Source organism: Mesoplodon densirostris, chromosome 6 (assembly GCF_025265405.1).
Source record: "Mesoplodon densirostris isolate mMesDen1 chromosome 6, mMesDen1 primary haplotype, whole genome shotgun sequence".
NCBI lineage: Eukaryota > Metazoa > Chordata > Mammalia > Artiodactyla > Ziphiidae > Mesoplodon > Mesoplodon densirostris.
This window is the reverse complement of record NC_082666.1, coordinates 12,433,330-12,505,418: the sequence shown is the minus strand read 5'-3', so window position 1 is coordinate 12,505,418 and position 72,089 is coordinate 12,433,330. Positions and strand designations below refer to the sequence as shown.

Genomic DNA, 72,089 nt, shown 5'->3' with positions numbered 1-72,089 from the left:
GTTGTGGCCTCTCCCGCTGCGGAGCACAGGCTCCGGATGCGCAGGCCCAGCGGCCATGGCTCACGGGCCCAGCCGCTCCGTGGCATATGGGATCCTCCCAGACCGGGGCACGAACCCGTATCCCCTGCATCGGCAGGCGGACTCTCAACCACTGCGCCACCAGGGAGGCCCGATGTATTTACTTTTGACAAATAAAAATGGTATATATTTAAGGTGTAAAGCATGCTAGAATTTTGATTGAGATTGCATTGAGCCAATAGATCAGAAATTGGCAAACTATGACTCATGTCCTAAATCTGGCCCATTTTAATTTTTGTACAGTATTCCAGCTAAGAATGGTTTTTGCATTTTTAAAAGGTTGAAAAAAATCAAAAGATTAATATTTTGTAATACATGAAAATTATATGAGTGCCTCCCTGGTGGCGCAGTGGTTGAGAGTCTGCCTGCCGATGCAGGGGATACGGGTTCGTGCCCCGGTCTGGGAGGATCCCATATGCCGCGGAGCGGCTGGGCCCGTGAGCCATGGCCGCTGAGCCTGCGCGTCCAGAGCCTGTGCTCCGCAACGGGAGAGGCCACAACAGTGAGAGGCCTGCGTACAGCAAAAAAAAAAAAAAAAAAAAAAAAGAAAATTATATGAAATTCAAATTTCAGTGTCTATAAAATTTTATTGGGACACCGTCATGCTCATGTGCAAAATGACTGTAGAGAATAAATACGTAATATTTCTGTCCCAAAAAAGACAACCTGTTTTTTGTGGGAAATGGAGTTAATCTAATCTACAGTTGAACAGGGTCTGGACTTTTTTGTGGCTTTAGTTTACTATTTAGTTTACTATTGTAAATAGTTTGTAATAGTTTTTTTTTTTTTTTTTTGCGGTATGCGGGCCTCTCACTGTTGTGGCCTCCCCCGTTGCGGAGCACCGGCTCCGGACGCGCAGGCCCAGCGGCCATGGCTCACGGGCCCAGCCGCTCCGCGGCATATGGGATCCTCCCAGACCGGGGCACGAACCCGTATCCCCTGCATCGGCAGGCGGACTCTCAACCACTTGCGCCACCAGGGAGGCCCTGTAATAGTTTTTTATTACTATTTACTATTGTAATAGTTTACTATTTAGTTTATTTACTATTTAGTTTACTATTGGCTTAAAATGATATGAAGGCATGACTACTACTCCCTCAAGAATGGCTTGGGATATGACTAAATGTGGGGTTTATTTTAGCTCTTTTGCTCTTTCCTAAGCCTTCAAGCAGACCCAGCGCACCTATGCCTGTTGAAGTGGGCAGTGTGTGGTGGGTTCTTCCTTAGCTTTTCAGTCTCTTTTCATCCTAGACAGAAACAAGGATATGGACAGATTCTAGAGATACTTATGTTTCTTAGTCTATTTGGGTTGCTATAGCAAAAATACCATAGACTGGATTGCTTAAACAACAAATATTTATTTCTCATAGTTCTGGAGGCTGGAAAGTCCAAGATGAAAGTGCTGGCAGGATTGATGTCTGGTGAAGGCTGTCTTCCTGGTTCATAGGTGGTTGTCTTCTTGTTGTGTTCTCATATGGTAAAAGGAGGAAGGAAGATCTCTGGGCTCTCTCTTTTTTTTTTTTTTTTTTTTTTTTTGCGGTACGCGGGCCTCTCACCACTGTGGCCTCTCCCATTGCAGAGCACAGGCTCTGGACATGCAGGCTCAATGGCCATGGCTCACGGGCCCAGCCGCTCCGCGGCATGTGGGATCTTCCCGGACCAGGGCACGAACCCATGTCCCCTGAATTGGCAGGCGGACTCTCAACCACTGCGTCACCAGGGAAGCCCTAGGCTCTCTTTTATAAGGGCACTAATCTCATTTATGAGGGCTTCACTCTCATAACCTAATTATCTCCCAAAGGTCTCACCTCCAAATACCATCACATTGGGGGTTAGGATTCCAACATATGAATTTGGGGGGAACATAAGCATTCAGTCCATTGCATTATTTGAGGCATGAACTTGGTACATGAATTTATAGAGGCCCAGATCTCAAATAATATCTTGATGGCTCACTTCTAGCTCTATAAAGCAAAGCCATCTTGGTTTCTATATAATTCAAGATACTTGCTATAAGGACTTGAATGGTGCTTCACATTGTACAGTGGGTGTGGATTTAAAGAAATGATCCCATTCACAATCACAATAAGGTGAGATCCTGGATATTTCATATAAATGGCTATACTACAATTTTTTGTCCATCTGCCTGCTATGGACAGTTAGGCTGTTTCCAGTTTTTTACTATTAAAAACCAAATGTTCTTACACATGAATGTTTACAGCATCTTTATTCATAATATTGCCCCAAACTGGAAACAACCAATAGGTGAATGGATAATCAAACTGTGGTACATCTATACAATGAAATATTATTGAGCAATAAAAAGAAATGAGCTATCAAGTCACAAAAAGAGATAGAAGAACATTAAGTGCATATTGCTAGGTAAAAGAAGTCAGTCTTAAAAGGCTACATATTCTATGATTACAACTATATGACATTCTGGAAAAGGTAAAACTTGTAGAGACAGTTTAAAATATCAGTGGTTGCCAGAGGGGTTTTGTTTTCATTTTTTGGCTTTTTTTTTTTTTTTTTTTTTTTGGTGGGAGGAGATGAATAGGTGAAATACAGGGCATTTTTAGAGCAGTGAAACTACCTTGTTATACCTACAGCTCAAACTGTCATCTCACTAGGAATGTACATATTAAATTTTAGTATGAAAAATAAGGGCAATCGCTCTCCAAAGTGACTAAATCAAGTTATACTCCTTTGTATACTCCTTTGTGCACTGTCAAGAGTCTTTCATTGTTCCCTACACTCACCCTCAGAATTGCCAGAAATATTGTTTTTCTTGTCCATCGGTTGTGTGTGAAATAATATCTCACCATGGTTCTGAGTTGTATTTTCCTAATTACTCCTGAGGATAAACATAAACCATCTTTTTGTAAACAATCTTTCTAAATGAATTATAAGCTTTTCTTCCTTCTGAAAGAGTATATATTGCATGTAAGTTGACTTTTATGATGAGTCATGTTTTTATAAATGCTCACCTTTCTTCAGGGCGTAATAGAGTGTGTGGTCTTTGGGCAGTTTGCACTTAAAACGAGTGGCCCAGTAGAGGTTGGGCAGAGAAGTAAAAAGTGGTTAAAGGCTTCCCTGGTGGCACAGTGGTTGAGAGTCTGCCTGCCGATGCAGGGGACATGGGTTCGTGCCCCAGTCTGGGAAGATCCCACATGCCGTGGAGCGGCTGGGCCCGTGGGCCGTGGCCGCTGGGCCTGCGCATCCGGAGCCTGTGCTCCGCGGCGGGAGAGGCCACAGCACTGAGAGGTCCGCGTACCGCAAAAAAAAAAAAAAAAAAAAAGAGCTGACCCTTGTAGTTTTGCTGCTAGGCTCTGATGTGGCCAGAAGCTTTTGCAGACCTCCCAGTCTGGCCAGAAGGAAGGAAACACTGCTGCACCCTATTCCATTTTGTGTCAGACATGGGCACAGAATCTTCCCCAGGTGGTCAGAGTACAGTAAAGAAAAGGCTCTGTTAATAATATCTTATTGAAGAACTATACCATAGAAACTAACCTCCAAGTATAGCACAGGCCCTAACTTTTCCTACCCATCAGGCCAGCTGCTAGCTTGTCTCCACGTGGACCAAGACATTTCATGTTCTTAGATATGGAGGCCTTTTCGTGCCTATGGTCAGAGCCCAGTTGCCTCTCAAGAGCTCTGGAAGGATAAAGTTTTCCCCTTACCTCTCTCTAGGTTTCATAAATCCCCATGTAATCTGCCATCTGTGCCCATGATTGATTGAACAAGGAGATACCTGGTCAAGAGAAATTAAAGAAAAACATTAGTTTTCAGCTGATTGGTGGGTATCTATATAAGATATATATTAATATATATCATATACTTATATATTTATACTATAAATAAATAAGACTGGGTGTAATATTCTAGTCTTGCCATTTACACCATTTCTTATGGACTCTTGGCTTAGGTATGCTAACCTCCAGTAGCTTGATGTACACACCAGGAATCATCAGAAATGAGGTCCCTCAGGGGTGCCCTGAGCATGCCCATGGGGGTGCCACCTAGGACATCCTCCTGCTCATCAGCTTCCTCAGGCCCCTCTTCATGTCTTTGTTCTTCAGGCTGTAGAAAAAAGGGTTCAGCATGGAGAACAGTACTGTGTAGATGACTATTGCCACTTGGCCCTTGCTGGTGTAGGAAGACAGGGGTCAGAAATAAACATAAATAATGCTTCCATAAAAGAGAGTCACCATGGCGAGGTGGGGGCCACAGGTAGAGACATCTTTATGTTTCCCAGCAGCTGAGGGGATCTTAAGAACAGCAATGAAGATTCATAGGTAAGAGATGATAACACATATAAAGGGGGTCACCAAGGTTATCAGTCCTTCTGTGTTCATTACAATTTCATTGACAAATGTAGAGGACCTGGACAATTTCAGCAGAGGGTTGATGTCGCAGAGGATGTGGTGGATAATACTGGAGTCACAAAAGAGAAGACGATTTATCAGGACAACCACTAAGAGGAATGGAGGTGAGAGATGGATCAGGAGAAGGCCACCAGTAGGACACAAGGGCGGTAGCTCATGGTAGTGACCTAGTGGAAGAGGTCACAGATGGCCACACAGAGGTCAATGCCCATGGCTGCCAAGAGGTAACTTTCTGTGTTGGCCAAAGCCAAGAAGAAATACATCTGGGTCATACACTTAGCATAGGATATGGACTTCTTCTTTGACAGAAAGTTCACCAGCATCTTGGGAATGATGGTTGTTGTGTAGCAAACACCAATAAAGGATAAAATGTTAAGGAAACAATACATGGGTGTCTGGAGCTGAGTGTCAGAGTGGATGGCCAGGATGATAAGAAAATTTCCCACCATGGTGACCATGTACATGATGAAGAACAGGGCAAAGAGTGGCTTCTGGCTCTCGGGCCGGGGGGAGAGTCTCAGGAGGATGAACTCAGAGGTACTGCTGGCTTGGTTAGCTCTCTCCATGGTCCTGCATGTACAAATGAATATAGAAATATCCTAGATTTTTCAATTCAACAAGTTTCAATGTATTCCTAGCTCTCCTAGGATTCCTATAAAGGGTCCATGGTTTTGTCTTCCTTTCCACAGTCCACAAAAATAACTTGAACAATAAAGTTTAACCTGTGTTAAATGCAAGGGCATTAGAGAGTGGATTTCTTTTCAGAAAGAATCCCAGGTGTACTTCAGCGATGCATATTTCTCTAGTTCCCCACAAATACTTATTAGATATGTCAGGTTGAAGCTCATCTCTCTACCATCCTTGCAAACAAAACAAAACAAATAAATAAAAAACCAAACAACTCAGTGAATCATAAATAAGATGAATGCTGACATAGGCACACTGTTTAGGGTCACCCTTTCAGAGCCAATATTTTAATTCAAACCTGGTCCAAAAGCTATATTATATATGAACCTATGTATTAAAACGTTCTTAGATGTTGAGGATTTAATGCTCTCACAATTATTCAGCATCATTGTATTAAACACTCACTGGGAACCCAACACTGAGATCATAAAGATGAGAAATTCTCAGTTCTTATTCTTAAGGTGGTTAGAGTCTGGTAGGAAAGACAAACTTTTAAACAAATAAGTGTAATAAAATGCTACAGGTGTAGTGACAGAGGCACTGGAAAGCCACAAGCATCATGTGGTGTCTTTGCTAAGAGCAGCATTTTGAAATCAGCTCCTTCACTTTCTGGCTGTGTGGTCTTGGGCTGATTACCTAACATCTCTGATTCTTGGTGTCCTTGTCTGTAATCTGGGATAGTAAATACCTCCCTTCTCCGCCTCCCCTTCTCCTGCTCCACCACCCGCTTCACTTCTTCCTTTACTTCCTGCTCAAATCCCCTCCTCTGTCAGGTGTGCTTGGATGCTCTTGAAAACAATTATTCTGTATTTCTTTGCAAAAATCTCATAGCCTTCATATTTTTTCATTGTTTGACCACCCTTCACCTGAGTTTATGAGATTTTGTAGGAGAAATATTTATTTGTGCTTGGTATGATTTGAAAATGAGTATGCAATTAAGAGAAATAATAGTTATGCCTAAGACCTATTAAGCCTTACTATGTATTAGGCAGTGAGCTAAATACTTTATGTATGTTACACAAAAAAACTCTCTGATCTGGTTCTCAACAACATTCTCTTTTAACAGATAAGAAAATTGAGGTTAATTATGGAATTTCACTTTCTTAATCATGCAACTTCCATAACAGGATCTCTGTTGATAGTTCATGGCTGTTGTATCTTATTTTTAGATTGTTCCTTTTACCTTTTTGTGAAATTATTCTTTACTCCTAGTATGTTGCCATATATAATATCTTGAGTGAAATGACTATTGCAACATTAGCTTTCTTTTGTTTATAATTTGATTAAATGCTGTTATTGGATAGGCCTTCACTAACTAACTTAATAAAACAGTATTCCCAGTTAAAAAAAAAAAAAAGGAAATTGAAGTTAGATGTGTTAAGTGCTTTCCTCAAGATCACGCAGCCCAGAAGGGCCAGAGCCTGGATCCCAATCAGGATGGTTTGAAACACAAAATGCTTTCATAAAGCTTCAAAAGTTTATGCCAGAAAGAAATGTGCAGGGGTGTTGTTTTTCACTGTGGAATTTTCCACCATAACATCTTTATTCCAGTAATGACAGGCTTGCAAAATCAGTGTTACATGTAGTCTCTTACCATAATTGCTAGACATAGGACCTCTCTCAAGCCTTGTGTGGACTGTAAGATGTGTATCTGTGGAGCTGTGTATCTGTGTCAGGGCAGAGGGAAATATTCAGGATATAGAGACAGAAGATGTGGGTTCAAATCTTGGCTCCACTATCTATTCACAAAGTGTCTTTGGCAAAATCCCTTCACAGCTCTGAGTTTCACTTTCCACATCCATAAGACAAAATACAACCTGCTCTCAAGAGAAAAGCAAGGAACATGGGTGTGAAAGCAGTTTGTAAACCACAAACACGATATGTAACAAAGTACCACAAACCGGTGGCTTAAAACAATAAAAATGCATTTTCTCACAGTTCTGGAGGTTAGAAATTCAAAATCGAGTTGTTGGCAGGGTTGGTTCCTTCTGGAGAGTCTGAGGGAGATTTTGCTCCAGGTCTCTTGCCTAGCTTCTGGTGGTTGCGGGCAATCCTTGGTGCTCCTTGGCTTGAAGATGCATCATGTCAATCTCTGCCTCTGTCTTCATATGGCCATCTTTCCTCCGTGACTTCACACAGCCTTCTCCTCTCTGTGTCTGTGTCCAGATTTCTCTCTTTTTAGAAAGGTACCAGCCTTTGGGTGCCTGACTCCAGTATAACCTCATCTTAACTTGATTACCTCTACAAAGTCCCTACTGTCAAATTAGGTCATATTCTGAAGTTTTGGGTGAATATAAATTTTGGGTAGAGGCTACTCAATCCAGCACAAAGCCTCCCTTCATTTAGTATGTATTGAGTCCCTATTCCCCTCCAGTCTCATCTCATGCCTCTTTTCCCCAAGGGCTTCATCCTATTCCTCAAATGTGTTAAGATCCTTCCTACATTGGCCTTTTATGGTCCTTGCCCAGCACGCTTTTCCTCTCTATCTTCCTTTCGATATCAGCCCAGCCAATAATTTTTCTGGGTCAAATCACCCTGTTTTATGCTCCCATGGCATTCCTTTCCCTTCCTTTATGGCACTTATCACAGTCTGTAATTATTCATTTATTAATGTGATTGATGTATGTCTTCTTCTTGACCTAATACACAGGAAGCTGTTTCCTTTCTCTCACCATTCTATCCCCAGAGCTTAGTGCAGTGTCTGGCACATCGTGAGTGGTCAAGAAATGTTTGTGGGGGCTTCCCTGGTGGCGCAGTGGTTAAGAATCCACCTGCCAATGCAGGGAACATGGGTTCGAGCCCTGGTCCGGGAAGATCCCACATGCCGCGGAGCAGCTAAGCCCATGCGCCACAACTACTGAGCCTGAGCTCTAGAGCCCTCGGGCCACAACTACTGTGTCCGTGTGCCACACCTACTGAGGCCCGCCCGCCTAGAGCCCATGCTCCGCAACAAGAGAAACCACCGTAATGAGAAGCCCGCGCACCACAACAAAGAGTAGCCCTCACTCTCCGCAGCTAGAGAAACCCCGGGTGCAGCAACGAAGACCCAACGCAGCCAAAAAAAAAAAAAAAAAAGAAATGTTTGTGGAGGAAATGAAGTCATTCCTGGCATTGATGAGCCTGGGGGTACCTCAAGATAAAAGTCAGAATTGGGTGTTAAGGTGATGGAGGTGAAAATGACATGTATCCCCAAGTTGCCTGTCTGTGTAGAACTTGTGCCTGTCATTCTTGATGGGGTGGTTGACTAGACTTGGCTCTGGCCACGTGTTTACCTGAGCTACTAACCTGGACCAGACACTGCCCTTGATTCCTCATTTCCTCTCGTTTCCCACACCCAACCTGTGATCACATCCGGGGGATGTTGCCTGTCAGCGTCTCTGGGTCTGTTGCCATCACTGCCCAGACGGAGACGTTTATCATCTCCTGCCTCCAAAAGAGCCTCCTTGCAGCCATTCTTGTCCCCTTTCAATTTCTTCTCAACACTGTAAGCAGATCAATTATTCTAAAATGCAAATCTGGATAAGACGCTATATTAGTTTGCTGGGGCTACTGTAACAAAGAACCACGCCTTGAGTGGCATAAACAATGGAAATTAATTTTCTCACAGCTCTGGAGGCTAGAAGTCAGCAATCAAAGTGTCAGCAGGGTTAGTTCATTCTGAGGGCTGTGAGGGAAGGGTCTGCTCCATGCCTCTCTACTTGGCTTGTAGATGGTGGTCTTCTCCCTGTGTCCCTTCCCATCCTCTTCCATTTTGCACGTGTGTTTCTGTGTCCAAATTTCCCCTTTTAATGAGGATGCCAGTCATGTTGGATTAGGACCCACCCTGACGACCTCATTTTAACTTGATTACCTCTGTAAAGACCCTATCTCTGAATAAGGTCACATTCTGAGGCCTGGGGACTAGGGCTCCAATATATCTTTCTTTGGGGGGGACACAATTCAACCCATAACAGTCACTTCCTGCTGCATAAGCCTCCCCATTACCCACAAACTAAAGGGCAATTCCTTCCTAAGCTTACTGAGCATCCTATGGCTTGGCTCATGCTGGGCTGTGCATCTCATCTCTTGCCCTCCTCCCTGTTCTTTTTCCTGCCAGCATTTTTTCCTTCTTCTTGCCTTGGGGACTTACTGTTCCATCTGTTTGAAATGCTCATTCCCCCTGTTTGTTAGCTCTGATGGTTGGCGGTCACTCAGAATAGACATGTCATCCTTTCAGAAGCCTGGCCTGTCCTTTCTCCACCAGTTCTGGATCAGGCACCCCTATGGCACACATAACACAGAACTGAATCTCAGTACTTGCAAGGCTGTCTTCCCCACTTGAGCTGTGCAAGGATGTGGACTGCGTCTGGATCTTTGCTACACCACCCAACCTGGCGTGGTGCCTGGAACAGAAAAGTCCCCTGATAAATATTTGAAAAAGGGAAGAATGCCTGGATGGTCATTTAGGATTTTGAACAGATGTAAGGAAGAATTGCAGTGGACATCAAGTCACTGTCTTAAGAGGAGCATTCCATTTCATTCACCACGTGTGGGTGGGGCAGAGTCCATGCAGGAATAGCACGAGCCTTCACTCCTGGAAGGTGCTTTTTGATTTCTCGTTACTTCAACTTTAAAACAGACACAGAGGGGCTCTGAGCTGAAGAAACTCTTAGAGATCGTGTAGTCGAATTCCCTCATCTTAAAGAAAGGGGAAATTGAGGCCTGGTTGGGTGGAAGGACCTTATTATCATGACATTTTTATTGTTAGATCCACGACTGGAACCCAGGCATCTTGGCTTCTCCCTGAAGCGAGGTTATGCCTTGACTGTTGCGGAGGCTGAGAACATGGTCTCTGGCCCACTTTCTAGGTACGGGTTCCTGTCCTCACCAGGGAAGTAAGTGGTCAAGGCCAAGTTACTTAACCTCTCTGGGGACACAGTTTCTCCACCCATAAAGTGGGCTAACAAGCCAAAGTGTTGATAGTGATAAAGGACCACTCTACATTATGTAGAGGTGAGATTGCTTCATGCAGGGAGTGTTTCCTCTTTATCTAGTTTCTCTCCAAAATGAGAATGAGGATATTCAGTGGAGGGTCCCTTTGCTGATCTGACCTCCTTTATATCACCTCTTTCTTATCATGACATGATATTATTGCTGTTTAAACAAAACTCAGTGATGGTGAGTTTTGATGAACACCAGAGCAATAGATTTTATTACACTTTTCTTAGTGATTAGTGTTTTAATAATACAAAAATGTATGTCCCCTTTTTAAAAATTCAGATATTACAAATATGCACAAAATGAAAAGCATACATTATTTCCTTATTCTCCAGTCCATTGTTCTCTCCTAGAATTAACTATTTTAAATGGGAGGTTTTCTTTCTGGGTACGTAATCTCACCAGATTCACAAACATATATACTTGTATATATACACATTCATATATATATATATATATATGTTTACCTTAATAGGCTTACTCTTAAACATTTGCCCTTTATTCATAATGGCTTTTCAGGTCAGTGATAGAGATATACCTCATTATTTGTAATTATTACATGTTATTTCTTTCTATGGAAAAATTGCACCATTATTTATCTAATTCCCTATTGATGGACATTTAGATTGTTTCTAATTTTTTACTATTACAAACAATGCTGCTATCAGTGAGTGTCTGTATACAGGTAGCTTTATACAGCTCATATAGTATTACTATAGGCATGAATCCAAGAAGTACAAACAATGGGACATAAGGAGTGATCAGAAATTTTCAATCATGCAGCTTCTCACATAAAGTCCAGGTTGGTTTTCTCTAGGGGGTGCTTATTAAAATGCAGATTTGCAGGCCTCACATAAGACCTACTGAATAATACCTCCAGAAATAATGTAGGAGAATAGTAAATGATAAAATATTAATACATAAAATAAAGTCTAAAATCACGGAGTGAATAATAGAGAATAAAGGATGAAACAAAAGTAACAGAATAAAGTCCTTGCCTGGAGCACAGGATGACTCTTTACTTCCCAGAACAGCCCAATATGTCTCTGTCTGGTTCTGGAAGCTCCTAGTTATATCTACCTTCAATATTCACATATGAGTTTTAATTCTCTCCTCAAAATCTACTGAGAATAATTCTAAGTACATACAAAAATCTTTCCCTGGGAAGCAGACAGATCTGAATGGTAGTGATGGTGACAACTGGGGAATCCCTAAGGGGAATTGAAGCTAAGAGAGGGGACAAGAGGAGCCATTGCCTGTGAGGCGCACATACCAGATGACCAGGGTAGAGACCCAGAGGCAACTCAGCCCCGTGCACACTGGCCTGATCATCGGGGCAGTTGTGTGTTGAGCTACTAGGTTACTTGGCTAAGCAGGGCTAAGCCTTGGGCTTTTATTCACTACAGAGCCCGGAACATTCTGCTGTCAAAGATGTGGAAGAAGGAAGAGGCATGATCCTTGCATAACTGTTGGACCAGACAAATTCCTTGCTTGGTGGAAGTTTCAGTTTTGTTTTTGTTTTTTTTTTTACATAAAGGTGTCACATTTTATTTATTTATTTATTATCTTTGGTTGTGTTGGGTCTTCGTTTCTGTGCGAGGGCTTTCTCTAGTTGCGGCGAGTGGGGTCCACTCTTCATCGCGGTGTGCGGGCCTCTCACTGTTGTGGCCTCTCTTGTTGCGGAGCACAGGCTCCAGACGCGCAGGCTCAGTAGTTGTGGCTCACGGGTCCAGTCGCTCCGTGGCACGTGGGATCCTCCCAGACCAGGGCTCGAACCCGTGTCCCCTGCATTGGCAGGCAGATTCTCAACCACTGCGCCACCAGGGAAGCCCTGAAGTTTCAGTTTTATAGGAGTCTCATCTTGTCACTGTCTCTGTCTCTCTGCTTCTCTCTTTTTCTAAATCATTGCAGTGACTTTCAAAAAGCCAGTTCATCACAAAAATTTCATTGAAATCAGAAGGATATTAAGGGAATCAAAAGTTACCAGTCAAATATAAATTAGTTCCAGAAAATGCTGTGGGAAAACAAAGGTTTCAATAGCACTTAGAATAAAAACGATGTGGTTTCCTGGAGAAGAGGAAGATGGGAAGAGAGAGGCAGATATATGAAAACTGGAAGTCATGATTTTGGTAGATCTTGAGCCAATTACTGAATCATAATAAACTCTTCTTTAAAAATAAATTTATTTATTTTTATTTATTTTTGGCTGCGTTGGGTCTTCGTTGCTGTGTGTGGGCTTTTTCTGGTTGTGGCAAGCTGGGGTTACTCTTCATTGCGGCACGTGGGCTTTTCATTGCGGTGGCTTCTCTTATTGCAGAGCACAGGCTCCAGGTGCGCGGGCTTCAGTAGTTGTGGCTTGCGGGCTCTAGAGCGCAGGCTCAGTAGTTGTGGTGGACGGGCTTAGTTGCTCCGTGGCACATGGGATCTTCCCAGACCAGGGCTCAAACCCATGTCCCCTGCATTGGCAGGTGGATTCTTAACCACTGCGCCACCAGGGAAGTCCTCATTTACTTCTTCCGATGTTAGTATAGATATATCAGCTTAGTTTTGGTTAGTGTTTACACGTTACTTTTTTTCCATCACTTAAAATTTTTTATATCCTTATATCTGTAAAGTATTAGTTGTTAACAGTGTAAAGTTGGGTTTTGCTCTTTTTATGTAGATTGACAATCATTATATTTCTGGAGAATTTATCTCTTTACATCTAACATAATCAGAATGTATTTGAATTTATATTTTCCATATTTCTATATGTTTTCTAATTGAGACATCTGATTTCATATTTATCGTCTCTACTCTTTCTCCCTTTTGATTAATTAAATATATATTTTGTTATTCCATTTCCCCCTCTATTAACCTATTAATCATATATTATTATTATTTTATAATTCTTTTTCTGTGCTTTATGTAGAGATTGTCTTGCTTTTTCTTTAAAAAAAATTTATTGAAGTATAATGTATACAACATGACATTTACCATTTTAACCATTTGAGATATACAGTTAGATGGCATTTGGTACATTCATCACTGCTATCTTATTCTAGGACTTTACAAGGAAGCTCTATGGAGCATCAGTGCAACTGAGTACTTCACAGCTATGAAAAAATAATGACAAAGATATCTATGAATCAATGTGGAGAGATTTCCAAGCTATATTATTAAATGGAAAAAAGAAATGTGTAAAAGAACATCTATAGCATGCTACTTCTTGTGTAAAAATGAATGGAAAATAGTATATATATGTAACTTCCCACTGAGCAAGAAGAAGCACACAAAGAATAAATCAGAAACAAATGAGACTTTACCTGCAGGAGGTGGGTGGGAATGGGATAGAAAAGATAGGGAGATGAGTATATTTATTTGTATAGTTTTGACTATGTTATCTTTTACCTACTAAAAAAAAACCAAAGATTTAGGAAATAATAAACTTATTCTGGAAAAGGGAATGACTCCTCACTTGGGGAAAGGTGGCATGTACATGGAAAAGGAGAGGCTGGAAAGAACTCTATGGTGTCAAACCAGAATTGGATATATATCAACTTGAACTCATGGGTTTTAATATGTATAAACAGATTGAAATTTATGTATTATATATCAATATTTGTTCCCATCCCATATTCTTTCTGTCCCACTCCTGACCCATCTCCTATGGGTAACCATTCCTAGTTTCTATGTCCTGTGTTTCTTTTATATATACTTCCTAGCTGCATCCTCTAAGATCACTTAGATGCCTTGTAAGCAACAAACTCACCTAACGCCAAATTTGTTCTTTGAATATCAGTCTCCTCTAAAAAGAGCCAAAGTTACTTAGAAAAATGGCTGATTCTAGGGCTGGGGCTATGAATCAAGGCCAGACCAGAGAAATTTTGACAAGACGAGAGAAATTTTGCTGAGCCAGAAAGTAAAACGTGCTCGGTGAATCACAGGAACACAGGAGCCAGCTTGAAGGGGCTCCCATTGGCCAAATCTGGAATAATTTGAGCTTCAAAATGAATAACATTGGTAATGGATTAGAACTCAGAGAATAAGTAAGAATTCATGAGTCCATAATGAAATCAATGAAAAAACAAATTAATGGGGAACAAGGGGAAGTTCCTTCTTGTAGGAGAATACAACTAACACAGGAGGAAACGATAGAATTATAAAATCACCATTTGGCCACCACATTTGCAATAGTTTTCTTGTATAAGAGTCACCAATGGATTTTAAATATAGTAAGTGAAATTGTAATAAGAGAAATATTGTGATTACATAATCTCAAAATATCTACCCAAATGATACTTATTTAACTACAAAGGCTAAAATAGTAGCTTACTGTAGAGAAGCTGGCAGACACACCTTAACAAATTGATCAAGGTTAAAATCACTAGTAATTGGAAAAATTGATATCATGAGTCTTCTGATGACATGTACTGCGGCATACCAGCTGAAAATCTTAGCCTGAAATATACATACATGTATATATACATACATAAAATAAACATAGTAAAATATTAACCATTGGGCAATCTGGATGAAGTGGATACAGGAATTCCTTGTATCATTCTTACAACTTTTCTGTATGTCTGAAATCATTTCAAAATAGAAAGTTAACAAATTCTTTGTCTCAGCTGTAACAATGTCCCAGAGGAGGGGAGTCTAGGGCACCCCTGGTGTCTGGGATACCATCCTCTGGGACTCCAGTCCCTCTGGCTCCTCAAAGGACAGCAAGAAATTGGCCAGAGGGGCTTCCCTGGTGGCGCAGTGGTTGAGAGTCCGCCTGCCGATGCAGGGGACACGGGTTCGTGCCCCGATCCCGGAAGATCCCACATGCCGCGGAGCGGCTGGGCCCGCGAGCCATGGCCGCGGAGCCTGTGTGTCCGGAGCCTGTGCTCCGCAACGGGAGAGGCCACAGCAGTGAGAGGCCCGCGTACAGCAAAAAAAAAAAAAAAAAAAAAAAAAAAAAAAGAAATTGGCCAGAAACTTGAGGACTTTGTTTCAGCTCTCTCGTTGGTAATTAAAACGCTATCTTTTGATTCATTTATCTGGAGCTGGTTAAGGAACATGAAAGTCTGTAGAAGCCCTGAGGCCACAGATATTTCTTCCATTTGTCTGGATACCAAGTCTCCTGCGGAGAAACTGAGGATTTCGGCAACAGTCTCAAAGAAGTGTCTCAGGTCCCCAATGCTGAGCAGAGGTCAGAGTTGGAATCTGCACTTGGCAGTGGATCTGCCTGTGTGCTTGTGGGTTTGTGTATGAGTATCTCTGTTCATAAGTGTGTGTGTCTGTGTGTATGCTTGTGTACGTGTTGTTTGGTAGTTGTGTGTGTGTGTAAGTGTGTGTGTACTATGTACCTGACTCAGAACCTGATTCTTTTCCTGAGTTAGACCCAGCCCAGGCCCTGTTTTAGCACATGTAGATCAAGTTATCAGCTTCCTAACATGTGATTAGGGACTCCTGAGTCATGCCCGTGATCTTAATATTTGCCTCCTGTTGTTATGACAGGAGGATGTTCCCCACCAGCTGGGCATCACAGCTGAGAGGATGAACGGTCAACATCGGGGCTGCTGGAGCAGATGCCCAACCTCACCAAGGAACCGAGGTCAGAGAGGGCTCAACCGCTGCTCAGCAGTAAGTGCTAGTATGTGTGTGAGCTGTGTTTGTGGGTGACACAGTTGTGTGTGAGAGCAGGAACCTGTGTTGTTTGCTTTTGTCTGTTACCATGTGCATGGGTGGTTGTTGTTGGTTTAATGTCTGTGCCATTGACTGAATAGACTTAACTGCCCCACGGTGACTGCCTTCACCCCAGAAGGTTTTGGGTCAGGAGGGGTTGAAGCATGCCTCCCAGTAATGGGAGTGTGTGTGCTGCTTGTAGTGAGTGTGTGGCTAGGTGTGCATGTGCGTTTGTGGGCATCTGATTAACATTCATGACCTCAAATATTTCCTTAAGTGATCTTCTGGAGCACCATTGGCTAAAATAACCAAGCTCCAAGCGAGTCCCTGTTTCCTAAAAAGGATCTGCTATCACTTTCATATACCTGAGTGTAACTGAGTCACTCAGATTTTGTAACCCTTTACTTTTTTCAAGAAACAGACCACACAGAGAAACTCTAGGCATCATGCTGTGTGAAGTTACAGTGCAGAATCACCATCAATCAAATAGTGGGGAGATCTTGGGAAAATTATTTAACTCCTTGGCCTTAGTTTCCACATCTATAAAATGGAAAGAATTGGACTTCTTGTGAAACTTACAGGCCTTCAGTAAATATTTATTGTTTAAATAGAAGTTAATGTATGTGAGAACTTTGGGCAGTTGTGAAGTATATGAATATGAATGAATGAAATTACTTAGGCAGGGAACTAAGAAAATTTTGGACAACTGTGGCTTCCCTGCATCTCTAAAATATTATAGAGTGCTTGGCTCCCCTAACAGATAAAAGGGGAAGTTTTCATGTGTAATGATTGAGAGTATGGGCTCTGAGGACACAGTCATATTAGATTGAATCACATTAAGTAGCTACTACTTGATAAATTTTAAATTACAGAAAATTGTGATACATATATATAAAGTAATATATATTATATATTATGTATATTATAGATCATGTATATTATAGATACATATATACACACATACGTGTGTGTGCCATCTCTGTCCTCTACTGTACAGTTTTGTACCTATGGAATTTGTATCTCTATGTTTCTATTTTTTAAAAGCTAAAATGGGTGAAAGAACACAAATTCTTGATGAAGCTGTGTAATTTTTTAAAAATCTGGGAATGTAAGTTTGATGTGTGGTATTAATTAGGAAACATGGGTAAAGCGCTTAGCCTAGTACCCAAATATTCACCAAAATGTTCACCCTTATTATGAACAATAGTTTGTGGACTGTTCTGGTTTGGGAGCTATTCTGGCATCAAGCAGCTTTATTTTTTCACTGAAATATAGTTCACATACAATATTATGTTCGTTTCAGGTGTATTACATGGTGATTTGACATTTGCATATATTACAAAATGATCACCGCAAATGAGTCTAGTAACTGTCTGTCCCCAAAGTTATTATAATTTCATTGACCATATTCCTATGCTGTACATTGCATCCTCATGGTTTGTTTATTTGATAACTGGAGATTTATACCTCTTCATCCACTTCACCTATTTCAGCCCCCCTCCCCCCAATGCCCTCCCCTCTGTCAACCACTGATTTCTTCTCTGTATCTGTGAGTCTGTTTTCGTTTTATTTTGTTTGTTTGTTTTGTTTTTTAGACTCCACATATGAGTGAGATAATATGGTATTTATTGTTTTCTGTCTGACTTATTTCACATAGCATAGTGCCCTCTAGATCCATCAATGTCCTTGGAACTCGGCTGTGAACTGCTTCGAGATGCACTTAACAGCTCCTGGATGGCCACACTGTTGCCAATGAAGGTGGAAAACATGTTTAGCCCCCAGGGTGGGATGTTACAGATAATGTTCACTATCGGGGGTCCACTTTCATTCTTTTGCATGTGGATATCCAGTTTGCCAACACTGTTTATTGAAGAGACTGTCCTCACCCTGCCTAAATAATCTATTTATTTATTTATCTTTTTGGTCACTCTCCTTTTGACTGCTTCTTTTCAGTCAATGCTTTATTAACCCTTGTGACATATTTTCTAAATTAACAATTTTTTATTGTGCTAAAGTACGTATAAGATAAAATTTACCATTTCAGTGATTTTTAAGTGTACAGTTCTGTGGCATTAAGTACATTCACGTTGTTGTACAAACAGCACCACCATCCACCTCCAGAAATTTTTTATCTTCCCAGAGGGAAACTCTGTACCCAGTGAACAATAACACCTCATTTTTCTCCCCCACCCAAAGCCCCTGGCAACCACCATTCTATTTCTTTGTCTCTATGAATTTGACTATTCTAAGAATCTCATATAAGTGGAATTATACAGTATTTACACTTTTGTGGCTGGCTGACTTTACTTAGCGTAATGTCTTCAAGGTTCATCCATGTTGTATCATGTGTCAGGATTTCTTTCCTCTTTAAGGCTGAATAATATTCCATTGTAAGTATAGACCACATTTTGTTTATCCATTCATTTGTCAGTGGACACAGATTGTTTCCATCATTCAGCTATTGTGAATAATGTTGCTTTAAACATGGGTGTACAAATATCTCTTTGGCTCCTGCTTTCAGTTCTTCTGGATATATTATCAGAAGTGAAATTTCTGGATCATATGGTAATTCTATGTTTAAGTTCTTGAGGAACTGCCGTATGTTCCCTTTTTTCCTTCCTTCCTTCTTTCTTGTCATTCTAAGTTTATGTGTTCAGCACTTATTCTGTACATGGTACATTACTTTCCCAATAAGGCTTTAAGTGGGGTATGTGTGTGTGTGTGTGTGTGTGTGTGCAAGACAGACACATGCACATAAGCTGTCTGGCTATAAAGCCATGGAAGGGACTGTATCTTATTTATTACTCTCCCCCTAATGTCTATCGTAGTGTCTTCATTATGTTAAGAAAAGAATGAGCTCTTCCTGATTTCAGCTGAAGAGTTTGATTGATGTTTGTTTCATTGATGTTTGAATGATGACTCCAAGTGACTCTGTCAGTGTTCAGACAAATCACATTTCACTGTTCTCACCAGACTGGATGAGGCACCAACGTGCGAGTGCAATGCAGTGAGATTTGTCTGTACAGTGACAGCCACGTGGAGGAACGTATGTGACCATATGGTAGTTGCTATGCTCAGCGTGTCTAAGTTCCTGACGTTCCCCGTTTCTATTTATTCCCAGCAGAGATAAGAACAGCATGAGGCCTGAGAACCAGAGCAGCGCATCCGAGTTCCTCCTCCTGGGGCTCCCCATCCGGCCAGAGCAGCAGGGCGTGTTCTTTGCCCTGTTCCTGGGCATGTACCTGATCATGGTGCTGGGGAACACGCTCATCCTCCTGCTCATCAGGCTGGACTCTCGCCTCCACACCCCCATGTACTTCTTCCTCAGCCACTTGGCCCTCACTGACGTCTCCTTTTCATCTGTCACTGTCCCAAAGATGCTGATGAACATGCAGACTCAATGCCAATCTATCACATATGCAGGGTGCATTTCACAGGTGTATTTTTACATACTTTTCGGTTGTGTTGATAACCTCCTCCTCGCGGTGATGTCATATGACAGGTATGTGGCCATCTGTCACCCTCTCCACTACACCACCATCATGATGGAGAGGCTGTGTGTGCTCCTGGTGGCTGGCTCCTGGACTCTCTCCTGTGGCAGTGCCCTTCTGCACACCCTCCTGCTGGCCCAGGTGCCCTTCTGTGCTGACAACAGGATTCCCCACTTTTTCTGTAGCCTCCCCATCCTACTCAAGCTGTCCTGCTCAGACACCTCTCTTAATGAGTTGGTCATATTCACTGCAGGGGCTGCGGTTGTCGTTCTTCCATTGACTGGCATCCTGGTCTCTTATGGCCGCACTGGGGTCTCCATCCTGAGGGTCCCTTCTACCAAAGGGATCTGCAAGGCCCTGTCCACCTGTGGCTCCCATCTCTCTGTGGTGTCTCTGTTCTATGGAACCATTATGGCACTGTACTTTTCCTCCTCATCGGGCAACTCCAACGACAAAGACATGATTGTCTCACTGATGTACATGGTGGTGACTCCCATGCTGAATGAACCCCTTCATCTATAGCCTAAGGAACAGAGACATTAAATCAGCTCTGGGGATTCTTTTCAGAAACAATCAACTTTTCACCAAGTGAGGATCAGCTAGCCATGTTCTTATTTCACCCACTGACCTTGTCAGAAATGTCCTCTTAACAAGTTGCGTGCAAGTCCAAAATCTGCAGGGTAGGCTGGCAGGCTGGAAACTCAGGGAAACGTTGCAGTTTGAGTGTGAGGCAGCCTGCTGACAGAATTGTCTCTTCTTCTTTTTGTTTTTCAAAAATTTTTTGGAGTATAGTTGATTTACAATGTTGTGTTGGTTTCAGGTGTACAGCAAAGTGATTCAGTTATACATATAAATAAATCCACTCTTTGTTTTTTTTAAGAGTCCCTTCCCATATAGGCCATTACAGAGTATTGAGTAGAGTTCCCTGTGCTAGACAACAGGTTCTTATTATCTATTTTGTTTGTTTTTTGTTTGTTTGTTTGTTTGTTTGTTCTTTTGCGGTATGCAGGCCTCTCACTGTTGTGGCCTCTCCCGTTGCGGAGCACAGGCTCCGGACGCGCAGGCTCAGCGGCCATGGCTCATGGGCCCAGCCACTCCACGGCATGTGGGATCCTCCCGGACCAGGGCACGAACCCGTGTCCCCTGCATCAGCAGGCGGACTCTCAACCACTGCGCCCCCAGGGAAGCCCTAATTATCTATTTTATATATAGTAGTGTGCATATGTCAGTCCCAATCTCCCAATTTATCCCTCCCTCCCTTATCCCTTGGTAAGCATAAGCTTGTTTTCTACATCCATGACTTTACTTCTGTTTTGTAAATAAGTTCATTTGTACTCTTTTTTTTTTAGATTCCATATATAAGTGATATCATATGATATTTGTCTTTCTGTGTGTGACTTACTTCACTCAGTATGACAATCTCTAGGTCCATCCATTTTGTTGCAAATGGCATTATTTTGTTCTATTTTATGGCTGAGTAATATTTCATTGTATATATTTACCACATCTTCTTTCTCCATTCCTCTGTTGATGGACATTTAGGTTGCTTCCATGTCCTAGCATTTCCATTTCCATGTAAATAGTGCTGCAATGAACACTGGGGTGCATGTATCTTTTTGAATGATCAGAATTGCCTCTTCTTTGGGGGAGGTCAGTCTTTCTCTTAAGGCCCTCAACTGATTGGATGAGACCCATCTACATTATGGAGGACAATCTGCTTTATTCAGCGTTGATTGCAATGTTAATCTCATCCAAAAAAATACCTTCGTGGAAACATCTAGAATTGTGTTTGACCAACTATCTGGGTCCTGCAGCCTAGCCAAATTGACACATAAAATTAACCATTATAGTAGAATTTTTGGTTTTCAGTCTGAGTGATTTGGGAACCTATTGGAAGAGATCCAATAGAGGAATAAAATGACCATACTTGATTTTTTTATTGTTTCTTTAAAAACACCCAGATTTTTTGAGGTGTAATTGACATACAATAAACTTTGTATATCTAAAGTACACAATTTGACTAGTTTTGATATTTGTATACACCCATGAAACTATCACCACTAGCCATCAAGATCATGAATTTTCCTGATGCCTACCCTACTGCTCTCTTTTTACTCCTCCCATCTGGCCTCAGGGGAACCACTAATCTCTTTCTGTCACATGGATTAGTTTGCATCTTCTAGAAGTTTAAGTGGAATCATACTGTGTGTATTCTTTTCTTGCTGCCTTCTTTTATTCAGTGTAAACATTTTGAGATTCATTCATGTTGTGCTGTTTATCAATTCATTTTTTTAAATTGGTGAGTAGATATATCACAGCTTTTTGATGGATATGTGGGCTGTTTCCAGTTTCTGTCTATTAAATAAAGCTGTTATGAACATTCTTGTATAAGTCAATGTATACATATATACATTCTTTTTATCTAGTCACATGCTAGGTATATATTTAACTTTTTTTCCCATTTCACTAATTTTATTTTTTAAAATTTTTATTGGAGTATAGTTGATTTACGATGTTGTGTTAGTTTCTGCTGTACAGCAAAGTGAATCAGTTATATATATACATATATCCACTCTTTTTTAAGATTCTTTTCCTATATAGGTCATTACAGAGTATTAAGTAGAGTTCCATGTGCTATACAGTAGTTTCCTATTAGTTATCTATTTTGGTATATGTTTAACTTTTAAAGATATTTTCAAACTGTTTTATATTACCACTAGCAGCGTATGAGAGTTCCAGTTCCGTCATAGCTTCAACAACACTCAATACCAGTGGTCCTTTCAATTTTAGCCATTCTAATAGGAGTGCAGTGGTGTAAACCAGTTTACAGACCTGGAGCCACTTGACTGGAGGGGAGTCTGGGTTTCTGTGAAAAAGAATCCTGTAACACTGGGTATCTTTTGAACTTGCTGATTCTCCCTAGCTCCAGTGCCTGGTTTTTATAATACCCCAGCACTTTTCACGATTTACCTGCCATTTGTTTTGCATTAACAATTTTTTTGGCCCTCCCTCCCCCAACTTGCGTGTGTGTTCCACAAGACGGATTTCTGTTTATATTATTCCCTGTTATGTCTCCAGAGTACATATCAGTGTTTACCTTTATGAGAGCCTTAATAATTATTTAAGTGAATGAGTGAATGAATGAACAGATGAATTCATTCAACAATTACCAATCACAATTGTCTGTTGTAAGCCATAGCTGATCCCTAGTGATACAAAGACATTGACAATAAACCTTAACGTTTATTAAGCTTTCATTATGTGCTCACTTACCATCCTTCAAACTCACACGAAGAGTATTATTATTACTTCCACTATGAGGAAACTGAATCTCAGAGATCTTTGATAAATTGCTCAGGTATGCTCTCTTAGTAGGGGGAGAGCCCAGAGTCTTTTTTCCAGAGTGATAGAGTCAATCCCCCTATTCCTGAACAAAGCACAGACCGTACCTCACAGAGGAGTGGGGAGACATGTACATTTTTTTTAACATCTTTATTGGAGTATAATTTTTTACAATGTTGTGTTAGTTTCTGCTGTATAACAAACTGAATCAGCTATACATATACATACATCCCCATATACCCTCCCCCTTGCATCTCCCCCCCACCCTCCCTATCCCACCCCTCTAGGTGGTCACAGAGCACTGAGCTGATCTTCCTGTGTTGTGTGGCTGCTTCCCACTAGCTATCTATTTTACATTTGGTAGTGTGTATATATGTCAGTGCTAGGGGGAAGGGTAAGCTGGGACGAAGTGAGAGAGACCTGTACATTTTAAGGGGCTTTGTGCTTTAATGGAAGCCTGTGTAGGTGTTGGGGAGCTTGCAGAAGCTTGCTGAGGCCCTTACACTGCCTGTACCATACATTGCTGTACAGAGAAGCTGAACCCATGATGTACAGGTCACGGGAAATAGGGTAACTTCTACTTCCCATCTGGAGACTTAACCAGAGCCCAAGCTACCACTGACATTAGGGTCACTTTCTCCTGTGACTCCAGCTACAACTCAGTCCCTTTGGACCCTAAACATACTCCTTTCCGAGGGACTGGGAGGAAGTTGGGCACTTAGCCCCAGTCGACTGCTCCTCTAGTCAGGGACTTGGGGCTCTTTCCCTCTGGGGTCTCTTTCTTTTTTCTTTTTTTTTTTTTTTTTTTTTGCGGTACGCGGGCCTCTCACTGTTGTGGCCTCTCCCGTTGCAGAGCACAGGCTCCGGACGCACAGGCTCAGCAGCCATGGCTCACGGGCCCAGCCGCTCCGCGGCATGTGGGATCTTCCCAGACTGGGGCACGAACCCGTGTCCCCTGCATCGGCAGGCGGACTCTCAACCACTGCACCACCAGGGAAGCCCTGGGGTCTCTTTCTGATGAGCAAAAGGAGATCTTCTTGCCCGCTGTTTTGAAGCTGGTGAACAGACATGAGAGTTTGTAAAGGTCCTCAGGCCACTGAGGTGTGCTCTTTTTCTTTGGATCCTGGGTCTTCTGGATAGAAAGTGAGGATTCAGGTAACAGAACGAAGCAGAAGGTATCAGAACTCATAGCACTGGTATAACTCGGAAGGAGCCCAGACATCTCCATAGTCGTGCATGTATGTCTGTGTGTAAATGTGTGTATGTGTGACCATCAGAGATGTTATGTGTATTTTTGCAGGTGTATTGTGTTGTATGGCTTTATGCGTGTATGTGTAACTGACAAACACACTGAATGACAAACATACTAATATCTATATCGGTCAGAGAAGCTGGAAATTTCCTCTCAGTGTGTGCTTATTTTACTTGCATTTGTTGCTTGTGTACTGTATGTAAGACCTTGTGCGTTGCTTGTGATTGGAATATGTATGATTTCTTGTCATTACAATGCCTGTGGCAGAGGATGCTTGAGAGTTCTGTGTGTGTAGCTGTGTTGTACACGTGTATTTTGTTTGTGAGTTTTGCATAGATTTGTGTGAAACTGACTCACACCCTGACTGTATTCACCTACTTTGAGTATAAGCTAGAGAAATCTATAAGTCCCCATTTGGCAAGTGTGTGTCTGGGATAGTGTGTGAGTGCTTTTGTAAAACAAATCCACACTTTGACTTCCTTCACACAGAAGATACAAATATTTGTGTGTGTGTGTGTAACATTATCACATTTTGACTCTCTTGCCTGAGACCAGAACCCACACAGGCCGTTCCAAAGGAAGCCCACTTTGAAGCACTACTGGCATCCATTTTTCATTGATTTGAATACTCCAGCAGGACCCCTGGAAGCTCAATATTTTTGACATGCTTCTTCAATTTTGGTAATATAGTTCAGAAATGAAATGCTCACTTCTGGTGTCACATACATCGACACTCATATCTTTGTCTTTTTCCCACTTAATAGCTTTGTGGCCTTGGGTTTGGCCTTGGTGATGCTCAGCATCCTCTACTGTTAATGGGATCATGATCATTGCTGAAGATCTTGTCTGTTAGGTGTTTCACAAGTACTAGGCACATCCTGAGCACTTAGTAAATTGTAGCCTCATGGAGGCCAAGACACCTGACTCGCCATTTCCCAACTGCTCAGGAGACAAAATTTGGTATGAAGACAGGAAAATTAGGCCCATCCATAGGCTCTCTAGAAACCCCTCCTCTCCCACCCCCCAGGTCACAACTTCTTTTCTTCATTACTGAGCAATTTCACCACCTCTTTCATACATGGTGCTGATGGAATCAAAGTGCCATTTCTATATTGTTCCCTTCCCTTCGAATTGCAGCTCCTTGGTGTCATTACGTACTCTGGTTCTCCTGTAGGAGATCTTTGAGACCCTAGGTTAAGTCTGACCTAGCAACTTTCAGGGAGAAGCCAGTCCTGGCAGAAGAGACAAGTACCTGGTCCCTCCTTGTGTCCCATGAGCTGAGTCAATTAATGACCCTGAGCAACGCTCTGGTCTGGAACAAGCATCTACTGAGAGGGTCTTACACAATGTTAATGTCAAGTTCCCCTCCCAAGCATATTTTAACTTTAACTTTTCACATTTCATATTTAACTTTAGCCTCTCTACCCCCCATAAAAAGAAATGGGTGGATTCTCTTTCTAGCGAAAAGATTATCAGAAAATCAACCTTTGAGACCAGGTTCCACTATACAGTATCTGTGTGGGATTGTTTAAGTGATTTCACTACTCCTGTTAGTAAAATGAAGGGAAAAAAATTACTGTCATCTCTACTTCTCACACACAAACACTGATGGATTGAATGAAATTGAAGTCATATGAAAACCATTTGCAAACTAAAGGGTTGCAGGAATAAGAAGGTCGACAGTTATCTGAGCAGGAAGACTCCTTCAAATCCTGAAATAATATTTCTTAATGTCCTGCCTATTTTATCTAGTTAAAGAGAGGGAGAAACAGTGGAGTCACAGGAGCAGAGATTCCAATACATTTTTTAAAAAACACGGGAAAGAATTGTGACTATAGAAGTTACTAACTGTATGATCATGCTAGTTTCCTACTCCTTCTGAGCATGTTGACAATGAAGTTTTAATAACACCTACCTCCTAGGACTGTTGAAAAATGTAATGAGGCTATAATCCAAAAATATATTAGTCTGACATAGTGTTCATTAAATGTCAGTTATTATCAGTGTGAAGATCAATATTGGGATAGTGATGGTCAATCAGGTAACTGAATTCAAATAGACACCTCCAATCCTTCAGTATCTCCCAGCTCTCAGACCCCCATATCTCAGATCTCAGGTGTCTTTGTACCTGTGAATATCCAGATCTGAGGCATGAAACACCAGATAAGGATGGAGATAGATGGAGATCATGCACAGAATTAAGGTTTATTTCTTGGCAAGAAGATAAACATGCATTAAGACAAGTTCCACCAGGGAATTTACCCCAGTGATAGGATCTGAGCTCAGAAACTCACCTTAAGAATGTGAGAGCTCAGATAGACACAAATTTTAGATCAGTCTCTTGGTCCTTTGTGCTGAGCAACTCATAATACTGTTTTATTAAATTCCTGAATTTGATACTGGTTTTTTTTGGATACTTATCCTATCATAAAAATAACTGATAAAATTTTGTGTGTATTTTATGCAGGACACTGTTCTTAGATATTAATGTGCATCGAATTAGAATCCTCTTATTAACTCTATGAATGTGTGGTATTGGTCTCTTCACATTACAGAGGCACAACACGAGGCCAAGAGAGATTTAGCATCCCAAGTCATACAGCTAGAAAGCTGTGGGGCCTGAATTGTAACATGAGGAATCTGGCTTCAGGTCCACACCTTTAGTTGGTCCCTTGTCCAGTGTTCCCTAGAGGGTCAGTATCCAGAGGGAAGAGGTCCTGTATGTCCTATTTACTCTTTATTTTTAATATTAATTAATTAATTAATTAATTTATTTATTTATTTATTTTTTGGCTGTGTTGGGTCTTCCTTGCAGTGCACGGGCTTCTCATTGCGGTGGTTTCTCTTGTTGCAGAGCACAGGCTCTAGGCGCGTGGGCTTCAGTAGTTGTGGCTCACGGGCTTAGTACTTGCGGCACACAGGCTCAGTTGCTCCACAGCATGTGGGATCTTCCTGGACCAGGGCTCGAACCCATGTCCCCTGCATTGGCAGGTGGATTCTTAATCACTGCGCTACCAGGGAAGTCCCTGTCCTATTTATTCTTGTGTCTCCAATCAGTAGCTTAGTGCCAGAAACATGGCTAATTAAAAAGAAAACAGGAGAATGAATTTGCTCTAGTTCCCATTGAAAGGAATCATGTTGAACATTGAGGGTGTCACTTGCTTTGGCAGCTCTAGGTGATGACGGAAATTGGGCAGTTATTCTTTTTCTCCACGAGATATTAAGAGACCCTAGTGTGGTGGCCATAATCACAGTTTCAAAGCCTCTGACATTTCCCCCTCCCCTTCATCCTCAGCAGACAAGAGAGGAGCATGAAGCCTGAGAACCAGAGCTGCGTGTCTGAGTTCCTCCTCCCGGGGCTCCCCATCCGGCCAGAGCAGCAGGGCGTGTTCTTTGCCCTGTTCCTGGGCATGTACCTAACCACGGTGCTGGGGAATATGCTCATCCTCTGCTCATCAGGCTGGACTCTCGCCTCCACACCCCCATGTACTTCTTCCTCAGGTACTTGGCTCTCACTGACATCTCTTTTTCATCTATCACTGTCCCTAAGATGCTAATGAGCATGCAAAGCCAGGATCAATCCATCCTGTATGCAAGGTGCATAGCACAGATGTATTATTTTTACTGATCTGGATGATTTCCTACTCACCTCAATGGCCTATGATCAGTACATGGCCATCTGTCACCCTCTCCACTACATCACCATCATGAGACAGGGACTGTGTACCTTACTGGTAACTGTATCTTGGATTCTCTCCTGTTCCAATGACCTGTGTCACACCCTTCTCCTGTCCCAGCTGTCCTTTTGTGCTGACAACACCATTCCCCATTTTTTCTGTGACCTTGCTGTCCTGCTCAAGCTCTCCTGATCAGACACATCCCTCTATGAGCTAGCCGTTTTCATGGCAGGAGTGGCTGTCATTATCCTCCCACTAATAGGCATCTTGATCTCTTATGGCTGCATCGAGGCCACCATCCTGAAGGTTCCACCCACCAAGGGGATTTGCAAAGCCTTGTCCACATGTGGCTCCCATCTCTCTGTGGTATCTCTGTATTATGGAACAATTATTGCGCTATATTTTTTCCCCTCATCCAGCACCTCCAGTGACAAGAACATAAATGCCTCTGCAATGTACACAGTGGTCACACCATTGATGAACCTTTCATTTAAGCCTAAGAAACAGGGAGATGAAGGGGGCCCTGGAGAAATTCTTCCACGGGGCAAAATCTTCTCTCAATGAAGCTTGCTCATCGTTATAACAGACACATGTATTCACATAACCCCAGATCCTACACCCCAATCTTGAATCCAGCATGGAATAAGTGCCCATTAGATATTTGATAACCTGAATTGCATTCTGTTACAGCTATTTTCTCATTTCCTTCCATTTCATTAGTAGAAATTGTGAACTCTGAGTTCATATTATTGATTATTGCTCTTGTCTATTAAATTGAGAAATTACATCATTAGTAGAACTTATGTCTCCTGTCTTATTTCTTGGGAATCTATTAGTTCTTTTTAAAATAGCTTTATGGAGGTATAGTTGACATATAAACATTGCATATATTTAAAGTGTACAGTTTGATATTTTGATACGTATACATTGTGAAATGATCAGCACAATCAAGTTAATGAATGTATTCATCACCTCCACATAGCTACCACTTTACTTTTGCGTGTTTGGTGAGAAGACTTAATTCAAGATCCACCTTTGTAGCAAATACCAAATACACAATACAGTACGGTTAACTATAGCCATCTTGCTGTACATTAGATCTCAAAACTCATTCATCTTGCATAACTGAAACTTTGTACATTACGCTAGGTGAAATGTCAGACTCAGAAAGACAAATACTGCATGATCCCACTTACATGTGGAATCTAAAATGGTCAAATCACAGAAGCAGAGGATAGGATGGTGGTTGCCAGGGGCTGGTGGGAGGGGGAAATGGGGTGATGTTGGGAATTTATTTGTTCTTATGAATCATTGGAAGATCTTGGCTAACAAGGCTCCCTTGGCATAGAAAGTTTGCAGAATGGGAATGTGTAAAGTATCTCCTTTCCGTTCCCCACTTCCCATTCAGCTCTCTTCTCCTATTTTTTTGTTGTCATTAGTAACAAAGGTAGGTCCAGAGAATAAACTGTATGGTAGCCCTTATAGCTCCAGGAAACTCTGCACTGTTACTGAGTTCAGCTGCCTCACTTAACAGAGAGGACTCGAGGCTTCTTCTTGATTTTAGGAAAGCTGATCCCTCTTATAGACAACAATGCCCTTCACTCAGATGTTCACTCTCAGACCAGTTGTCTATGAAGTTTTCTGAATGAATATGTGAAGACATATGTGAAGAAGACACCTGCTCAGTCCAGATTCGGAGTGAGAAAAACAAAGAAAGCAACCATGGTCTGGAGTCTTCTGTTTCCCCCACTGAATTTGGCACCTGTCTCTTTCAATCTCTTCATTATTTGTCTCCCCCAAATTATTTCTACTCAGCTTAGTGACCACAGGTTTGTGTTATGAGCCTAAGTAATTTATCTTCTTTGGCATCAGTGAAGGACCATATAGTTCTCTTTCTTCTGGCTGCACTTAGTTAAGGATAAACAGGATCAAAACTGCCTGTGAGGACCTCCCTGGTAGTGCAGTGGTTAAGAATCTGCCTGCCAATGCAGGGGACATGGGTTCAAGTCCTGGTCCGGGAAGATCTCACATGCCACGGAGCAACTAAGCCCGAGTACCACAACTACTGAGCCTGTGTTCTAGAGCCTGCGAGCCACAACTACTGAAGACCGCAAGCCACAACTACTGAAGCCTGTGTGCCTAGAGCCCATGCTCGCAACAAGAGAAGCCACTACAATGAGAAGCCTGCACCACCGCAACAAAGAACAGCCCCCGCTCGCTGCAACTAGAGAAAGCCCGCGTTCAGCAGTGAAGACCCAACGCAGCCAAAAACAAAACAAAACAAACAAACAAACAAAAAACTGCCTGTGAGACTCAGAACCATGTAGGTGTAAGAGAAGAGTATTTGGGAAAGACAGATCTCAGTTGCAAGCTCTATCTGCTGTGGTGGGTGGCCTCAGGCAATTTACTTAATCTCCTCTGAACCTCAAGTTCCTCTTCCGTGTACAAAGAAAAATTATAAAATATCTAATGTATTTTTTTAAAATAAATTTATTTATTTATTGCTGTGTTGGGTTTTCGTTTCTGTGTGAGGGCTCTCTCTAGTTGTGGCAAGCGGGGGCCACTCTTCATCGCGGCACGCGGGCCTCTCACTGTCACGGCCTCTCTTGTTGCGGAGCACAGGCTCCAGATGCGCAGGCTCAGTAGTTGTGGCTCACGGGCCCAGTTGCTCCGCGGCATGTGGGATCTTCCCAGACCAGGGCTCGAACCCGTGTCCCCTGCATTGGCAGGCAGATTCTCAACCACTGCGCCACCGGGAAGCCCCTAATGTATTTTTATTGAAAAAAAATGTGCCTGCACATTTCATGTTCCCACTGGCGATGTAGGTTTCAATTTCTCCACATTCTCACCAACCACTGTTATTGTCTGTCCTTTTTATCTTAGCCATCTTAGTGGATGTGGAGTTGTATCTCATTGTGGATTTGATTTGCATTTCCCTAATGACTAACAGATGTTGAGCATCTTTTCATGTACTTATTATCAGCTGACTCAGAGCATGGCTATTATCTTTGCCATTGGAAACTTTACCCTCTTTCTGGTAACTTCTTTTCCATATATTTTCCTTGAGTGCTCTTGGCACTTTATGATCTTTAGCATCAAAACATATGTCCTGAAAAATCCAGACTGTACTAAATATCTTAGCACCGCTGTTCCTCTACCTTGACCATACCAAAAATTACAGTAGATCAAGTCATCAAAACAGTACGGTACTGGCACAAAAACAAATATAGATCAATGAAACAAGACAGAAAGCCCAGAAATAAACCCACACACCTGTGGTCATTTAATCTACAACAAAAGAAGCAAGACTATAAAATGGAGAAAAGACAGTCTCTTCAATAAATGGTGCTGGGAAAACTGGACAGCTACATGTAAAAGAATGAAACTAGAACATTCTTTAATACCATACACAAAGATAAACTCAAGAGGGATTAAAGACCTAAATGTAAGACCTGATACTATAAAACTCTGAGAGGAAAACATAGGAAGAACACTCTTTGACATAACTCGCAGCAATATCTTTTTTGATCTGTCTCCTAAGGTAATGGAAATTAAAACAAAAATTAAAAAATAGGACCTAATTACACTCAAAAGCTTTTGCACAGCAAAGGAAACCATAAACAAAATGAAAAGACAATCCACAGAATGGGAGAAAATATTTGCAGACGATGTGACCGACAAGGGATTAATCTCCAAAATCTACAAACAGCCCATGCAGCTCAATATTAAAAAAACAAACAACCCAATCAAAAAATGGGCCGAAGATCTAAATAGACATTTCTCCAAAGAAGACATACTGATGGCCAAGAGGCAAGATGGCAGATATGTTAGTGAGCCCACCCAAAACTACTAAAAGAATTACCCTGCTGAGTGAGTCTAAACTGCTAACAGCAGAAATGTAAACTAAATAAATGGTTGCTGTTGTTTTCTAAACACTAAGTTTGAGGATGGCTTGTTACGCAGTATTTGATAACTGATACAGAGCTCCTCTGAGGTGGGTGAAATGACTCACAGGATGATGTTTGCCTTCAAAATGCCTGCCTCCTTCATTTTCCATAGACTAATAACTTGGAACAGATTTCAGCATAGCCCCAGCTATGTGGATATTTACCTAATTCATCGAAATGGGAGCAGGAGTTGGCTAATACATACCACTAGTAACTGGAGGAATACAAATGGAAGTGGATCCTCAGGGTGCTGGACAAGGAAGTTATGGAACATAAGGGTGGGTTAGGAGACAAGAGCGCTTAAAATGAATTCTCATTTACTGATGGGACCATTGATAGGCTTGGAAATGATGGTCACCTACAGTAAATGGAATGCACATGCCAGAACACCTTGGCAAAGTATTGAGAAAGAGGTCAGAATCTCAGGGATCTGACCATGTTAGAATGGATTTATTATATGAGACCAGAGAACTCACCAGCTAACTACATTCCCCAAGAAAGGTCAGAAGACACTCCCTTCATTAAAAGAACAAAGGATATACTGGTGAGAAAGACAACAGAATCACCCAAAATTTGCCTGGGTGATCTCCTCCCTAGGACAGAACTGATAGGAAATGCTAACAGGGAGTTTGGTCCCTGGGGTAAACAGAAATAAAGTTATTCTGGGGTATCAGAGGCCAGGGACGAAAACACTTGGACCTGGTTCATGGATACCGTCATGATGCTTTGTGATGAGCTACAGATGGATGTATATATACTGCCAAGATGTATATTGCCATATACAACTCCACTCAGGAAGGACTCTAAAGAACCATAGAAAGAAGCAATCCTCCAATGGGCGGAGCGTTAAGAAGTCCTCTTGCTTATCTTTTTTGAATGGGAATAGAATCACAAAGATAAGGATATAAATAGACTCTTTGGAAGTGAGGAATGCCTCACTCTGATAATATTGTCAGTATAATTTTAAAACTACATAAAAGTGAAATAAACGTTATTCATAGATAGAACCGTACATGGTGTATAGCAGGTCCCAAGGGAACTTTTTGGAGAGGCAGAGAATTACAGCAGACAAAGAATTAAAAATTGAATTAGGGATAAATGGATTGAACAAGGATTAAGTATTCAGGAACTTCTGGGTGCTGTTAACCCCTTCTACACCCACCAACTTTTACCTTAATAGGGTAAAGAATGAACTAGATATTTTTCATACCTTATTTCTTCTGTCCTTTTGCTGCCGGGCAGGAAATCCCACAATGGTATTCATGAACCTGGCTGCGCTAGAATTACCTGTTTTTTTTTTTTTTTTTTTTTTTTTTCTCCTTTTTGCGGTATGTGGGCCTCTCACTGTTGTGGCCTCTCCCGTTGCGGAGCACAGGCTCCGGATGCGCAGGCCCAGCGGCCATGGCTCACGGGCCCAGCCGCTCCGCGGCATATGGGATCCTCCCAGACCGGGGCACGAACCCGTATCCCCTGCATCGGCAGGCGGACTCTTAACCACTTGCGCCACCAGGGAGGCCCACCTGTTTTGTTTTTATGAAAAATACAAGTGTCTCTTCTCTAGAGAGTTCTGGACCTCTAGGAAATACTAATCTGCAGCCAGAATTCACAGACATTAACAACAAAAAAATAGGGAGAGATAGTCACCAAGAACAGAATTGGCCAAGAGACTTTACAGAAATGAGACTGGGAAAAAAAAAGGCAAGACCCACGGTCAGGGACAAAACCACTACAAAACATTTCCAAGGTTGGGTTGGAATGGCTCCAAGAACTAGCATGACCTCTACAGTAAATAACCTGTCCCTATGAATTGTCACCTTTTTTTCTTCAAGAGTTCAAATGAGCTCACATTTTAAGGCTCAATAAAATGTCACCGTGTGAGTAAAACTGTACCTGGCCACCTTCAGGTAGATTAATTTTCTTCCTTCTGTCCTCTAACACTTGTTATGGCAACTATCACCATCTGACTTAACACCAAACTGAACATGTGTCTGTCTCCACCATGTTTTGACACGGAGAGTATCTTACTCTTTTTTACATTCTGCCAGTAGTGCATAGCACAGTGCCTGGTACATGGTAGGCATCAGCATAAACATATTAGCTTAATATGAATCCATCTCTTGGTACAAACATTAGCACTGAGAAGCAGGATACTAAAGCTGGTAAGGTTATGAACTCCAGAGTCAGACAAAAAATACATTTCAACCTTCGTTTTCTGGCTTACTAGTGATCGTTTCCCCATCTGTAAAATGAGATAATCATAGTACCTAATACAAGATGGTTGTAATTGGGGAAACAAGAAGATGTGGTACATATATACAATGGAATATTACTCAGCCATTAAAAAGAATGAAATAATGCCATTTGCAACAACATGGATGGATCTAGAGATTGTCATACTGAGTGAACTAAGTCAGACAGAGAAAGAGAAATATAGTATGATATCACTTATAGGCAGAATCTTAAAAAATGATACAAATGAACTTATTTACAAAACAGAAACAGACTCACAGACTTAGAGAATGATCTTATGGTTACCGGTGGGGAAGGGTGGCAGGGAGGGATAGTTAGGGAGCTTGGGATTGACATGTACAACCTGCTATATAACCAACAAGGACCTACTGTAAAGCACAGGGAACTCTGCTCAGTATTATGTAACATCCTAAATGGGAAAAGAATTTGAAAAAGAATAGATACATGTATTATGTATAACTGAATCACTTTGCTGTACCCCTGAAACTAACACAACATTGTTAATCAACTATACTCCAATATAAAATAAAAAGTTTAAAAAAACTATGCCCAGGACTTCCCTGGTGGCGTACTGGTTAAGAGTCCGCCTGCCGATGCAGGGGACACGGGTTCGTGCCCCGGTCCGGGAAGATCCCACATGCCGCGGAGCGGCTGGGCCCGTGAGCCATGGCTGCTGAGCCTGCGCGTCCGGAGCCTGTGCTCCGCAACGGGAGAGGCCACAACAGTGAGAGGACTGCGTACCGCAAAAAAAAAAAAAAAAAAAAAAAAAAAACAACAACTATGACCATATTAATCAGTGTCCCCAGCCCCAGTGCCTCAGGTCATAGTACCCACATGGTACAAAGGTTATTGCTTAGCCTTCTGGATTTTCATAGCCTGGATATTACTACTTTGGATAATAACTTTGGTCCAGCACACTGCGGGCTGACGGGTAGACCCCACCCGGCAACATGGCAGCGTCTAGGCTATATTTCAGCCTGCTGCAGCCCATACTTATCTGGGCTCTTCAACATCACTGCCATAGCCAACCATTAGATGACGTCATAAATGCAGTCCCACTTTGCTGGCAATTTTTTCTATAGTGTTTAAATCAGTCCCTGTTGACCATTCTGCAGACGGAGAGAACGGACTTGAGGACTCGGGGGTCGGGGGAGGGGAAGCTGCGACGAAGTGAGAAGGTGGCATGGACATATATACACTACCAAACGTAAAATAAATAGCTAGTGGGAAGCAACCGCATAGCACAGGGAGATCAGCTCAGTGTTTTGTGACCACCTAAAAGGGTGGGATAGGGAGGGTGGGAGGGAGGCACAAGAGGGAGGGGATATGGGGATATATGTATACATATAGCTGATTCACTTTGTTATACAGCAGAAACTAACACAGAATTGTAGAGCAATTATACTCCAATAAAGATGTAAAAAAATAAAATAAAATAAAGTAAAATAAAATCAACTAAGATAAGTTTTTAAATTAAACACTGGACATTTCAAATATACTTATTATTTTTCTCAAAATGGTAGTTTCCTGACTTTATATAGTTAATGAATGGAAGAACAAAATTCAAATCTAAAAAAAAAAATACTAACTCCAACCATCCAGAATAACCCCATATTATCTCCCGATCAAAAGGCTTACTGGAAACATATTAGTTCTTGGTTGCCCAGGCTGAATGCTAAGTCTAAGATTTTAGCCCATGAAGGTTCTTTTATTTCCCCAAGTATCCCTCACTCCTGCACTGATTTATGCCTCTAACTCAGGCTGCTCCTTATGATTTGACTTGCACTACCTGCATTTTGGGTTCCTGCCCACAAACAAAGCACACCAACTTTATTCTCACCACCAAGTATGTTATATTCTTGCCAACTGCCTCTGTTCTGTTGACCACGTAGGGGGTCATCAGTGTTGCCTTGGAAGCCACAATACTATACAACAAAATAATTGATCCAAAATAATATCTGAATATATTATTCGCCTGCCACAGCCCTCGAAGCCCTGAGTGAGAGGCAGTGCTCCCTGGCAGCTATGGTGGCTGACAATCGCTAAGCCTTAGATTATCTGCTGGTCAGCCAAGGGGGCATTTGTTCCCTGAAGGGTACTTATTGCCATGTGTGAATAAACAACACAAAGTTGCTCAGATAGCACAGCATATAGTCTGTTTCTCCAGTAGAAACTTTTCCCCAGTCCCACTCCTTAACCACTGCAGATTCCCAAACCCATTTCCTCTGCTTTGCCCACGCAAATCTGCTTGTACCCACCCAGCTCTCCCCAGGAGTCTTTTGTGTGAATAATAAACTTTCTCTTAAATTCTCTTCCTGTGAAGTGCCATCGGCCTCTGACACTTGAACCAAATCATGTGTCTTCTGGTAATATGCACTGTGTACAGCCAGAATCTTCGATAAACACACACACGCACACACAATAGAGCAAAACATGGTAAAATGTTAGCCTTTCTGGGGTGTGGGTGAAGGGCATACAGGAATTCATTCTATCATGTTTACAACATTTTTCTAAGTCTGAGATCATTTAAAAATTAAATTAAAAAAAAAATCTGAGTCCCAGCTGGAACCATGCCCAAGCTAAGTTTGAGCTTGGAACCATGCCCAAGAAAGGAGTCCAAGTCATTCCTGGCATTAGAGACACTGTCCCCTGTGACTCCAGTCCCCTCTGGCTCCTGGACACACTGCTCCCAAAATGGCAGTAAGAAATTGGCCAATTAATCCACGGTGGCTCCTCCTTTACTACGAAGAGAAGCTGAGGATTTGAGCAACAGTCTGGAAGAGGTGTCTGAACTCACCAACAACAAGCATAGGTCAGAAGGAGCTAGAAACCTGCACTTGACGATGGATCTGCTTGTGGGCTTGTGGGTTTGTGTATGAGTATCTCTGTGTTATGAGTGTGTGTGTCTGTGTGTATTGTGTATGCTTGTGTACATGTTGTTTGGTGGTTGTGTGTGTATGTGTGTGTACTATGTACCTGACTCAGAGCCTGATTCTTTTCCTGAGTTAGACCCAATCCAGGTCCTGTTTTAGCACATGTAGATCAAGTTATCAGCTTCCTAACATGTGATTAGGGACTCCTGAGTTGTGCCTGTGATCTTAGTATTTGTCTCCTGTTGTTATGATGGGGGCATTTCTGCTATCCGGCGGGTGTCACAGCTGAGGGGAAGAGTGGTCAGCATCAGGGCTGGGACCTCACCAGAGAGCCAAGGTCGGACAGGGCTCAACCTCCACCCAGCAGTGTGTGCTAGCATGTGTACGAGCTGTGTCTGTGGGTGACACACTCGTGTGTGAGAGCAGGACTGTGTGCTGTTTGCCTTTGTCTGTGTGTATGTTACCACGTGTACAGGCTGGTGGTGGTGAATAGGCTTAGCTGCCCCACGCTGACTGCCTTCACCCTGGAAGGGTTTGGGGCCCAAGCACACTGCTCAGTGAAGGGAGTGTGTGTGCTGCTTGTTGCAGTGAGTGTGCGGCTAGGTGTGCATGTGTGTTCTTGGTGTGTGTCTTGTGAGATTTTTGAATTGTATGTAGCCTTGTGTGTTTTTGGTGATGTGTATGTATTGTGATGAGTTATGTATATGTGGTATGTGAGTTGTGTGTTTTACCAGGTATGTCATACTTGTGTGTCAATGGTGCATTGTGAGTGTATTGGTGGGTGATACGTTATTGTGCATTGTATATGTCTTACCTTGTGTGTTATTTATGACTTGGATATATATGAGTATTTATGAACTGAACCACATACTGGTTATCCTTCTCCTAGAATGGGACTGGGCCACAGGTGATGGGAATCCTCAGATCAGCAGTGTGTGTGTGTGTTTGTGTGAGAGAGAGAAAGAGAGAGAGAGAGAGAGATTTGTATGTGCGTTTGAGGCTTCTGATTTGCACCCATGACCTCAAATATTTCTTTATGTGACCTCCTTCTGGGGTAACATCAACTGAGATAAACAATGCCCCAAGTGACTGTTTCCTGTAAAGGATCTGCTATCACTTTCATATACCTGAGTGTGACTGAGGTGCTCAGAGCTTTGTACTCCTTTGCTTTCACTTAACGTCCCAGCAAAGAAACACTAGGCACCCAGCTGAGTGAAGTTAGAGTGCAGAAGCCCCACCAAACGGCAGTAAGGCCTTGGGAAGTCACTTAATTCTTTGGCCTCAGTTTATATATCTATAAAATGGAAGCTTACAGGCCCTCAATAAATATCTTTGGCTTGAATAGAAGTTAATGTATGTGACAGCATTCTCTCAATTGGAAAATATATAAATATGAATGAAAGGAATTATCTAGGCAGAGCACTAAGAAAATTTTGGACAACTTCAGTTTCCTTGCAGCCCTAAAATAACAGTGTCTGACACTCATAACCAATGAAAGGGGAGAGTTCCATGTTAAAGGCATGGATTCTGATCACACAATAGTATTATATTGAACTCCATGAAGTAACCAACGTTTGATCATTTTTAACCTACAGAAAATGGCAATTTTATATACATAATATATGTATATTCCTATGTATATTCCTTTTTATATATTCTTATATACACATGCAATATGTCATATGTGTATATGTATATCTATATGGCTATTGTTCAATCACCCTATATACATATGTGGGATATACACACACACATATATCCCATGTTCCATGTATGTTTATATATATTCCATCTATGTATGTGTATATATACATATATCACCTTGTATATATGTGAATATCTATGTATCCCATCTCTGACAGCTTGCTGTATGCCTGTGAAATTTATATCATGTATATTTCCATTTCCCAACAGCTTAAATGGGAAAAGAACACTAATTCTTAGTACAACAATGAAGATTTTATCTGGTTATGTAAGGCTAATGTGTGGATTTAGTTAGTAAATGTATGTAAAACCCTCAGCACAGTGCTGGTCAGAGTATAGTCCCCCAAATATTCATCATTATTATAAAAGATAGTCTGTGGACTATTCTGGCACCAAGTGGTTTTAAGTGACCACCCATTTCTAGAGTACTGATGAGTTTACAGCTGTAGGTCAATGGTACCCGGCCAGGTTCCCAGGAGGAGTGTGACAAGGTTCCAACAACACCACCTCAGCACTGGAAACAACTGAGACCAGTTTTCAGAGTTTCATCTACTATTTCTGCCACAGTGAAGTATTATGGTTTAGCTCTGTTTCATTGTCATGAACTATCCCAGCATGCTTATAAAAAATCTAGCCGTAGAAGAGAGGGACCTTGCCTTTCTTATTTACAGTTGCATTCTCAGTCCTGAGTAGAGGGCTGGGTTCAGACTCAATGTTCAATAAATAATGGTTGAATGAAACGGGAAACATGATCTTGCCTCTGTGCAATGAAGTCTTGTTGGCTACTTTTGGGTGTGATGTTTTCCTGGATCCAGACTGGGATAGAGCAAAGATGCATGCATCCATAGGTGTGAAAAATTAATAGGAAGGTGGTTAAAAATTCATTGGCTTCTCAGAAAATTGCAGTATGAACTGTATCCGTACTGTTCTTTCTGATATTCCTAACCCTCCTTTATCCCCAGCATATAAAAGCACAGCATGAGACCTGAGAACCAGAGCAGTGCATCCGAGTTCCTCCTCCTGGGGCTCCCCATCTGGCCAGAGCAGCAGGGCGTGTTCTTTGCCCTGTTCCTGGGCATGTACCTAACCACGGTGCTGGGGAATATGCTCATCCTCCTGCTCATCAGGCTGGACTCTCGCCTCCACACCCCCATGTACTTCTTCCTCAGCCACTTGGCCTTCTCTGACGTCTCCTTTTCATCTGTCACTGTCCCAAAGATGTTGATGAACATGCAGACTCAATGCCAATCTATCACATATACAGGGTGCATTTCACAGGTGTATTTCTTTATATTCTTTGGTTGCCTTGACAGCTTTCTTCTCGCAGTGATGTCCTATGACAGGTATGTGGCCGTGTGTCACCCTCTCCACTACACCACCCTCATGAGGGATGAGTTTTGTGTCATCCTAGTGGCTGGGTGCTGGTTCGCCTCTTGTGCCCACGCTCTGTTGCACACCCTCCTCGTGGACCGGTTGTCCTTCTGTGCAGGGACTGTCATCCCCCACTTCTTTTGTGATCTTGCTGCTGTGCTCAAGTCCTCCTGCTCCTATGCCTCCCTCAATGAGTTGCTCATCCTCACTGAAGGGGGATTTATCTTCACACTGCCATTGGGTGGTATTTTGGGCTCCTATATCAGCATGGCAGCCATCATCCTGAAGGTCCTCTCCTTCAAGAGAATCTTCAAAGCCTTGTCTACATGTGGTTCTCACCTGTTTGTAGTGTTTTTATATTATGGGACAATTGCAGGCATTTACTATATCCCTTCATCAGGCAACTCCAAAGACAAGGACATAATTGCTTCTTTGATGTACATGGTGGTCACCCCCATGCTGAACCCCTTCATCTACAGCCTGAGGAATAAGGATATGAAACGTGCTCTTCAGAAAATTTTCAGGACCAAGGACACCCCTTGGTGTCATTAATTCATTCCTTCTCACGGACACTCATGGAGCTGTGAAATATGTCTCCTTTAAAAGTTGTAACGTGGGGCCTCCCTGGTGGCGCAGTGGTTGAGAGTCCGCCTGCCGATGCAGGGGATACGGGTTCGTGCCCCGGTCTGGGAGGATCCCATATGCCGCGGAGCGGCTGGGCCCGTGAGCCATGGCCGCTGGGCCTGCGCATCCAGAGCCTGTGCTCCGCAGCGGGAGAGGCCACAACAGTGAGAGGCCCACATAACGCAAAAAGGAAAAAAAAAAAAAAAAAAAAAAAAAAGTTGTAACGTGGACAAGTCTTATCACTGACACCATTTTTCTCTCAGTCTCATTTTACATTTCCTCTCATCTCTTCCTTCACCTGATGTTTTTTTTCCCCACCTGCTCTCTGAATTCTGTGTATTAATGTTTCTGCAGTGGAATTCCAAATCCTCCTATGATGTTCACAAGCCCGTGAGACTTTTGAACCTACTTCCCTGAGCTTTTAGTTTTCTATCTCCATCTTTTTCTTCAATAGACTTCTCTGTCTGGTACTGATATCAACACATAGTCATATGAATTTTCTTAATACCACCAACCTTCATTTATTTCATGTGTGAGGAATTCAAAGAAGTTACCAAACTGCTTTACCTATGCAATGGTATCGAGCACAGCTGGCATTAATTATGCATTTTAATGTACAATTTATTTAATCCTCAGCACAAGCCTCTTATAAGGGTGCTAACACTTTCCAAATTTGCAGAGAAGCAAAGTAAAGCTCAGAGAGGTCAGGTAAGTAGCTGCCCTAAGACTTAATCTCAGATATGTATGACTTTAAAACCGTGTGTTTAACCAGATTACTTTATTGCCATTATCCTGATCTTTACACTATTTACCAGTTTGGATGTTTTTGTCCTTATATAAAGCATACAGTAAGTACTCTTTTTGTGTTCCACTTTTTTTGTTCAGTATCATTACGGTTAACTCTGTCTCAAGCCTTTATCGTTTTCAAATGGGTCTATATGCCTTAATGTATTCATCCATTCTAGTTTTGAATGACATTTGGATTGTTTCCAGTTTGGGACTTGTCTATACACCTAAGAATGGAGTTTGGGGTTCACAATGAATGCATATTTTCAGCCTTAATAGATAATACCAGAAAGTTAAAGTGTTTGTACCAATCATCCCTGTAATATATGAAAAAGCGTGGTCCACTTCCTCGCCGACACTTATACCACCCATATTTTCCACTGTATACATTCTTATGGGTTTGTAGAAGAACTGTGTTATGGTTTTAATTTGCATTTGTCTGATAACCCCTGTAGTTTATCACCTTTGCCTATGCTTGTTGATCATTTGGGTATCCTCTCTTACAAAAGACCTGTTCCCAGTCCTTTGCTGCTGTTTTACTCGGTAGTCTGCTTTTATAAATTAATTTCCAGGAGTTCTTTAAATATTCTAGTTATGAGTCCTTTGTTGGATATGTGTATGAAGAATTTTTTCTTTCATTATGTAGCTTGCTTGTTCCCTATATTAATATCTTTTGTTGAACAGAAGTTCTAATCTTAATATAATGTATATTTTTCCAATGGAGTTAATTCTATTTGTGTCCTGTTTAAGAAATCTTTGTCTATCCAAAGTTCTTAAAGATATTACTCTAAGATTTTGCCTTTTAATTTTCTTGGTTCATCTTTAATATTTTTTAATATTTGTATTTAAAGTCCACTTGGGTTCACTTTTTAATGTATGTTTTGTTTTGTTTTGTTTTTGCGGTACGCGGGCCTCTCACCATTGTGGCCTCTCCCGTTGCAGAGCACAGGCTCCGGTCGCGCAGGCTCAGCGGCCATGGCTCACGGGGCCCAGCTGCTCCGCGGCATGTGGGACCCTCCCGGACCGGGGCACGAACCCGTGTGCCCTGCATCAGCAGGTGGACTCTCAACCACTGCGCCATCAGGGAAGCCCAGTTTGGATTTTAATTGTATCAGTAGCAGTTTATTTTTCCAAAATAAGAATTGAAACAAAAAGGGCAAATGTTAAGTTTTGTTAAAGTTGACTATTACGTATATGTGTTTCATTGTCTTGGTCTCTATATCTACATTATGAAAATTTCCTATTAAAAGCATAAACAGTAAAGGCAAGGATAACTACTGAAATATAAGAGCATCTTCGTATATTTTCTTTATTCTTTCATAAGGCTAAGCACACCTTTCTAGCTCAAAATAACATCCACCACAGTTAATTCAATCACACACTCAGCATCAGGACATTCAAGCCATTATATCATGGAGAATCCAAAATTAGGTCACATTTACCTTAGAACAGGGAGAACCAGAGATTTAGCTTCCAAACAATTTTCCAAAACCTTATGGAAAAAAAGAAAGATGTCACAATACATGTGCACTATAACTGTCAGACCTACAAGAAACCAATGAGCCAAGAAGTTTCCCTAAATTGTTTTTCCCTAATCTCAGGTATATCCCATGTTTCCAATTACCGTTCCTATTTCTCTGTCTCATCTAGTAAGTTCTATAGTGAGTTTCTGATGGAAGCTCTTTCTTTGGGGACTGATTCTAGAGAATCTGACAGAATGGGGGTCATGATATGGTGTAAATGAAAAAAAAAACTGGTCAGGTGTGAAAAATGGAACATCAGAGTAGGAACAGAAAGGAGGGCTGGTGAGAGAGATTGTTAGGGTGAGGAAAGAGAGGGGAATGGCTGTGAGGACCTAAAGGAGAAAGGATGATGTTAAACAGGATGGATCCAGAGTGAGAGACAGGTTATTGATCAAGAAAGATAAAAATTGGTCAGGGGGAAACAAGATGTAGAATGAAGTCTAGTTTCCCTACCCACACACTCACCTGGCAAGAAAGGACTTCTCTGACCCTGGACTTTGTGACTCCAGCCTTCTGTCAGATTTCAGGGATCTGGCCATGGTGCTGAAGGACAAATCAGTGCATGGGGCTGGAAGTCAGGACTAGGGAGTCGAGGTGAGATTTAGAGATTGTGGGGTCCCTGAGATCTTTCCTCTAGAACCACATGGGGGAAGTCAGGTACAATGCCTGCCATTGCAGGAGCAAGAAAGTATGGACATACTCTCAAGGGAAGTTTAAATGCACCTCAAGTCCCTGGCAACAACTTCATGCCACTGATACTGATAGGATGGGAGACTACTTCATCAATGCCCAGACATCACAAATGGCAGACACTTCTGTCTCATTACCCAAATCATTCACTCGGTCATCACTTTATTTTCTTCCTGTGGAATAATAAGCATGATATAATGGCCCAATATATAGCTCTGGAGCCAAATAAAAGTAAATATAATTCTGAGATCTACCACTTACAAATTCTGTGAATTTGGCAGTTATCTAACATCTCTGAGCTCTAGTCTATTTTTTTTCTAGTCTGTTTATGTATAAAGTGCTAATAACACCAAATTTTTAAATAAATGATTGCTTTAAGGATTAGAATATTATATATAAAGTTCTGTTTATAGTGACTGGAGAAGAGCTGGTTGATGATGTTGTACGTTGACCAAGATGAAAAGTGGACATATTTCTCAAGGACGGAAATGGCTCGGAGGAATATGCGAGGGTAGTGATGACAAAATACCAGTTAATATATGTTGTGTGTTGACTGTGTGACAGACACCATGCTAAGTATTACATGCTTTGTTCATTTTGTGCTCACAATAGCACTTTGGGGTTAGTACTTTGAAAGGCAGAATAGCTTAGCGTTTAGGCTAATAGACTGGAAAGTTATAACCCCACCTCCACCCCCTCACCAACTATGTGATCTTGGGCAAAAATCTTAACCTATATGTACCTCAGTTTTCTCATTGGTAAATGGGGGTAATAACAGTTCATACCTATAAATGAGATTTGTAAAATGCTTAAAACAGGCCTTATACATAGGAAAAAGCACACAAGAATTGCTATTCCTGTTGAATATTTCAAAAGTAGATCTCTGAGGTTCTCCACAGTCTTAATTTAACAAAGATTCAGAACTGGACTGGAATTTAAAATCCCCAATATTAATGCCACCACTAAATGATTTAGTTTCATTTAAACAACATCATATGTCTTTTAATTAGTGTTCTTATTTGAAATGTGTCTACAACACTGGCTAAGTATTACATGCTTATAGGGATGCCATGTAGTAAAAGGCTCAAATAATAATTGTTCTTGTTGCTGCCACCATTACTGCTACAATCACTGTGGGTATTACACAACCAAAGTGGATTCAGGTTTTTCAGATGTTGATAGGATGCATTTTATAAAGCTCAATTCCTCTATTTGACTATGTGCTCCTGGAGGGAAGAGGCTGTGGTTAATTCACCTCTGTATCCAGTGCCTAGCATGGTGTCTGGCACAAAGCAAGCACTCAAGAAAGTGGCTGGATAAATGGCCAACAAGTGACAATCCTTCTCTCATTCACCCTAATTCCTTACCCAATGAAATGTCCTAGCTTGCTTATCATTCTCCAACAGAGTGTTTACCAAGAGTAAATATTGATGGGATTAAGGGTTTTTTTTTCTCATTATTTCCTTTGTTTACACAATCAATTAGCTAACCCATTCTCCAATCTTATCACTAGGCTAATTAAACACCCATAATCCATAAAAAAACAGGGATCAATGTGTTATTATCTTTTATAATAATAAAATATGCTTTCACACAATTTTATGGTGCTTTAATCCTATTCATGTAAGTGAAACAGAACAAACACAGTGATCAGCTGATTAAATCATGGGAGGCAGGGACTCAGGCCTATGTTTGATCTTTGGCAGCAAGTAATGTAATAGACTCTGGAGACCTCTTTTTAGAAGCCTAATTCATGAAATTCCAGAGCTTGTACTCGTATATTTATTTACCATGGCAATTGCAACAAAATAACATAAAAATGAGATCACCCAATTTTGATGTTGTTAAGGAATTCTACATACCATTAAAATGGCTTGTCCCAAAGCAAGCATGAAATAATTGCCCAACATCTTTAATATGTCTATTGAACAATTTAAGTTTAAAGACTAAACTCTTCGAATTGAAACACATTTTATAAGTCCTTAGTGTCAACTTTTTTCAAGTCATTGAAACTTTGATACAGCATTAAGAAAACAATTTAGTGTGACAGAAATTAATTCACAACTTTTACTCTTCTGAATGTATTAGCTTATTAGCAAGAAAAGATCTTTCCTAGTTTGTACATTCCAATTTAAAGAAAAATGGAAACAATTATAAGAACTTTGATTTGTTATGAGTTCACTTTTTTTTTTTTTTTTTTGCAGTACGTGGGCCTCTCACTGCTGTGGCCTCTCCGGCTGCACAGGCTCCGGACGCGCAGGCTCAGCAGCCATGGGCCACGGGCCCAGCCGCTCCGCGGCACGCAGGATCCTCCCGGACCGGGGCACGAACCCATGTCCCCTGCATCGGCAGGCGGACTCCCAACCACTGTGCCACCAGGGAAGTCCCACTTTTTTTTTTAACAAGAGAAAAACAAATTCATTTACATGTGCACTGAGCATACACAGGGGAGAACTCAGAGATGGATACATCAAAGGGATGGTTGGAATTTGGGGTCTGTAGACCTAATTCACTAGGGGAAGGGGAAGGGGAGAAAGGGCACTTATAGAAAAACAAATGACATCTTGGAAAGATCAAAGGGACCTTAGAAGAACCAATGGGGGAAATGTCAGTCTTGTGACAAAGTCTGTTTGGGTGTGATGAGAAGATTACAGTTGCTTTGCAGAAGAAGATTTAGTGACTTTTGAGATCTTTGGGGAGGCTCTGCTTTTAGGCAGATATGGGATTTCAGAAACTAAATGCATTCAGCTCAAAATCATTTTGATGCCCAATCCCAAAGTATTGACATATACACACTACTATATATAAAATAGATCATTAATAAGAACCTGCTGTACAGCACAGAGAACTCTACTCAATACTCTATAATGGCTTATATGGGAAAAGAATCTAAAAAAAAAAAAGAGTGGATATATGTATATGTATAACTGACTCACTTTGCTGTACACCTGAAACTAACACAACACTGTAAATCAACCACACTCCAATCAAAAATTTTTAAAATAAAAATAAGAAGTGAGGGCTTCCCTGGTGGCGCAGTGGTTGAGAGTCTGCCTGCCAATGCAGGGGACACGGGTTCGTGCCCCGGTCCAGGAAGATCCCACATGCCGTGGAGTGGCTAGGCCCGTGAGCCATGGCCGCTGAGCCTGCGTGTCCAGAGCCTGTGCTCCGCAATGGGAGAGGCCACAACAGTGAAAGGCCCGCGTACTGCAAAATAAATAAATAAATAAAAATAAAAAGTGAAAAAAAACCCCAAAAACTAGGGACAAAACAATCATTTTGTTGCCAAAGAAGCCTATTTTGGGGTGGCATATCGGGATCCTTCACAACGTTTCCAGTTCTACTGCTCTCATTTCTGCCTCTTTTTTAATTTCATTAGACTTTTTTTAATTTGGCCATTTTTTTTTTTTTTTTTTTGCGGTACGCAGGCCTCTCACTGTTGTGGCCTCTCCCGTTGCGGAGCACAGGCTCCGGACGCGCAGGCTCAGCAGCCATGGCTCATGGGCCCAGCCACTCCGCAGCATGTGGGATCTTCCCGGACTGGGGCACGAACCCGTGTCCCCTGCATCGGCAGGCGGACTCTCAACCACTGTGCCACCAGGGAAGCCCTGTTTCTAGATTTTTTGATGATGGCCATTCTTACCAGTGTGAGATGATATCTCATTGTAGTTTTGATTTGCATTTCTCTAATGATTAATGATGTTGAGCATTCTTTCATGTGTTTGTTGGCAATCTGTATATCTTCTTTGGAGAAATGTCTATTTAGGTCTTCTGCCCATTTTTGGATTGGGTTGTTTGTTTTTTTGTTATTGAGCTGCATGAGCTGCTTGTAAATTTTGGAGATTAACCCTTTGTCAGTTGCTTCATTTGCAAATATTTTCTCCCATTCTGAGGGTTGTCTTTTCATCTTGTTTATGGTTTCCTTTGCTGTGCAAAAGCATACAGGCCTTTTGTCTCCCTAGGTAGGTTTATTCCTAGATATTTTATTCTTTTTGTTGCAATGGTAAATGGGAGTGTTTCCTTAATTTCTCTTTCAGTTTTTTCATCATTAGTGTCTAGGAATGCAAGAGATTTCTGTGCATTAATTTTGTATCCTGAAACTTTACCAGATTCATTGATTAGCTCTAGTAGTTTTCTGGTGGCATCTTTAGGATTCTCTATGTATAGTATCATGTCATCTGCAAACAGTAACAATTTTACTTCTCCTTTTCCAAATTGTATTCCTTTTATTCCTTTTTCTTCTCTGGTTGCCGTGGCTAGGACTTCCAAAACTATGTTGAATAATAGTTGTGAGAGTGGACATCGTTGTCTTGTTCCTGCTTTTAGAGGAAATGTTTTCAGTTTTTCACCATTGAGAATGATGTTTGCTGTGGGTTTCTCGTACATGGCCTTTATTATGTTGAGGTAGGTTCCCTCTATGCCCACTTTCTGGAGAGTTTTGTATCATAAATGGGTGTTGAATTTTGTCAAAACCTTTTTCTGCATCTACTGAGATGATCATATGGTTTTTACTCTTCAATTTGTTAATATGATGTATCACATTGATTGATTTGCATATATTGAAGAATCCTTGCATCCCTGGGATAACTCCCACTTGATCATGGTGTATGATCCCTTTAATGTGTTGTTGGATTCTGTTTGCTAGTACTTTGTTGAGGATTTTTGCTTCTATATTCATCAGTGATATTGGTCTGTAATTTTCTTTTTTTGTAGTTTCTTTGTCTGGTTTTGGTATCAGGGTGATGGTGGTCTCATAGAATGAGTTTGGGAGTGTTCCTTCCTCTGCAATTTTTTGGAAGAGTTTAAGAAGGATGGATGTTAGCTCTTTCCTAAATGTTTGATAGAATTCACCTGTGAATCCATCTGGTCCTGGACTTCTGTTTGTTGGAAGATTTTTAATCACAGTTTCAATTTCATTACTTGTGATTGGTCTGTTCATATTTTCTGTTTCTTCCTGGTTCAGTGTTGGAAGGTTATACCTTTCTAAGAATGTGTCCATTTCTTCCAAGTTGTCCATTTTATTGGCATAGAGTTGCTTGTAGTAGTCTCTTAGGATTCTTTGTATTTCTGCGGTGTCTGTTATAATTTCTCCTTTTTCATTTCTACTTTTATTGATTTGAGTCCTCTCCCTCTTTTTCTTGATGAGTCTGGCTAATGGTTTATCACTTTTGTTTATCTTCTCAGAGAACCAGCTTTTAGTTTTATTGATCTTTGCTATTGTTTTCTTTGCTTCTATTTCATTTATTTCTGCTCTGATCTTTATGATTTCTTTCCTGCTGCTAACTTTGGGTTTTGTTTGTTCTTCTTTCTCTAGTTCCATTAGGTGTAAGGTTAGATTGTTTATTTGAGATTTTTCTTATTTCTTGAGGTCGGCTTGTATATCTATAAAATTCCCTCTTAGAACGGCTTTTGCTGCATCCCATAGGTTTTGGATCATCGTGTTTTCATTGTCATTTGTCTCTAGGTATTTTTTGATTTCCTCTTTTATTTCTTCAGTGATCTCTTGGTTATTTAATAACATATTGTTTAGCTTCCATGTGTTTGTGTTTTTTACGGTTTTTCCCCTGTAATTCATTTCTAATCTCATAGTGTTGTGGTCAGAAAAGATGCTTGATATGATTTCAATTTTCTGAAGTTTACTGAGGCTTTATTTGTGACCCAAGATGTGATCTATCCTGGAGAATGTTCACTGTGCATTTGAGAAGAAAGTGTAATCTGCTGTTTTGGGATGGAATGTCCTATAAATATCAGTTAAATCTATCTAGTCTATTGTGTCATTTAAAGCTTGTATTTCCTTATTAAATTTCTGTTTGGATGATCTGTCCATTGGTGTAAGTGAGATGTTAAAGTCCCCCACTATTATTGTGTTACTGTTGACTTCTTCTTTTATAGCTGTTAGCAGTTGCCTTCTGTATTGAGATGCTCCTAGGTTTGGTGTATATATATTTATAATTGTTATATCTTCTTCTTGGATTGATCCCTTGATTATTATCTAGTGTCCTTCCTTGTCTCTTGTAACATTCTTTATTTTAAAGTCTCTTTTATCTGATACGAGTATTGCCACTCCAGCTTTCTTTTGATTTCCATTTGCATGGAATATCTTTTTCCATCCCCTCACTTTCAGTCTGTATGTGTCCTTAGGTCTGAAGTGGGTCTCTTGTAGACAGCATATAGATGGGTCTTGTTTTTGTATCCATTCAGCAAGCCTATGTCTTTTGGTTAGAGCATTTAATCCATTCATGTTTAAGGTAATTATCGATATGTATGTTCCTATGACCATTTTCTTAATTGTTTTGGGTTTGGTTTTTTTTTTTTTTTCTTTCTTTTTTTTCTTTTTTTTTTTTTCTTTTTGCGGTATGTGGGCCTCTCACTGTTGTGGCCTCTCCCGTTGCGGAGCACAGGCTCCGGACGCGCAGGCCCAGCGGCCATGGCTCACGGGCCCAGCCGCTCCGCGGCATATGGGATCCTCCCAGACCGGGGCACGAACCCGTATCCCCTGCATCGGCAGGCGGACTCTCAACCACTGCGCCACCAGGGAGGCCCTTGGGTTTGTTTTTGTAGGTCCTTTTCTTGTCTTGTGTTTCCCACTTAGAGAAGTTCCTTTAGCATTTGTTGTAGAGCTGGTTTGGTGGTGCTGAATTTTCTTGGCTTTTGCTTGTCTGTAAAGCTTTTGATTTCTCCATCGAATCTGAATGAGATCCTTGCCGGGTAGAGTAATCTTGGCTGTAGGTTCTTCCCTTTCATCACTTTAAGTATATCATGCCACTCCCTTCTGGCTTGTAGAGTTTCTGCTGAGAAATCAGCTGTTAACCTTATGGGAGTTCCCTTGTATGTTATTTGTCATTTTTCCCTTGGTGCTTTCAATAATTTTTCTTTGTCTTTAATTTTTGCCAATTTGATTACTATGTGTCTCGGCATGTTTCTCCTTGGGTTTATCCTGTATGGGATTCTCTGTGCTTCCTGGACTTTGGTGGTTATTTCCTTTCCCATGTTAGGGAAGTTTTCGACTATAATCTCTTCAAATATTTTCTCTGGTCCTTTCTCTCTCTCTCTTCTCCTTCTGGGACCCCTATAATGTGAATATTGTTGCGTTTGATGTTGTCCCAGAGATCTCTTAGGCTGTCTTCATTTCTTTTTATTCTTTTTTCTTTAGTCTGTTCCACAGCAGTGAATTCCACCATTCTGTCTTCCAGGTCACTTACCGGTTCTTCTGCCTCAGTTATTCTACTATTGATTCCTTCTAGTGTATTTTTCATTTCAGTTATTGTATTGTTCATCTCTGTTTGTTTGTTCTTTAATTCTTTTAGGTCTTTGTTAAACATTTCTTGCATCTTCTTCATCTTTGCCTCCATTCTTTTTCCGAGGTCCTGGATCACCTTCACTATCATTATTCTGAATTCTTTTTCTGGAAGGTTGCCTATCTCCACTTCATTTAGTTGTTTTTCTGGGGTTTTATCTTGTTCCTTCATCTGGTACATAGCCCTCTGCCTTTTCATCTTGTCTATCTTTCTGTCAATGTGGTTTTTGTTCCACAGGCTGCAGGATTGTAGTTCTTGCTTCTGCTGTCTGCCCTCTGGTGGATGAGGCTATCTAAGAGGCTTGTGTAAGTTTCCTGATGGGAGGGACTGGTGGTGGGTAGAGCTGACTGTTGCTCTGGTGGGCAGAGCTCAGTAAAACTTTAATACGGTTGAGCGCTGATGGGTGGGGCTGGGTTCCCTCCTTGCTGGTTGTTTGGCCTGAGGCAACCCAACACTGGAGCCTAGCTGAGCTCTTTGGTGAGGCTAATTGCGGACTCTGGGAGGGCTCACGCCAAGGAGTACTTTCCAGAACTTCTGCTGGCAGTGTCCTTGTCCCCACGGTATGACACAGCCACCCCCCACCTCTGCAGGAGACCCTCCAATACTAGCAGGTAGGTCTGGTTCAGTCTCCCCTAGGGTCACTGCTCCTTCCCCTGGGTCCCGATGTGCACACTACTTTGTGTGTGCCCTCCAAGAGTGCAGTCTCTGTTTACCCCAGTCCTGTCGAAGTCCTGCAACCAAATCCCAGCAGCCTTCAAAGTCTGATTCTCTAGGAATTCCTCCTCCCATTGCCGGACCCCCAGGTTGGGAAGCCTGACATGGGGCTCAGAACCTTCACTCCAGTGGGTGGACTTCTGTGGCATAAGTGTTCTCCAGTCTGTGAGTCACCCACCCAGCAGTTATGGGATTTGATTTTACTGTGATTGTGCCCCTCCTACCATCTCATTGTGGCTTCTCCTTTGTCTTTGGATGTGGGGTATCTTTTTTGGTGAGTTTCAGTGTCTTCCTGTTGATGATTGTCCAGTAGCAAGTTGTGATTCTGGTGTTCTTACGAGAGGGAGTGAGAGCACATCCTTCTACTCTGCCATCTTGGTTCAGGGCCTGGGAGAATCTATTCTTAGTCTATTTCCTTTGAGCCATCTAGTCCATTGTAGGAATTTATCAGATACCTCACAGAATTTTTACTCCATGACACCTTAATCAATTCAGAGGGTTCAGTAATTGGTACACCTGTAATTTAACTTTCCCACATATGTGAATGTTAATTGGCCTTTGTTTCACCAAGACTTCCTTAGTTATGTTTCACTGTTTGATGTTGAAAGCATTTGTCTCATGCATCCCTATCAAGCCTCTGAGTTCATCCATTATTTCTATCCCTTTCCAGACCTATTTACAAATTGGCCAAATCTTTTCTGACTTCAACTCGTTCTTATAATACTTTTTCAAAAGCAGCCAATATCCACCAACATATGCTAGTAACATTCAGATGCCTGAGTTTTTCCTCTAGAGCTCGAAGTTCATTAGTAATATGATCTGCTTCTCAAGTTGTCAATGGCAAAAGTTTTACCAAATATTTCACCATAATCTGTATTGACGTATTTCCATTCTCCAATAACAACTTCCCTACATCCCCTACCCTTCCCCTAAACCTTACTTTTTAGGTTTTGGTTATGTGTACCATTCCCATTCTAGACACAAATTCTACATCAATAAAGATCAGCTCCGTGCTTTGTGACCACCTAGAGGGGTGGGATAGGGAGGGCGGGAGGGAGAGTCAAGAAGGAGGAGATATGGGGATATATGTATATGTATAGCTGATTCACTTTGTTATACAGCAGCAACTAACACACCATTGTAAAGCAATTATACTCCAATAAAGATGTTAAAAAGAAAGATAGACTAGATCATTCTGCAATAACAAACAGACCCAAAGTAGCAATGAATTAAAACTATAGAGTTTGTTTTCCAGTCACTCTGTAAATTCCCTGAAGGTTGATAGAAGGACTCTGCTTTGCATAAGCCTTGATTGGCAGTACAGGCTGACAATGCCTCCATGCAGAATGTTGCTTGTTACAAAGACAGGAAAGAAGGAGTATGGCAAATTGCATCCTAGATCTTAAACTCCCACCTATAAGCAAAACACATAATTTCCACTTTAACTTCATTGCCAAAGTAAGTCTCATGGCCACATCTAATTTCAAAGGCATGGACAAGTACAATCCTGCCATGTGCCTGGAAAGAGAGGGAACTGAAATGTTTGTGAACAGCCAAAAACAAAAATACCACATTTATTAGTTAAGAGTTTGGTACTGGGTAATGAATAGAGAGACACAAGAAGGCAAAAAATAGAAAGTCTAAATATAATCACAAATGAATGTGAGAATTCAGCATATAATCAAGGTGCACTTCAAATCAATTGGAAAAGATGAATTATACAAGGAATGGTGTTTTCATAACTCAATAAATACATTTAAATCTCAACCTCACTCCTGAAACCAAAATCAATTTTGAAGAGATAAAAGATTAACATATAAAAAAATGTGGGGGCTTCCCTGGTGGCACAGTGGTTAAGAGTTCGCCTCCCAATGCAGGGGACACAGGTTCAAGCCCCGGTCTGGGAAGATCCCACATGCCGCAGGATGCCCATGCAACTAAGCCCGTGCACCACAACTACTGAGCCCACGTGCCACAACTACTGAAGCCCGCATGCCTAGACCCCATGCTCCGCAACAAGAGAAGCCACCGCAATGAGAAGCCCGCACACCGCAACAAAAAGCAGCCCCTGCTCACTGCAACTAGAGCAGCAACGAAGACCCAATGCAGCCAAAAATAAATAAATAAATTTATATTAAAAAAATGTGAGGGGCCTCCCTGGTGGTGCAAGTGGTTGAGAGTCCGCCTGCCGATGCAGGGGATACGGGTTCGTGCCCCGGTCTGGGAGGATCCCATATGCCGCGGAGCGGCTGGGCCCGTGAGCCATGGCCGCTGAGCCTGCGCGTCCGGAGCCTGTGCTCCGCAACGGGGGAGGCCACAACAGTGAGAGGCCCGCATACCGCAAAAAAAAAAAAAAAAAAAAAAAATGTGAAATCATAACAGCATTAAAATAAAACATAAGTCATGTTAAATAAGTTTTGGTGCATATATAAGCACCCAAATCACAAAGAAAAAGTTATAAGCACAAAGAAGAATTCAGAAACAAATTTTAAAATAAACTTCATGTTCATTACATAAAAATTTAATATTCCCATATGGCAAAAAACATATACCTTTAATAAATGAGAAAAAATAAACTGTGGAAAATATTTGCAATGCATATGGCAAATAAAAGGCATATTTTAATATATAAAGTACTGAGTACAAGATTTACAATCTAATAAAACAAGGGCAAAGGATATAAGCAGATAATCTACAATAAAGGAAATTTAAATGGCTTTTAGAATTAAAATATGCTTAAAATATGTGCAGTGACTAGCTATTTTAGATTATTATATCAAAAAACATCAAAATATATGATAGTATCCTGACCTCTTCAAGAGCTGGGAAATCAATGAATACATACATTGTTTTGTTTTGTTTTTTAACATCTTTATTGGAGTATAATTGCTTTACAATGATGTGTTAGTTTCTGCTTTATAACAAAGTGAATCAGCTATACATATCATATATCCCCATATCTCTTCCCTCTTGCATCTCCCTCCCTCCCACCCTCCCTATCCCGCCCCTCTAGGTGGTCACAAAGCACTGAGCTGATCTCCCTGTGCTATGTGGTTGCTTCCCACTAGCTATCTATTTTACATTTGGTAGTGTATATATGTCCACGCCACTCTCTCACTTCGTCCCAGCTTACCCTTCCCCCTCCCCGTGTCCTCAAGTCCATTCTCTACCTCTGCATCTTTATTCCTGTCCTGCCCCTAGGTTCTTCAGAACCTTTTTTTTTTTTTTTTTTTTAGATTCCATATATATGTGTTAGCATACGGTATTTATTTTTCTCTTTCTGTTAAGTCCTTTTCATATTAAACATTTAAACTTTACATTTGCCTACTCACAGTGCAAACTTTCCTCAATCACATTTTTGTCCTTCAGTTTTCTTATTGATTTTTTTTGACATAAATGGGTTTTCAATTTACATATATGAAACCAATAAAAAAAAATCCTGGGACTTCCCTGGTGGCTCAGTGGTTAGGACTCGGCACTTTCACTGCTGAGGGCTCAGGTTCAATCCTTGGTCAGGGAACTAAGATCCTGCAAGCCCTGAGGCATGGCACAAAAAAAAAAAAAAAAAAAAAAAAAAAATTCCTCCTTGTGACTCTTCAGCCACTGTTATCTTTGGAAAATGCTTCTCTATGTGGAGTTCATGTGCATAATAAATTGGTTTTTTTCCTACTTCAGTATATGTTATTTTTTAATAACAGTATTATTGAGATATAGTTCATATACCATAAAATTCATTTTTAAAGTCTATAATTCAGTGGCTTTTAGTATGCAGTGTGTTATTCTTTTACTGAAACAATCTATTACTTTAGAATGATATTAAATATTGAAGTGGCTCTCTCCCTCACATCTCTCACCCTCTCCAAGAGTTTCCTCTCCATTTCCTGTCCCATAATTATTAAAAAATAGGATGCTGACTATGTCTGAGCCCTCACTCACTGATATATACCACACATATTTTCCCTCAGGGCCTTTCCTTTTAGTATTTTTCCCTATGTGGCACGTTCCTCCACTCCAGGCCTACCCAGGGTAAGGCTCATGTCATCTTCAAAAAGTATCCTCTCACACCAGTCCACTCTAATCACCTGGACATTATCTGTTTTTCTTGTGAGTGTCACTATCCCTTTATCTAGTCTTCCTATTCCTGCCCTTCTTAGATCAAGAATGACGCAAAGATGGATACTCTTGCCACTTCTATTCAACATTGTACTAGAGGTTCCAGCCAGCACGATTAAGTAAGAAAAGGAAATAGAAGACAACCAGACTGTAAAGAAAGAAGTAAAACTACTTCTACTTGCAAATGACAGATGCTGTATACGTTTGAACTCCTAAAAAATCAACCAAAAAAAAACCTATTAGAAATAATAAACTATTTGAATTCAGTGCAATCCCTATCAAAATTTCAGCTATCGTTTTTGCAGAAAATGATAAGCTGATTCTAAAATTCACATGGAAATGCAAGGGAACCAGAATAACCAATATATTCTTGAAAAAGAAGAGCAAAGTCAGAAGACTCACACTTCCTGATTTCTAAACTTACAACAAGCTCTGGAACCCGTGCACCACAACTACAGAGCCCACATGCCCTGGAGCCTGTGCCCCACAACTAGAGAAGAGAAAAACCCACATGCCACAACTACAGAGAAGCCCACACACCACAACGAAGAGCCCGCGCACCGCAATGAAAGATCCTGCATGCCTCAACGAAGATCCCAAATGCTGCAACTAAGACATGATGCAGCCAAAAATAAAATAAATAAATAAATAAATAAAAACTTACAACAAAACTGCAGTAATTAAGACAATGCCGTACTTCATATGAAAAGATGCTCAACATCACTAGTCATCAGGGAATACAAATCAAAATCACAATGAGATATCACTTCACACCTGTCAGAATGGCTATCATCAAAAAGAACACAAATAACAAATGTTGGTGAGGATATGGAGAAAAGGGAACCCTCCTACACTGTTGGTGGGAATGTAAATTGGTGCAGCCACTATGGAAGACAGTATGGAGGTTTCTCAAAAAACTGAAAATAGAACTACCATATGACCCAGCAATTCCACTTTGGATATATATACAAAAAACCCAAAACCACTAATTTGAAAAGATACATGCACCCTAATGTTCATAGCAGCATTATTTACAATTGCCAAGATATGGAAGCAACCTAAGTGTCCATCAACAGATGAATGGATAAAGATGTGGTACACACACACACACACACACACACACACAATGGACTACTACTCAGCCATTAAAAAGAATGAAATTTGCAGCAACATGGATGGTCTTGGAGGGCCTTATGCTAAGTAAAATAAGTCAGACAGAGAAAGACAAATATCGTATGATATCACTTATATGTGGAATCTAAAAAAATACAACAAACTAGTGAATATAACAAAAAGAAGCAGGGACTTCCCTGATGGCACAGTGGTTAAGAATCCACCTGTCAATGCAGGGGACACAGGTTCGATCCCTGGTCCAGGAAGGTCCCACATGCCGTGGAGCAAATAAGCCCGCATGCCACAACTACTGAAGCCCGCTTGCCTAGACCCTGCACTCCACAACAAGAGAAGTCACTGCAGTGAGAAGCTCAGGCACCACAACAAAGAACAGCCCCTGCTCACCTCAACTAGAGAAAGCCTGCACGCAGCAACAAAGACCCAATGCGGCCAAAAATAAATAAATAAAAGAAAGGAAGAAAGAAAGAAAGAAGCAGACTCACAGATATAAAGAACAAATTAGGGCCTCCCTGGTGGCGCAGTGCTTGAGAGTCCGCCTGCCGATGCAGGGGATACGGGTTCGTGCCCCGGTCTGGGAGGATCCCATATGCCGCGGAGCGGCTGGGCCCGTGAGCCATGGCCGCTGAGCCTGCGCATCCGGAGCCTGTGCTCCGCAACGGGAGAGGCCACAACAGTGAGAGGCCCGCATACGGCAAAAAAAAAAAAAAAAAAAAAAAAAAAGAACAAATTAGCGGTTACCAGTGGGGAGAGGGAAGGGGGGAGGGGCAAGATAAGGGTAGGGGATCAAGAGGTACACATTATTAGGTATAAAAAAAGCTACAAGGATATGTTGTACAACATGGGAATATAGCTAATATTTTATAACTATAAATGGAGTATAACCTTTAAAAATTGTGAATCACTATAGTGTACATCTGTAACATATAATATTGTACGGCAACTATACTTCAATTAAGAAAAAGACAATGCCATTCTAGCATAAGGTTAGACATATAGATCAAAGGAATACAATTGAGGGTCAACAAATAAACCTTCACATTTATGGTCAAGTTATTTTCAATAAGGCTGCCAGTACAATTAAATGGGGAAAGAATAGTGTTTTCAACAAATAGTGCTGGGCCGACTGGACACCAAAATGCAAAAGAATGAAGCTGAACCTTTACCTCACACATACAAAAATTAACTCAATGTGAAAGCTAAAACTACAAAATGTTTAGAAGAAAGTGTGGGAATGAATCTTTGTGACCTTAGATTAGGCAATGGTTTCTTAGGTATGACACCAAAAGCATAAGCAGTAATAGAAAAAAAAATGTGGATAAATGGGACTTTATCAAAATCACCAGGTTTTGTACTTCAAAAGATACCATCAAGAGAATGAATAGACAACCCACTGAAAGGTAGAAAATATATGCAAATCACATACTGATAAGATATTTGTATAAGAATATATAAAGGACTCTTTCAATTCAACAATAAGAAGACTAATAACCCAATTTTAAAATGCACAAAGGATTTAAATAGACACTTCTCCAAATAAATGATACAAACGGCCAATTAGCACATGAAAAATATTCAACATCATTGCTTATCAGAGAAGTGCAAATCAAAACCACAAGGAGATGCCACTTCACTTCCACTAGGATGGTTAAATCATTTTTTTAATGGACAATATCAAAATGTTGGCAAGGCATGAGAGAAGGGTGAACGCTTCTGCATTGGCAGTAAGATTGTAAAATAATGCAGCCACTTTGGAAAATGTTGGCAGTTTCTCAAACTTACACATAGAGTTACCATATGACCCAGCAATTCCATTCCTAGGTATATAACTAAGAAAACCTATGTCCACACAAAAGCCTGTACGTGAATGTTCATAGTAGCATTATTCATAATAACCAAAGAACAGAAACAATCTGAAAATACATGTTTAACATTTTCTGTTAACTATAGCATCAGTTCAGGGTCTACGATAAACAAACACCAAAACATAATTAGATAGCAGAAAAAATATATTAGGGGAGATGATTGTGAAAGATAAAGGGGAATAGGAAGGTCACCCACACACAAGCCCCCCCACCCCACCCCCACCCCTCACCCCCCGCTTATAGAAAGCATAGTTCACCTGTCACAGAGGAGAGGGGCAGGAATCCCCTGAATAAGCAGGGGGAATTACTTGTAAGGCTTGTCCTGGTGGTCACAAGTACATCTCCACCCCACACCAGTCAGGATCTTAAAAGCTTATACAGAGGCCTTCAGTGGGTTCAGACACCCATGCCATTCAGATGGTCTCAACAGCACACTGTTCTCTCAATGTTCTCTTGAAAATGGCTCCCACGTGGGCACCCCTCCGCTCCATCCCGTGGGCAGAGTGTATATTTCAAGGACAGAGGAAGGGGTGAGGTGCCTCCAATCAGCCAGGTCCGACTCACAGGTCAATCATAAGCCAAGTCTTCTCCGTGACCTCCCGCAATGTAACTGAACAGGACCTCCTGGGACAGATCCCCAGCCTGCCACGTCCTCCGCCTACCTCTTGTCTGTAGAAAAACTTTAGCCTCCTAGGCCTTCCTCGAGTTCCGAAGAATAAATTTCATCAGAGAAGTGAGAAAATGCAGAAATAAAACAGTCAAACCAGACAAAGTAATAATAATTTAGCCATTAAACAAAGTCAAGGACCTTTATTTCCTCCTGAAGGGCTATAGATAACACTCTGAGCCATGTCCTTTGAGCTGTTTTGCAGATACTGAAGCCCCCGCCAGGTGGAAGAAGTTAACTGCATGCTGCCCACAAGCACGTAGACCCCAGACGGGTTGGAACCAGAAGGTTGATGATGTTTACTCCCAATTACCTCACCACCAACCAATCAGAAGAATGTCCACGAGCTGATCACACACCCCGCGACACCTCTCCCTCACCCTGCTTTTAAAAACCTTTCCCTGAAAGCCATCACAGAGTTCAGGTTTTTTGAGCGTTAGCTAAATACCTTGAACCATTTGCAAGGGTTCAGCAAGGGGTTTCACTGGCATGGGGGTGGCTATTTGGCTGCTTTGGAGGCAGATATCACAGCAATAGTATAGGCACATGCAAGGGAAAACACAGTTTAAGATAATGATTCCCGGGCCTCCCTGGTGGCGCAGTGGTTAAGAGTCCGCCTGCCGATGCAGGGAATACGGGTTCGTGCCCCGGTCTGGGAGGATCCCATATGCCGCAGAGCGGCTGGGCCCGTGAGCCATGGCCGCTGGGCCTGCGCATCCGGAGCCTGTGCTCCGCAACGGGAGAGGCCACAACAGTGAGAGGCCCGCATACAGCAAAAAAAAAAAAAAAAAAAAAAAGATAATGATTCCCAAAATCAGTAACAAATTTTTCCACCAAAAGCCCCATGATCCGAACCACTGAGTCACTGATTTATTAAGTTCCCGAGGCTGGGGGGTCAGATCACTCAGGGCAGTCACTTGTGCCCTCATGTGATTTAATAAAATGATACATTAGTACACTCATCAGGGATGAACACACACGATGGTTGAATAATGCCACAGGTCTCTCCTTGCAAGGCAGTAATAATGTCCAGGCCATCCTGTTTTAGACGACATCTTTTCTCATTAGAGACATTCAGTGTTCAGTAAAGACAGGTTTTGCCAGCTATCAATTAAGGCTTTGTTGGGTGACTTTAGTAAGGGCTTCTATGTGTGCTATAGTGTCCTCCAGGCCAATGGAGGAAACGAAGATGGTGGCCAAATGATTGTACCAATGGAAAACAAAACATGTCCAACTGAAAAAAAAAATGTCCATCTGGCCCCGAGAAGAGGGAGGTTGGCAATTTTTTTTTAACCATGTGGCAAATTCTACCCTGTGTCCAGGTAAAACCCAGGGTGCAGCAGCCCAATCATCCAAATGGAAGCCACAGTCAAAGATTTGTGCCACACAACCACTGGGTCCCATTGGGGGTCACCCAATAAACAAACACCTGGGTGGTGTAACCAGTCAGTGCCAAACAAATCACTATCCTTTAATGTGAGAGAATGACTACACGGTTCTGGTGCAATTTGGTTGGTTCTGTTTAGAGGGATTTTTCTGTTCCCAACAAAGGAGTGTAAGGTGCTCACATGTTCATAACTCGGGATAAGCCACATGAACCCCTCCCAAATCTGAGCATAGCCACCCATGCTGGTGTTTTTAGGACCCCTCTAATCCATAGTTGATGGGCTGTCTGTGTAGTTTGATTGACAGAAAAGGAACATCCATGCCCAGTGTTTTGATTGTGTGTGCCACAGGCCAGGTTTCTGGATCAGTACTGGTAATATCAGATGGATTAAGAATACTAGTCCTGGGCTCCCCTGGTGGCGCAGTGGTTAAGAATCCTCCTGCCAAGGCAGGGTACACAGGTTCAAGCCCTGGTCCGCGAAGATCCCACATGCTGCGGAGCAAATAAGCCCATGGGCCTCAACTACTGAAGCCCACGCGCCTAGAACCCATGCTCCGCAACAAGAGAAGTCACTGCAATAAGAAGCCTGCACACCGCAACGAAAGAGTAGCCCCTGCTCACTGCAACTGGAGAAAGCCCGTGCACAGCAACGAGGACCCAACACAGCCAAAAATAAATAAATAAATACATTTTAAAAAAATACTAGCCCTACCTTATTCTTTCTCAGTGGAGTGCTTGAGGGCCTTCCAATCCCCTTCCTAGAGTGGTGATACCCACCATGGCCATCCTGACGAGCTAGAGAGGGGCAGCTGCCCACATACCCAACAGTTGGATTGACTCCTTTGCTGGGCATACCAATGGGCCCACTGTAGAAAGGTATTTCCATCAGGTGCCCATCTCATGACCAGACACTTCAAGAGCAGCACGAGTCTAAGGCCTCAAAGACATATTTTTAGTAGGAACTTGTATGGGAAGGCTTTCCCTTTCTATAAGGATTACACCTGTGATCTGATCCTTAGATGTTAATGTGGCTGCAGCTTTAGGAATCTGACTTAGTTGTGTGTACCACACGTGTTAGCAGGCGGGGACAGCACTGTCAGGCATGAGGCGGTGACTGGGGAGGGATATACCAGGTAATGACCCACAACTTCTCCCTTCTTTAAATGGTGCATGTTCCATTCCAGGTATAGAGTGTTTCCACAGGGCCAGTTTGCAGTAGGACAATGGGATCCCAGTGGAAACTGAGTAGTTTCCCCTCACCCAGGGGTGAAAGTAACTCACCCATCCTGGTAGGATGTCTCATCATAAATTCCAGTAGATAATGCCTTTCCCAGGAGTGACAGGACTTGGTGTTCTCAGCAGCATAGCATGTTGATCCATGGTAAGGTCATTGCTTTTAGGATAAAAAACAAAAACAAACAAAAAACCAAATATTTAGCATGGCCTGAAAAGCTCCACAACTTGGCCTCTACTACAGCTCTAGGCTCAGTCCCAACTCTCTCTCCATCATTCTCTGGGCTCAAGCCCACTGGCCTTCTTCCAATTCTTCAAACGTGCCATTTGCATTCCCACCTCCAGGCCTTTTCACGTGCAATCACTCCCACCTGAAACACTTTCCCCTGTGTTTTGATTTCATTAGTTCTGACTCTAACTCCTTGCAAGCTCCAGGGGAAAAAGGGACTATGGCTATTTGGTTCATCATTAAGACCTTAAACTTAAGCTGAGAACATAGTAAAGTGCAATACATATTAGTTATGTGAACTAATGAACGCTCTGCTAACATGAATGACAGGTTAGCTCTAAGACACACCCTAGAAACAAGGAGATTCCAGGTTGCTCTCACCCCACAGCCGTCTACTCTCCACAGGCTGAGCTACTCAGCCCTACCTTCAGGCTCAGCCCCCTTCCCACCTCTTAAGGAGTGGTTCTTAATCACCAGAACCTGAGTCCACCCCTAAGAGTTCTGATCTTATTTCCTGAGTGATGACTTCATGCCCGGTCCTGGCCTCAGGTTGCTTCCAGTCTGGCGCAGCATCAGACACAGTCATTTGTTTCCTGGTCTGTCTTGGATTCGTGTTCTTGTATATGCATCTCCCAGATGCACGGAGGGAAAAATGGCTCCAGCCCACAGGCAGGAAGGATTCCTGCAGAAGGTGATATTTGAACTGGTTCTATAACAAAAAAGGAAGAGTTTTCGAGAGAGACAAGAAAGGGGCTGGACATTCCAGGCAAGAGGAATAATGTGAAATGTTAGGAGAACCACAAGAAGAGTTTGTATTTGTGTAGAAGATCATAAAGCATAATAAAAGTCTTGAATCCCAAAGAATGGATGGAGGAAAGTGAGCCAAAGGAACTCCTCTAAACAAGCAGTGTGATTGTCTTCCCCACACGGAGCCTGGGGACCCACTCAGCCAAACTTTTCCAGCTTCCCCAGCGCCAAAGAGTGAGTCATCCCTGGCATTCCCCTGCCACCAGCTGTTATGGAGTCCCCAAAGGATGTGGGGAGGGAGTCTCCATGGAGTCCCGGACAGCAGAGGGGGAAAGAGGAGTCAACAGGAAACCAGAAAGAGGCCATTCCCCCAGGGCTAAAGAAGAGCAGAAGTCCCCCTGTTCCTACGTCTGGGGTGGGGCGTGTCCCTGCGACCCCTCCACCTGCCAGTGTCACCCAAAGGCTGGACTGAAGCTGCTCTATTGGAAGAACTCCCCACCCACCTCCACTTCCTAGGAATGTCCTACCAAGCCAATAACCACACACCAACACGGGGACAGCAGCTGGTGTCTGGACAGAGACACGTCAAATGTTGGCATGCTGAGGAGGAACACGTCAAGAGCTGGGGCTTGGGAGGAAATGGGGAAGCCACATCTGGAAAAATGTCGAGAGTCCAGCCTCACCAAAGTTAAATGTGTTCATGAGTATATGGGGCCTGGAGAGAGAGCATGAGTCAAAGCAAAGAGTTGAGCAGAGAGAAAGGAGTGAGCAGGAGGAGGCTAAGAGAACCCTCTAGAAAGCTAGAATCTTAAGATGTCAGAGCTGGGAATGCTGTCCAATATGACCTAGGCTCTTGCTACTCGAAGCATGGTGCCCAAACCAGCAGCACCAGCGTCACCTGGGAGCTTGTTAGAAATGCAGAATCTCAGGCCCCTCCCCAGTCCTTCTGAGGCAGAACCTGCATTTAACAAGATCCCTACATGATTCCTATGCACATTCAAGAGGGAGAAGCTCTGATGCTCACGGTCCCAAATCAAGCCGCATATCAGAATCACCTGGAACGCTTTCTACAAGTACAGATTTCTGAGCCCTGCTCTAGATCAAATCAACCAGAATTTCTGGGCACTGGGTATAGCCATCTGTTTTTTCACAAAGCTCCACCAGTAATTCTTTTTTTTTCCTTAACACCTTTATTGGAGTATAATTGCTTTACAATGGTGTGTTAGTTTCTGCTTCATAACAAAGTGAATCAGTTATACATATACATATGTCCCCATATCTCTTCCGTCTTGCGTCTCCCTCCCTCCCACCCTCCCTATCCCACCCCTCTAGGTGGTCACAAAGCACCAAGCTGATCTCCCTGTGCTCTGCAGCTGCTTCCCACTAGCTATCTACCTTACGTTTGGTAGTGTATATATGTCCATGCCACTCTCTCACTTTGTCCCAGCTTACCCTTCTCCCTCCCCGTGTCCTCAAGTCCATTCTCTAGTAGGTCTGTGTCTTTATTCCCATCTTGCCCCTAGGTTCCACCAGTAATTCTAATGACAGAGTCTGCAGAGTAGACTGGGAACCCCTGATCTGGTCCAATCTGCTTAATCTAAAGATGAGAGAACTGAGGCAAGATAGTGACAACTAGCTTGGTAATCTGTTAAGAGAACTATTTAGGGCCTCTGTCTAGAGACAAAGAAAATTGGATTTGGAGCCAGATCTGAGTTCAAGCCCCAACTCTATACCTTAAGAGCTGTGCATCTTGTCTCTTTCCTTCTTTGGAACTCCATTTTCTTAACTTCAAGGAAAAACATTAATTCCCTGAATGTCAGGATTACTCCTCATGGGCAGTAAGGCAACAGAGAGAAATTAATGGAGAATTCACTCTATGTTTTGTGCACACACACACACACACACACACACACTCCAGAGTAACCACTTAACTGAAATTTTGGGATCCTTGCACCCCCAAATTTCAAAGCAATTTAAAAGCCTTGACGTTTCATTACCCCCATTTTACAGGTGAAGAAGTGGAAAGGCACTCGAAGCAGGTCTGCTCCTCACTTTGTGAAGGTGAGTGGTGTTTGCTTTCCACGTGGACAGACAGAAATACACACGGGGTTTGCCACCAACTGGGTTCTGGATGCAGAACTTCAGCTGGCAAGCTGACTTCATTCATGGAGACCATATAGTTGGGTGGGGCTGGGACCCCCCAGTTTTCTACTCCTGGAGGCTGTCTAACCTCCACCAGTGTGGTCCCACCAAGGAAGAGGGGAAGATCCCTAAAATTCTGTATCCCTAAGGATAAAGGGAAGACTTAGGCATGATCTCAAATGCTCAGTTAGGTGAGGGAGAACATCACGTAGGTAATGATAAAATGACGGAGTAGAACTATAACATAGAGATGCCAGTAAGTGGGGTTCCAGAAACGAGAGGTTGGGCGGTTGGATGTTCAGATAAAGCTTCCTGGGAAAAAGTAATGATCCCTGAGCTGAGTCTTAAAAGATAAGGAGGATCAGCTCTGGATGTAGAGATGAGGTAAAGAAGATGAAACCTTTGAGATGTCCTGGGACACTTTAGCTAGGATCCTATCTCTGGTTGGAGCAACCATCAGTGCATTCTGCATACATATACATAAAGACATATATTATTGTTCTGTGCTCTTTCTTCAATCTGTACATTTTTCCACAAATTATGTTTTTATCTCAATGTGGTTTTAAGATTTCTCCACATTGATACATATAAGTTAAATCTATTCCTGTTTAACGCCCACGAGCCTATTGACATTGGCTAATGTTGGGCCATTACAAACAGTCCAGGAGAGCATGCACCTTTGTGCATATCTCCTTGTGTACATGTGTGAGAGTTTTCAAAACACCAAGAAGTAGAATTACTAGGTGTTATGGACTGAATGTTTGTGTCCCTCCAAAACTTATATGTTGAAGCCCTAATCCCGAATATAATGGTATTTGGAAGTGGGGCCTTTGGGAGGTAATTAGGTTTAGATAAAGTCCTAAGAGTGGGGTCCTCATGATGGAATTAGTGCCCTTATAAGAAGAGACTAGACAACTTGCACTCTATCTCTCTCCACCACATAAGGATAAAGCAAGAAGGCATCCATCAGCAAGTCTAAAAGTAGGCCGTCACCAGAATCCAACCATGCTGGCACCCTGATCTTGGACTTCCCAGCCTCCAGAACTGCAAGAAATAAATATCTGTTGTTTAAGCAGCCCAGTCTATGGTGCTTTGTTGTAGCAGCCCAAGCAGACTAAGACACTAGGGTATACACGTTTGTAGTTAACTGCTAAATTGTCCTCCAAATTTTCAATTTACATTTCCACCAGCAGAACCTCACCAACATATGATATAATCAAAATTTTTTTCATCCAAGTTGCACTTTACGAAGACCTTCATCATCCTCACCAGCCACAGGTAGGTCCCAAACATCTAAACTTCTCTTAAATGAAGGAGAAAGAGCATTTATTCAGTTCCAGGTGCTGCACATTTATTGCCTCTTGGAACCCTCCAACAGATATTACATCTACCTTAGAATAAGAAAACAGTCTGAGAGAGGTGAAGTGACTTGCCTGAAGTTACACAGCAGAAAGTGGTGGAACCCAGATTTAAAACCAGGTCTGCATGCTGTTAATGTTCATATTCTTTTCACTGTTTTATACATTCGACTAACATTTATTGAGCACTGATTACATACCAGACCCTGGAGGTACAAAAATGAATCACAGGGCCATACTTAGCATATAGTAGGACTCAATAAACATTTGTTGAATAAATATTGAATCAAGGAGCTCAAAGCCCACAGGAGAGACGGACACATAAAAAATATGTGCAGTTGAGACTTCTCTGGCAGTCCAGTGGTTAAGACTTCACCTTCCAATGCAGGGGGTGTGGGTTCGATCCCTGGTCGGGAGCTAGGATCCCACATGCCTTGCGGCCAAAACCCAAAACATAAAACAGAAGCAATATTGTAACAAATTCAATGAAGACTTTAAAAAATGTGCAAAAGAATAATGAAATGCTGTGATGGATGTAAGCTCCGGTGCAGCCAGCACAAAGGAGGGAGAAGTTTATTTTCCTCTGAGTCATCTGAGTCAACAAGGGAAGGCTTTACATCTGAGATAGCTTTTGTCAAACACAAAAAGAGGAAATGAGTTCTAGGCAGAGGGAAGGAGTGAAAAGGCACAGGAGTGTAAACAATGTTATATTTTCTGGAAATTACACTACTTCTGGTTGCCTTAAAGTTGCTTCCTTCTAGTATCGAGGCAAGGCATCTAACTCAACTCAATTAACTGATCCTTCATTAAACGCCTGCTGTGTGCCAGGCTCTGTGTGAGATGCTTTATATGCATTATCTCATTGAATCCTTGAAGCTTTTTCTTTCTCCCTACACAGATGAGAAAATTGAGACCTGGGGAGGTGAAAAGTCCAGCCCTGGAATATATTCAAATCTTCTGTTCTTTCTACTTCTTGCCGTCTCCCCCAGAGGCCAACCACTGCTGCACTCTCCCTTCCCAGGTCTTACTCTAGTGGAAAGATGTCCTCCCAGAAAACCTCAAGACCCACAGCGAATAGTTACCCTTTGGATCAGGAGACTGTGCCCATTTCATTGCCTCTTTTCCTCCTTGGGAAACTGGAGAGGCGAATGCATATAGAGTCATGGAGTTTTCAATCCTTGTCCAGACACCAACTATTATCCTATTCATCATTCATGCATTTAACAAATTCAGGTAGACTTTGGAGATATTGTGTGTTCAGTTCCAGACAAATGCAATATAGCCAATATAGCAAAGCAAGTCACACCAATGTTTTGGTTTCCCAGTGCATATAAAAGTTATGTTTACACTATACTGTAGTCTATTAAGTGTGCAATAGCATTATGTCTAAATAATGCTAGTGTATGTACCTTAACGCTAGTGTATGTACCTTAATTTTAAAACACTTTATTGCTAAAAATGCTAATCATCATCTAAGTCTTCAGTGAATCATAATAGTAACATCAAAGATCACTGATCACAGATCACCATAACAAATATAATAATGATGAAAAAGTTTGAAATACTGTGATTATTGCTGAAATGTGACACAGAGACATGAAGTGAACAAATGCTGTCAGAAAAATGGTGCCAAAACCTTCAATTTGTAAAAAACAAAAACATAAGCAAAAAACAAAACACCATCTGTGAAGCATGATAAAGCCAAGGGCAATAAAATGAGGTATGCCTGTATTTACTGAGCAATTACTATGTGCCAGGCTATATTCTCAGAACTGTGGATTCAAAATTGAATAAGACAGGCAAGATTCCCGCTCTCATAAAGGTTAAATGATAGTGACTTCTCAGCATTAAAAACACAGGTTTTGAGAGGTGATATGGCTTGTCCAAGGTCACACCGCTATTTTGTTACACAGTTAGGACTCACACCCAAGTCTACCTGTCTCCCAGTACAAAGCGCTTTCTCACAGGTGATGGTCCTAACCTTTCCCTCACCTCCCTCTTGCTTTGTATCTCCCCAGACTCTGTCCTGCAGGATGATGCCAGAGAACTTCACTTGAGCCAGGGGTGCCCCTACTGAGTTCATCCTCCTGGGCATCACAGATCGCTGGGACCTGCACGTGACCCTCTTCCTGATCTTCCTGCCCGTCTACCTGGTGAGCCTGCTGGGAAATGTAGGCATGGTGCTGCCAGTCTACGTGGCTGCCCAGCTCCACACACCCATGTACTTCTTCCTGGCCAACCTCTCCCTGCTGGATGCCTGCTATTCCTCAGCCATCGGGCCCAAGATGCTCGTGGACCAGCTGTTGCCCTGCATCACCATCCCTTACGCAGCCTGTGCCCTCCAGATGTTTTTGTTTACAGGGCTGGCAGATGCCAAGTGTTGCCTGTGGACATCCATGGCCTATGACCGCGATGTGGCCATCGGAAACCCTCTTCTCTACACCACCGCCATGTCGCGGCGTCTGTGTCTGGTCTTGCTGGCAGCATCAGGCCTGGGTGGGGCAGTGAGTGCCGTGGTCCACACGACTTTCACCTTCCACCTGAGCTTCTGCGGCTCTCGGGAGGTGAACACCTTCCTCTGCGATATCCCTCCACTGCTGGCCATCTCCTGCAACGACACCAGTCTCAGTGAACTCCTCCTCTTCATCGTCTGTGGCTTCATCCAGACAGCCACCGTGTTGGCTATTGCTGTGTCCTTGGGTTCATTGCCAGAGCTGTGAGCGGCATGCACTTGGCCAAGGGCCGGCGACGAGCAGCCTCTACCTGTGGCTCCCACCTCACAGCCGTGGCCGTGCTTTACGGGACACTCATTTTCATGAACCTGTGCCCCAGCTCCAGCTACACCCTGGACACCGACAAGATAGCATCTGTGTTCTACACCCTTGTCATCCCAGCTCTCAACCCGCTCATCTACAGCCTCTGCAACAAAGAGGTCAGGGAGATGCTCAGAAGGAACTGGAAGCACTGCTGCTGTCCGAGGCCGGCGCATGAGTGCGAGGTCCGAGAGGCTGGTTAGGACTGACTCTGAAGAGATGAGGAGAGCTCTTCCCGGGCCCTGTCACTGTGGGTAAAGGTGGAGGTTCCTCTGGCTGGGTGTGTCTTGTCATTGTTTGAGGGGGAGAAACTGAAGCTTACAGACAGGAGACAGGAACCTGGAGTAATCTAGACCCAGCGCCAGAATCAAGATCAAGTTAATCTGCTGTTGAGCTGCCTTAGGTTCCTCAATGTTCAAAACATGGAAGTCCCTGCATGTCACCAGATGCAGTAACTAAGTTTATTTGCCACTTGAACTTCTAAGAGGATGATTCCCAGAAACACCAGATAAGAGCCGTATTGGCTGCAAGTGTTTCTAGATTCTTGCTCTTCTGAGGTCCTTCATGACCAGTGAGTCTGCTTCTGCTCACCTTGACCCCAAGAGAACATCTTCAGTACCCACTCATGCCAAAGAATGGGATGGAATCTGGTGAGGCAAATATCTTTCCCTATTAGCCTACATATTCCATCTCTCAGGACAATGGCTAAGCAGCACCAGAACATACATGAGCTCATTCCTAAAATCCTATAGCTGGTTAGAATTTGACCAAGATTAATTTATTTCAGGGCTGTGATAGAGATTAGGAAAGGATCAGAACTATGGTTACGGTTAGAGTATGGTTAGCGTTCATGTTACAGCTAAGACTAGGGTTACAGTTAGGGTAAAGCCAGGGTTAGGTTACAAATGGACAAATTTAGGATTGAATTAAAATTATGTAAATTTTACAATTTGGATTGATTCTAATTAATAGTGGATTGGGGACAAATTTAGGAGTAAGGGTTTGGATAAATTTGAGCTCTTATTAGAAATATTAGAAATAACATGTACACACTACTATATATAAAAGAGATAGCCAGCAAGGACCTACTATATAGCACAGAGAACTATACTCAATATTTTGTAATAAGCTATAAGGGGAAAGAATCTGAAAAAGAATGTGTGTGTAACTGAATCACTTTGCTGTACACCTGAAACTAACACAACATTGTAAATCAACTGTACTTCAATATAAAAAAAAGAAATGTTAGAAATATTTTATAGTTAGTGTTAAAGGGCAGGACTACTTACGATGAGAATTCAGGTTTCTTTTTTTATTGCTAGATTAAATTTGAGTTAGAGTTTAGTTCATGTTAGAGCTCTGTTCGATTTAAGTTAAGTTGGTATGTGGATAACATTTGTGATAAGCTTAAGTCACAGTCTAGTTATTATTACAGTTAGCGTAGGTTCAGAACTAGATGAAAGTAAGGCATAAGAAGAGTATTTTGAGTATCAAATCAACGTGTTTGGGGTCACTTTAAGACGTACTTAGGGTTATGGATAATGGTTGATGTTTCTTAAAGCTTAAGAGTAGGAGCTAATTATTGGTGGATTTAAGTTTCATTGAGGGTTCTGAGTTTGCTCAGATTAGCACGTGGTCAGATAGTGTAGACTGCTTTGTGTTAAGATTACAAGATCCAGAGGCAGAGTTGGGGTCTGGAGAGGAAATTCCATAAACCTCTTGGGCAAAGGCAACCACAGAGCTCCAGGTCATGCTAGACCCTTCAGATCCAGTACTCTTGGGATTTTTATATACCCAGAGTTTACAATTTTGACAGATTTTCTTTGTCTCCCTGACTCAGGTGCACATGGGCAAGGCCCAAGGCACTGCATTCTGCCCATGAAGCCCCTTCATGCAAGAACAGGACAGGAGTGGACCCCAGGAGTTATGATAGGTGCTTCCAAGGAGAGGTGGAGCATGGTCAGAGTAGATGTCAGCTCCTGTCTCATCCCCTTTCCAGCTCCTCCTAATTATGGCTACGATGAGACCTGGGGTGGCAAGGTATGGGACTCAAACAGTGCTTCACTGTCACCCCCTAATAGGCTCCCCATGGAGTCTGTTCCTTGGGCCCCAGCCAGGGGCTGGCCTCACCACTCCAACTTCCTTTCAAGGAGAAATCAGCTGCTGGGTACTTAGACTGCAGGAAAACTGAAGGTTCATCCCGGCTCCCAGGGGAGGTGATGCCCCTTGTTACCAGAACTGGGCCCCTCCTTAGTAACTATGGTCTTCTTGGAGGTCCCAGACTAATGGAGAGAGGGATGTGGACTATACTATCTCCTCAATTCTTAGAGAATTTTTACGTTTCCTGACAGGGCCACCAACTTGTCCTGGTGTGCCCAGAACTGTCCTAGTTTTTAAAACTCTAACTCCCATGTCCAGAAAACCTCCTCCATCCTGGGCAAACCAGGATGTTTGGTCACCCTATTACCTGATGAACCTGCATGTTGAGAGCAGAGGGTACAATATCCCAGACTCCACACATTTTGCCAAAAGCTTAAATGAATTAAAACCCCTTCTCCCACCACAAGTTTTTGGTTTTGTTTTTATAAATTTATTTATTTATTTACTTACTTACTTATTTATTTTCGGCTGCAATGGGTCTTCGTTGCTGCGCACAGGCTTTCTCTAGTTGCGGCCAGTGGGGGTTACTCTTTGTTGCAGTGCACGGGCTTCTCATTGTGGTGGCTTCTCGTTGCCGAGCACGGGCTCTAGGCGCGTGGGCTTCAGTAGTTGTGGCTCGCAGGCTCAGTAGTTGTGGCACACGGGCTTGGTTGCTCTGCAGCATGTGGGGTCTTCCTGGACCAGGACTCGAACCCGTGTCCCCTGCATGGGCAGGCAGATTCTTAACCACTGCGCCACCAGGGAAGTCCCCACCCCGAGTTTTTATAATCCTTTCCCAGTTCTTTCCTCCTATCACCATGACAACTCATATGCCATGACAGTAGTTGGAGACTTTATCAGAAGAGTTGGCAACTATGGGACTGAGAATGGAAGGTTTGCCCCCAATTCAATGATGTTTATACTCAGAGACCTCCTCTGTGGTC

At 42.1% G+C, this 72,089-nt stretch overlaps 2 protein-coding genes and 2 pseudogenes across 3 annotated transcripts; 3 read left to right on the top strand and 1 right to left on the bottom strand.

Annotated features, from left to right (window-relative positions):
* Positions 1 to 4,097: 4,097 nt before the first annotated feature.
* Positions 4,098 to 5,041, bottom strand: LOC132492264 (olfactory receptor 1L3-like; annotated as a pseudogene).
* Positions 5,042 to 14,892: 9,851 nt separating this feature from the next.
* LOC132491875 (olfactory receptor 1J1-like) lies at positions 14,893 to 19,792 on the top strand. 2 transcript variants are annotated; one of them, XM_060100899.1, is made up of 2 exons: positions 14,893 to 14,907; positions 18,929 to 19,792. In XM_060100899.1, the coding sequence occupies exons 1-2, from the start codon at positions 14,893 to 14,895 to the stop codon at positions 19,790 to 19,792; spliced, it is 879 nt and encodes a 292-aa protein (XP_059956882.1). The 2 variants fall into 2 exon arrangements, with proteins under 2 accessions (XP_059956882.1, XP_059956883.1); XM_060100900.1 differs by lacking the exon at positions 14,893 to 14,907 and having other exon boundaries at positions 18,917 to 19,792.
* A 7,383-nt stretch (positions 19,793 to 27,175) lies between these two features.
* Positions 27,176 to 28,124, top strand: LOC132491587 (olfactory receptor 1J4-like; annotated as a pseudogene).
* Positions 28,125 to 39,293: 11,169 nt separating this feature from the next.
* Positions 39,294 to 69,209, top strand: LOC132491586 (olfactory receptor 5C1). The gene is given in 3 exon segments (XM_060100452.1): positions 39,294 to 39,790; positions 68,226 to 68,887; positions 68,890 to 69,209. Coding segments are annotated over 3 exon segments (1,479 nt in total).
* The last annotated feature ends 2,880 nt before the right edge of the window (positions 69,210 to 72,089 follow it).